Source organism: Tiliqua scincoides, chromosome 4 (genome assembly GCF_035046505.1).
Source record: "Tiliqua scincoides isolate rTilSci1 chromosome 4, rTilSci1.hap2, whole genome shotgun sequence".
Classification (NCBI taxonomy): Eukaryota; Metazoa; Chordata; class Lepidosauria; order Squamata; family Scincidae; genus Tiliqua; species Tiliqua scincoides.
The window spans coordinates 40,527,476-40,599,564 of record NC_089824.1 but is presented as its reverse complement, the minus strand read 5'-3'; the positions used below and the strand labels follow the sequence as shown (position 1 = coordinate 40,599,564).

At 43.3% G+C, this 72,089-nt stretch overlaps 1 protein-coding gene across 1 annotated transcript; it reads right to left on the bottom strand.

Moving 5' to 3' along the window:
* Nucleotides 1-37,430: 37,430 nt before the first annotated feature.
* Nucleotides 37,431-65,674, bottom strand: ARMC1 (armadillo repeat containing 1). The gene is made up of 7 exons (XM_066624202.1): nucleotides 65,469-65,674; nucleotides 57,122-57,318; nucleotides 56,587-56,678; nucleotides 44,053-44,242; nucleotides 39,342-39,458; nucleotides 39,174-39,248; nucleotides 37,431-38,400 (listed from the first exon to the last, which is right to left on the bottom strand). The coding sequence occupies exons 2-7, from the start codon at nucleotides 57,293-57,295 to the stop codon at nucleotides 38,209-38,211; spliced, it is 840 nt and encodes a 279-aa protein (XP_066480299.1). The 5' UTR covers nucleotides 57,296-57,318; nucleotides 65,469-65,674; the 3' UTR covers nucleotides 37,431-38,208.
* Nucleotides 65,675-72,089: the final 6,415 nt, after the last annotated feature.

The window sequence follows — 72,089 nt, the reverse complement described above, 5'->3', positions numbered from 1 at the left end:
GTAAGTGGAATGGGAGAGGTAGAGTCAGGGTACCCTTTACTTTGAGTCAGCCACAACTTTCTTCCTCCAGACTGCTGAGGACAGAGCCACATCAATCACTAAAAATGAGCTGGAATCTGAGTTATGACTGTCTACTCACCTTGCTGCTTCCTTGTACAGTCTCTTCCTGATTTGTTTAAGGAGAGCACATGAGGAAGTAGCAAGGTGAATTAGTAGTGATTGCTGCTGCCCACCCAAAAAAACTGCACAGGCAGTGGCTTTATACTTGCCTATCCATTCACCTTACTCCTTCCTCACAGGGTCCCTTTAAATAAAACAGGAAGCACAAGCACATACTTCCTGTTTTCAAGAAAACAGTCATACAGGAAAGAGTAAGGCAAGAGAATTCTTTTGCAAGTTTTGTAAATGAGCATAAGAGGAAGTTATGAGTATGAGTTATGAGTACTGAGTATGCCTAGCTCACTGGTGCTCAAAGTGGTGGGTTGCGACCCACCATAGAAACAAAAAATGGACCATTCCCCCTTAAGGGGAGTGACCCAGGAATGGGTGCCCTGGCTTCCTACAGAGGGGGGGGGGTGTCAGCTAGCCTCAGAGAGGGTTTGGAAGCCCACAGTCCCTGCCCCATAAGCATTTACCAGCGGTTCTCAGACTCCTGATGACTTTGAGAACCATTGGCCTAGATGATGTGAACTTCATGACTTTGAGAACCATTGGCCTAGATGATGTGAACATTCATGCAAACAGGGTGTTGCAGAAACCATCCGGGACTCTGCACAGTTCTGCTGCTTTTTCTTGACATACATCACTCTATTGTACCTGTTTCCACGATCATTTCCAGCAGTCTTTTCTGCAACTATCCTTCAACTTAACCCACAGAGTCTGTGCTACCAGGAAGCAGGGGGAAGCAGGATATAACAGCAGACTGTGGGCTAGTTTCCAGGAGTAGCAGAGTGGCGCACTGTGCATTTCCCTATGAATGGCCTGCAGAAGAAGGAAAGCAAAATGGCACCATGCAGTTTTCTCTTCCTTTCCTAACAGGAAATGGTAGAAGAGGGAAAGATTTAAAAGGAGGCAGGAACTGAGAGTGAAATTTTCATAGAAAAATGTGCTAAGTGGAAGGGAAGAGAGGGGTGCCATCTGGTGCCATTAGGCAGCAAAATGCCACAGGCCAGCCTGGCTAATCCAGCATCTCCACCTCATTATGTGTCTTCCATTCTTCCACTTTGAAGGAAGCCCAACTTTGTTCAGAGAGCAGTTGTAACTTACCATTTCACAGTACAAGACGAATTAAACTATTACCAGTGTCATTTTACGCTTTGTAAAAAATTCACCAAACATATCCAGATCACAACATTTTGTCACTCACAGGAGATGAGTGAGCATTATGTGATACAAATCTTTTCCCAGTCAGGATTTATCTGGGCAGAAATTACTTTGTTAGCCAACTATAACTTGTTTTATTAGCATCATTTACTTCTAAGTAGACTGAGAAATGGAAAAAGGAACGGTTGTTCAGCCTCAACATTCCTCCTTCAGTCAGTATCCATCATGAATGGGAATGATCAGTTACATTCACACATCGCACAGTATTACTTCAGAAGTCAAATCAAGTTCTTTGAAACAAATCTCTCCTTATTTTTTTTTCCAGGAAGGTCATGATCTAAGCATGTTTGGCATTGTTTCACAATAGAACAGTGGCATATGGCGGTTATGTGCTTAGTCTTGCTATGTTGTTTGTGTTATTTTTTCTAGCTTCTCTTCAGACTTTTCTGCAGGCAGTCACTGTCCAATGCATTTAAATTTCTTTTGTTGTGTATTATCTGACTGCTAACACGCCTCTCTTTACATTACAGGAAGTTTTTGTTCTGAGGCTGGAGACATAGTACCAAGATGTATACTGCAAATACATCTCTCTCCTTCTTGTGTGCTTAAATCTCTCAGGTTATTTTTGTCACCTACTACACAAGGGTCCAAAAACGGAGATGTGGACAACCCTGGATACTTTTTCTTCCTCGGTACACTTTGCAGTACTGAGGCAAACTAGTGGATTTATGGCAGAGGTGAGTTTCAAGCTGAGGAATCTTAGCCAATCCTATCCAACTTTCCAGCACTAGTGCAGCCGCAATGCAGCCCCAAGGTAAGGGAACAAATAATCCCATACTTTGAGGAGGCCTCTGTGACTGCCTTCCCACCACAGGATGCAGTGCATGCCCCCCATTGACACAGCTGCACTAGCACTGGAAAATTGGATAGATGTGGAAAATTGGAAGATGTGGCCCCCAATTGATTCTCTTTGCTACTACACGACACTAACTCTAAGCATCTTGAAGTGGTCTGTCTTTGTTACTCATGACACTCTACGCACACCATGTACATTGACAGTGCCCTATGAACAAAGCACAGCAATACCTCCCATAATCCTGCTTTCTTTAGAGCTGATTCATTACAGTTCTCTCTGTCCTGGAGCTATTACAACCAATGGAAGCAATTCATTCTGGGAAACCCAGGGCCAATCAGTGCTAATTTCCTGCCTTGACTTTTGTCCCCTATAGCAGTGGCTTCTAAACGTTTTTGACCGGTGGCTCCCTTGACCTACTGGGTCATTGGCCACAGCTCCCCTGTAGGGCTACAACTGCATACATTGTATAGGGCAGCAGGTTTTTCATGAGAATTCTGCTGCTTCCCTGGGTGGTTTCCACAGCTGTCCAGAGCACACAGTTTGGGAACCACTGCCCTATAGCAGTGTTTCACCTAGCACTTGACTCTTTGGTTACATATCCTCTGCATCATGGTAAGTATTACTGTACAGTGAACCACCACACACTTAAGCCAATTTGAAGTAAAAATGCTCACCCAGAGTATTGAACCACCAGTCCAAAGTTGCTGTAACAGAAAACAGAAGCTAATTCTTCAGCTAAGAGACAAGAGTAAAATCTAGTAATTGGGCTTTTTGCACCCACATCCTAAACAAGATTTGAAGGATAAATAACCCCCCACCTTTCTGCCAAGTGATTCCCAGTGAGTAATTCCCAGAATCTCCTTTGTAGAAATAAATTTGTTCCAAGTGCAAAAATGCAGTGTTATTAAATTTTTGTCTCTTTTTAAAAAGTGTATTTGGCAATTAAAGTCCAAATATAATTTTAAACCCTGCCTATCAAAATTAATATATACTTACCAGAAAATGTTTTTAAAAATTAGAAGGAAAACCTACATTAAGAAAATATAATCTTTAAGTGAGGAGTCAAAAAACATACTGTGTTCCACACTAAATGTGAAGGTTTAAATGAACAGGCCTACATCCTAAGCATTGATTTCCTGGAACAGTTCTAGTTAAGTCTGGAATAAACTCCCACTTTTTTTTTTCTTCAGATGCAGGCAATTTTCAAAGTGATTCTCAAATGATCATTCTAGGCAGCTCCTCTGCAGAGAAATCAGACTACATGGTACTGAAAATGGAAAAGACTGGGGAATTTCTTCCTGTTTATTAGGCTGCACAATAAAATAAAATAGGTAATGAGCTATCTAGAAAGGTTATGGTAGGTTATGATTCTCCAGGATTTAGCCAATGAACAAAATTGTCACTGATTGTTGAAGGAATCATTTAGCCAAAGAAATGGCCAAGTGGCTGCCATAGGACTGCAAGGAACATTTCAGAAAGGATTTGAATGGGAAATTTTGCCAAAGGTGATGACAAATGCAGGGTACTGGACCCTATTAATGAATCGCAGTCAGGTTTTTGGGTAATCCAATTGGAAACCATCATTCCATTTCCAGAGTAACAGATGTGGAAGTTTACATAAGATGCAAAGCCTCGGAAGCTGAATCACATCATCAGTTTTGTGCAAATGAGACAGCGGATAAATGTCTTATTATATATCCAAAGGGTGAACATCTGTCTTAACCAGAAAGCTTGCTCAGCCTCAGTCAAAAGCTCTCATAGACAGGGACACATGTCATAATTTGAGGCTACTGAACTGAAGCTATGTAGAAGGAGAAGTATGCCATTAGGGAATGCCTGAGCACCGTAGAGATTTGTTTTACACAGAAAGGACACCAAGAGGAAAAGCTCCCCCCCCCCTCCTTTTAGCTTCATTTCTCTCCTCCCTTCCATTATCTTTCTGTATGAGTCAGTATGTGTGTGCTTCACCGGTCAGACTAGGTCTGGGAGACTTGAGTTCAAATCCCCACTCAGCCATGAAGTTCATGGAGTGACCTTGAGCTATCAGTATCTTTCAGCCTAACCTACCTCAGTTTCCCAGAGAGAACTTTTGGCTTTAGAAGGCCAGGATAAAGGAAGAGGTGAACGTATAAAGCCAAATGCTCTATACTCAGGAGCAGCATATTGACAGCACTTCTTGGTGGATATCACCATTCACAAGTGGGTATCTTTTACTTTGCCTGTTTTGATCAGATGCGCTTTTACATGTTATCCAAACGCCATCTATATGGGGAGCTACAGTCCACAGAAGTCTCTGACCACTCCCCATGAGCAGCTGGTTCATGGGCAGGATCAGCAGAGCTCTGTAGGTCAAACTGGTGACTTCACTTGCTACACCTATTCCCTCCTTCTAGAATGAGCTGCCTGTGTGAACATGGCCTCAGGGGGAGCAATATACATTCTGCAATTCCACTGCACATGTGTGTGGTTTGCTAATTGTTACAGAATTCAGATTTCCAACCATCTTTTATTTTATTCCAATAATGTATGTATTTTTGATTTCAATAATATATATGCTCATTGTGCTAATGTTAAGGTTTTGCAGCATATGAGCTGTGCTTGGTGAAGTCTTGGGAGCCTGAGGAAGGGGATGTGATGGAGACATTTACCTAGTACTGTTTATCCAGGTTGTTTTCCTTTGTGCAGAATTTGATTTTTTTTTTTAAGGCACAGCATATACGTAGACCTGTCCTTAGCAAGGATTACTTAGGCCTATCTCTTCTGCAGATAATATTTCCAAACCTCCCCCCATTTTTGCATCCTTCTCCTTCCCAGAAATTGAAGAACTGCAGAAACAAGGATCATGGTTAATAAATTTACAGAGAACTTATCATGTGCATTTGATTCAGAAAACAAAGCAAGGTCCCTCTGAGGCACCCATCTGAAACAGCTTCAGATGGCTGGCTTCTTGGTTTGGCTTTCCTCCCTCTTCTTTTCTTGGTCTGCCTAAATCTAGAGAAGTGGTTCCCAACCTCCCGCCCCTTCAAGCAGGGTGACCAGACATCCTCTTTTTCCAGGACATGTCCTCTTTTTAGCCTCATGTCCTGGAAACGAACTTTCCCTGTGAGTGGGCCCTGCTGGCAGTGCATAGCCTTCTTGTAATTAATAAATTATATGTAATATAGTTTTACATGTAATAATAAAATGTTTAAATTAACCACATAAATCAATATACGAGTGTTTTTAGCTTATATTATGTCATGCCCTACATTTTTCTTGGATGTCCTACGTTTTGGGATGCCTTGTCCTCTTTTGCAGTTATGGCATCTGGTTACGCTGCCTTTAAGGCAGGGTTGGGGCCCGATGGAAGACCCATAGGTGAAAGTGCCCGTCACTTCCTGATTCTCCCTGCTGCTGCTGCCACCACTGCCAAATACCTGGAAGAATCTGGATTAGTAAGAAGCCCCATATAAAACCCTTTCCAACCTCCCTGTAGTCATCTTTGGTGAGGAAAACCCAGAAGTGATGAGTGTCATTGCCTGCAAGTCTCCAACGGATCACCACTCCTCTTAAGGGGAAAGGATTATTCATACCTGGGGGAGGGCGCAACCCCTAAACTGGGAACCACTGATCTAGAGCCTGTTCTTCCATACAGGGCTTGCCCAAGACCTCTTAATTCCTGAAGCTGCATGCCAAATGCCCCCATACCCAATTATGTGCCAGCCTCTGCTCCTCTCACTCTTCAGTGTTCTAGCTCAGCACTCTCTTTTCTTCAGCATTCCTCTCCTCTCTGTCTTCTGGGTCCAATCTGGAGAGGAAGAGCAGTGGAGACAAGTAGGCAGACAGAGGTGGACATTCCCCAACAATCTTCTGTCTGAAGTGACTGCTTCACTGGGCCTCATGTATGGGCTGTTTTAAACTTGAAACCAAGTAGCTCCCTCAACCAAGCAAGCTGTAGAACCAAACCAATAAAAGGAATCAGGCCACCCAAAAAATTATTTGGGAGGAGGGGTGTTACAGAGAATATTAATGGCCTAACTGCCCAATGTTGTATTACTGAGATAAGGATGGAAAAATCACTTGCATACGTGAGAAAGCATCTCAGGCGTAAAAAATAAAAGGAAAAGGATTTGCATTTGCAAATACATACCATTTCCAGGAAGCTCTTTAACCAAATTACATCACAGAGAAATTCAATAATATGGTGGGCTGCTGATTCTCAATCATCAAAAAATGAAAAGGGTTAACAACTTGCCCATGTAAGTTGCATGCCATGAGTTCAGCTTTATTGAATAGATTTATCAATAGAGTTAGCACTCTAAATTATGCAATGTGTTTGGCCTAATAAGGTTGCTCGTGCTGTAATTGCTGTTCTAGGATTAGGTGGTTAATCTTTTAAGCGAAGGCACTGAACTCACCTTCTGAGAGACGATCTAGAGCACAGCAATAAATCATTCATGGTTTCATGCCTCCCATCCTGCACTTAAATCAATGTCAACTCTTTCCAAAAGCAAAGAATCCAGCCCCATGTTCCACTCTGATCAATTAGGTACTGTGGTTAGAGATCAGAGACTCCAACTCAGTAGGAGAAAGCTTTTTTAGATTTAGTGGGAGGTAGAACAGCAGATGGAATTTGCCTCTTTTATTCAAAGTTGTTTACAAGACTCACTGGCATAAGGAACATTTCCCTGGGGCATTTGTTCTTCAGGGGAGACAGCTACCACGATTCTGTTGTTTTTCCCTTGAAAACAATGCATGCCAGACCACTCTTGCTTTTGTAGCCTGTCCTGATCCTCAGAACACTTCGCTCAGATGATCGTACATATTTCAAAATATGAGTGTTGCACTCTCAGTGCAGCTATGACCATCAGTATGGAGCTTGACTCCATTCTATTGACTGCAGTGAACTAACAGAGAGCTGCATCCAAAGAATATTAATCATGACTGATCACCAGTGAAATCAGCAAGACATGTTAGTCATGACTGACCAAAGTCTCATTCATTGCAATGGGATTAAGTCATGACTTCTTTATTTACAACCCAGTAAGATGGTAGGCTAAGCTTCCAATATCTCAGTAGCTCTATAGGACCACTCCTGATCATCTTTTTCCCTTCAGAGCATATTTGTATATAGTTAATAGCAATGGAACGTTTGTAAAGTGGAAGAAACCAGAAGACTGTTTACAGTTTTATCTTCCATAAGTCAAGCAAGTTGTTTCCATTTTAAGCACACTTTTGATCAAGAATTTACACCTCAATGAAGGAACTCTACATTTACCCTGAGCCTATTGTATATACTAAAGGCATTTGGATCATAAGATTTCTTGCTACTGTTGGTAGCTGCTGCTGCTGCTGCTGCTTCTTCTTCTTCTTCTTCTTTTTCTTAATAATTGGTATATTGGAGCATTACAGGAATTGTGGACTGCCACAGTTTCCCTCTACCCAAGGGCAGAGTACCCCAAATGCCACCTGATGCCATCTCTGCACTACCAAAAATAAAAATAAAAAATAAGACCTTCACCATGCTCCACGCATGCTGCAGTGAAACCCAGAAGTACTGGACTTCTGATTCCATTTACAGGGACAGCTTGAACTCTCATGTGGTCCCTATAACATTTACAGGGAAATTTTCATTTACAGTGTAAATGAAACTGAAGTCACCACTGCCAGGTTTCATGGCAGCTTGCGAGGAGTATGGCAAGAAGGGGAATAGTCTCCTTCTCAAATCAGTGCGAAGATCAGTGCGGCTTGGAGTGGTACCAAGTTGATGGGAGGCAGAGGCAGAGACTTGGGGGCTAAAGGCATTCTGGATCCCCTGCACCTCAGACCCTTTGCAATCTGCCCTGATACAACCCGCATCAGATGGCAGCATGGATGGACCAGCACTGCCTCCACTCATTGTAGCACCTGACCACACTCCCTCATCAGTAATACCAGACCATCTGTCTTAGAAATCTCTGCCTTACGTCATTGAGGATACTAATCTCAAAGTATTTCAGATTTTACATTATATCTTACAATCATTATAATCAATGTGGAAAAACAACACAGTGCTTAATAGTTTCTGTGCGGCCATCCCAAAAGTACGTTCCCTTATAATACAGGTTTACAGGAAGGGAAGAAATGCCAAAGTATTTTATGTATTCATAAAGAAATGTGAATCAATCACATCTGACATGAGATGCGGACAGCATGAAGACTTACTCAAACTGACTTCACGGTGCTGCTTTCTAGCTTACTGGTTGTTGTGAAATGAAAAAATAATTATGATTTTTGCAAGTAAGATCTCATGAACGTCTATGGTGTCAGTAATTTTCTATCCAAGGTCTGACATATCCTATCAAATTCCTCCCTTTCCAGTGATAAAAAAACAAATAAATCTTGTGTTAAATTGTTAAAGAGGACTTGGGTCTTTTTACAGTAACTGTCTGAGGCAGTGTTATTCAAACTGTGCGGCGCGGCTCTTTAGGGAGGCACCAGGAACTTAAAGGGGAGGCGCGGGATGTCCTCTCACAGCAATACAGTCACACCCCTGGGCAGAATACGAGCCCGTCTTCTGCCTGTCATCTTCGCTTTTTTTAAACCAGAAGAAATGGGAGTTGCTCAGCTGCGAGAGTGGCTGCTGCCACCCCGCCCTCCACTCTGAGGCTGCCGCCTTCTGTGTTCGCTCTTCAACTCCAACCCCCATCTGGCAAGTACCGAGCATGCTCAGCTTGCAGTCCTTAACCCTCGCTGATCCTTGTCTGGTTGGTTCCTAGTTCCCAGCCTGGGATCGCTCCTCATCAAATGAAATCTCTGTTTTCAACCCCCTCCCTCTTCCACTCCCCCCTTTTGATCTCCAAACCTTCCCGCTTTCCTCCCCCTCCCCAAATAAAACGCTTCCTATTTTACCAGTCACCAGGGCTCTTAAAGTTGCTTCCATGCAGTTGGCAAAGGGGGAGGGGAGAGAGAGAAGCACACACTTTACTTGGCCAGGAGCAGGAAAAGGGTACTGTTTTTAAAGTGATTTACGAGTATTTCCTTCAAATAGCAAGATTCATCACTTTAAAAATACAGCCTTTCCTTTTCAGGGTCGCCCAGAAAGTAATGCATCACATTTTTTTTCTTCAACAATTACTTATTGAACACAATGAAACTTACACACAAGAAAGAATGATGTTTCTTCTACACTCCCTATTTTTCCACGTAATCTCCGTCCAGTTCTATGGCCTTCCTCCAGCGAGACACAAGGGCATGTATGCCCTGTCGGTACCACTCCTTGTTCTGGTCACGAAGCCATTTCTGCACTGTGCGAATCACTTCCTCGTCATCCTCAAAATGTCTTCCGCGAAAGGCATACTTTAATGGCCCAAACAAGTGGAAGTCTGAGGGAGCTAGGTCAGGGCTGTAGGGTGGATGGGGTAACACAGTCCAACCCTGTTTAGTGATGTGTTCCGAAGTCCTCAAACTTGTGTGAGGCCGAGCGTTATCATGTTGAATCAAACATTCACCTGGGTTGTTATGGCGCCGAAGTCGCTGGAAGCGCTTCTTGAGTTTGGTTAATGTCTTCACATAAGCTTCAGAATTAATGGTGCTGCCTCTTGGCATCACATCAATGAGTATGATGCCCTCACAGTCCCAAAACACAGTGATCATGACCTTACTGGCGGAAGCAGTTGCTTTGAATTTTTTCTTCTGTGGAGATTGAGGATGACGCCATTCCATCGACTGTCGTTTTGTTTCGGGCTCAAAATGGTGAACCCAGGTTTCATCACCTGTCACAATCCTGGACAAGAACGCTTCCCCCTCATCTTCAAAATGTTTCAGCAACTCAGAAGAAATGTTTTTTCTGAGAGATTTGTGGTCCACCGTAAGACAGCGCGGAACCCATCGTGCACACACTTTTGAGTAATCAAGAGCACGGATGATTGCATCCACACTTCCTTTGCTGATTGACAGCTTCAGCGCCAACTGCCTAGTCATTATGTGTCGGTCCTCGCGAATGAGCACATCAGCAAGCTGCATCTTGTCAGGTGTGACAGCCGTGGATGGCCGCCCCGAACGCTGCAAATCTTAGAGCTCTGCCGAACCGCCTTCTAATGGCCTCACCCTCTGTGCTCAGCGACTAACCGTACTTCTGTCGACTGCAGATTCTCCATAAACTGTACACAAACGTTTGTGAATGTTCCCAACAGTTTCTTTCTCCGCAGTGAGAAATTCAATGACGACACACTGCTTGTAACGTACATCACTTACAGACGCCATTTCGAAACATTGCTGCAGCTACGCTATCTGTCTGAAGAAACCAAAAATTTGTGTGCGCACTCCTGAAAATTCAAATAATGTATATCTAAAGTTTCACATTCGTACCATTACTCTAGACTGAGAAAAAAAAATGTGGTGCATTACTTTCTGGGCGACCCTCGTATATCAGAGCTGATCAGGGTTTGGTTAGGAAGTTGATTTGTCTCCTATACTGGGAGATGCACAGCTTAAGCCTATGCATGTCTACTCAGAAGTAAGTCCCATTAGAGTCAATGGGGCTTACTCCCAGGAAAGTGTGGATAGGATTGGGCTGGCAATCACTTCATCAATGGCTGATAAGTACGTATTTTCATGGTCTATTTTTGTTTTCCCCACCAGCTGCTGGAAAAATTTAATTTCATTAAATTAATAAAGGGTTCAATCCTATCCAAGGAGAATGGGAGAAATGACTAGTTGGATTGGGGTCCACAGGGGTGTGTGTGTGTGTGTAATGTTGGTCAGACTGGTTGTTCACAAAGTTCATTTGATAAAACAATTCTATTGGTTTGCTTACAAAGTTTTAAAAAATGAGTCCTCCTCTACCAGACACAATCTGCTTACTCCAGCATCCTGTCTCCAACAGTGATCAGCAGCTGATCATTTATAAAGTATGTATATTGCTGTGTATTAATAATATTTTAAGATCTGCATTTAATTAATGATATGATTAATATAACTAATATTAATAATAGACTTACAGAGCCTGCCCAATTACTGATTCCTTGAGACCTTCCTCCTCCCTTTCTTTTCTTTTTTCCCCATTGAAAGCCACTCATAGATAGCAGAGAAGTCTGTATTCTTAGCACTGCTGTGACTGGACAGCAGCAGCAACAGCAATATCTTCTCCCAGAAACAAAAAGCTAGCTGTGAAGACAGAGATTTCTCCAGACAGATGACATGGATTATAATATCTTTTGTTTTTTAAATTCTCAGCATTCTCAACTCTCAACATGGTAATGTCTTACAATGTCCAAGGTGGTTGCAGTAAGGTTACAATGCATTTTTCTTTTAAACAGAAGCTTATCAACTCTTGCATGCCAAGGGCATCGCCTGAATATGTAGAAACCACATCCTTCTTTTGAGCTAGCCCTGAAAGGAGAGAGAGAAGTGATGAAATTAATAAAAAAAATATTCTGCAGATCAAATATTGAACAAATATATTTAACAAATATTGTTAAATATTTACCCACCGCCCACTAGTATATTCAGAATTTTCTCACCCAGCACAGCTCATAAGGTAGAGTGTAGGAAGGGGTGCATTTAGATTCTGTTTTACAAGCAACATTCTGTGAGTAAAGCTCATGTGTGAACAACAGTGTTGTTACTCATCTTTATTATGAGCAGTTGAATATCTCCAAATCGACTGGCTTCCTGAAAGTACTACTATTCTGTTGCTTTTTTTTTTATAGTCTTCTAATCAAAAATGCTTCACACTGACACAGAAGTTCCAGGATTCATTTTTTATATAACATCGGGGTTGGTTTGAAGTTCATAAAATAAAGTTTGGAACTCTCATGTCGCTTTTGCTTCAGCATTACTGGGTACAGTGACAGTGATTAGCGATGGTGAATCAGATCCAGAACAAGAAGTCTCCTAAATAATGGGAAACCATGGACACAGCTGAACTGCAAATTTGTATCAGATTTGTACAAATTTAACTGTCATGGCTTCGCCCAAAGAATCTTGGGTATTATAGTTCAGTTAAGGGGTTGACAATTTAGTGGACTGATCTGAACAATATTATTCCTCCTGAACTAGCCCCACACATGCAATTAATATGCATGCTCTTGCTCATAGCACGGGCACATCTTGGCCCCTCCATTTGCTTTCCCCACTGTCATTTTAAATCGCTGTAAGGAGGTACCTGTGATACTAAACCTACTTTAAAAAAATTTAAAGTAAATTTAAAGTAATTTTTTTTTTTTTACTTTAAAATAAACCTGCTTTAAAAATTTTAAGGAAAGCAAGACAAATGAGAGGAGGGACCTGCCATAAGCGCAATTGTCAATTGATGCATGGGACCAGTTTTGGAGGGAAAATTTGAATATATTGAGATACAGTAGCCGAACATGAGAGCCATAGGACTCTCATACAGAACCTCATACAGAAGAGATTAAAGAACAGAATTGCCTTACTCTGTCAGGTCAAATAAGCCCACCCAGCATATTATATCTAGATTCTGAGGCAGCTGTGCAATGGCAGTTTGACATTCCAATCACCTGAAGTCTTCATCTGGCAAGCTATTTACTTCTTGTTTATTTTAAAGATTTATATGCCACCACCTTTCAATCAAACAATAGCCAAAGGATAAAAAATACAAAGAATTACCCCTGTTCCTCTGATTGGCGGCAGAGGGCAGAGTGTCTTTGCCCTCACTTCTCCAATCCTTGGTCAAGCGGCAGTTAGAGGAAACTTCTTTCTAGTAACAAGGAAGATACAAGTTCAGTAACTGATTATGTTCTATGGCCTATGGTTGGGACCAGGCTGGTCTTCCTCTCGCCATGGAGGAAGGGTTGGATGGAGGTAGGGTTGCAACCTCCCTGGGAATATTGGTCATATTGCTGATGGCAGAGGCCAGCATGTCTTCATCCTCCCTTCTTCAGGCCCAGGGCAAAACAAAAGTTCATGTGTAGGTCATCCACTAGGTCAGGGCTGCCCGGGCCACTTGCGGCTCGCAGAGGGCCCCAATCCAACTCCCCAGGGAGTCCCCTATCTCCAATGGGCACCCGGCCCACTGGAGACCCACCGAGCCCTCACTGGCCTGATGCAGTGATGCAGTGTCTTCGCAGTGACAGTGAGGAAAAGGCTAAGCACTAACAGGAGAGCAGAAGCCCTGCCCATCCGCAACCCTCCCATTAGGTTGGGGAGGCTGCAGCAGAGTCCAGGCATTCGATGGGGGTGAGAAGTCCTGGGTCTGTTTGTCCTGCTTGAGTTTGGCAGGGGGGCAGGGGTAGGCACTGAGGAGGGACAGGAAACTGCGGGTCTATTGCTTGAGTGTGCTGGGGGCGGGTGCTGCAAGGGAGAAATTGTGGGGTGTTTGAATGCCGCTGGAGAGCATGTCTACTCAGCAGTAAATCACATCAGATTCAGTGGGGTTTACTCACAGGAAAGTGTGGATCCAATTGGGATGTGAGTGTGCTTGGGGTCAGGGGCTGGCACTGCAGGGGAGAAGTCCTGGGGATGCTTGAATGCAGCTGGAGAGCATGCCTACTCAGCAGTAAGTCCCATAGAGTCAGTGGGGCTCACTCCCAGGAAAGTGTGGGTTGATTGGGCTGTGAGTGCTTGGTGTTGGAGGCAGGTGCTGCAGGAGAGAACTCAAGGGCTGTTTGAATGGGGAGGAAACCTACTGCTTTTGCTTGTTGGGGTTGCTGGCAGAGAGGGAGGAAGATGGGGGTCCGTTTGTGAAGGGGGTAATACACACAGCTCTCTGCCTGCTTCTAAGTTTGTTTGGTGCTGGGTGCAGGCTGGGGGAGGGACTGCGAGAGAGAGAGAGAGAGAGAGAGAGAGAGAGAGAGACAGGCAGCTCCCTTCTCTGTGTGAATGAGGAGAAACAAACTCCTGTCCTGAGGGGGCAGGTGCCCAACAGCTCCCTGGTTGACTGTGTTCTTTGCTGCTGCTTGTTGCCAGGATTGGGGGGGAGAGAAAAAACATGCTCCTGCATGGGGGGGGGGAAGGAGCCCATGCTGACTCCTGTTAAGTTTGTTCTGACCTTTTCCCTAGGAAGAGGTGTGTTATATGTGGCAGGAATTATTTTAACAACCCCCCTTTTCTGGATCTCATGTGTATTATAAATAAGCTCAGTAAAATTCATTAATTCATATAAGTGCCATCTCTAATTATTCATTTATGTAAATTTATTCAAATTTGGATGTAGCCACAAGGCAGTGGAGGTTTGGAATCAGAGTTTTCCTTCTCTTAGATGGAAACCCCTCTCGTGCCCCTCCCCCTGCATCCCGTCTGCCTCACCACTGCTCCCTATTCAACTTCCTGATACACACAAACCCTTCTCGTGCCTCCGACGTATTCTCGGCATCACCTGGCAGGACAAAGTTCCAAACAACACAGTCCTGGAACGTGCTGGAATCCCTAGCATGTATGCACTGCTGAAACAGAGACGCCTGCGTTGGCTCGGTCATGTCGTGAGAATGGATGATGGCCGGATCCCAAAGGATCTCCTCTATGGAGAACTCGTGCAAGGAAAGCGCCCTACAGGTAGACCACAGCTGCGATACAAGGACATCTGCAAGAGGGATCTGAAGGCCTTAGGAGTGGACCTCAACAAGTGGGAAACCCTGGCCTCTGAGCGGCCCGCTTGGAGGCAGGCTGTGCAGCATGGCCTTTCCCAGTTTGAAGAGACACTTGGCCAACAGTCTGAGGCTAAGAGGCAAAGAAGGAAGGCCCATAGCCAGGGAGACAGACCAGGGACAGACTGCACTTGCTCCCAGTGTGGAAGGGATTGTCACTCCCAAATCGGCCTTTTCAGCCACACTAGACGCTGTTCCAGAACCACCTTTCAGAGTGCGATACCATAGTCTTTCGAGACTGAAGGTTGCCAACACATTATTCAAATTTGAAATGTTAATTTTCCCCACCCCCGGCACAGTGTCAGAGAGATGATGTGGCCCTCCTGCCAAGAAGTTTGGACACCCCTGCACTAGGATCTTCCAGTCACCAAGTAGATGTTACCATGCCACTGCAAAAGCATTGATGAAGCTCTGTGTGCTGAACTCACCATAAGAAGCCACTAAGCAGCTACTCATTTGTGAGACATGACAGTCACCAGATCCAGATGCCCAAGAAAGCAGCAACAATATTCTTATCTGTATCATCCATTTTTCACCTCAAGTCATTTCAGGTTTTTGGGACACAGGACAAGTTGTTTTCAAGGACTGGATATTTTATATAGCCATTACCATGACTGAACCAGCCACAAGGTGGCCTGATGATGCTTGCATCAGCAGCAGGTGATGAGAGGGTATGGGGTGCACTTTGCCCCAAGTCTGTGGCTACTTTTCTCCTGCCTACCACAAATGCAAGGTGCATTGATCCATTTCCCACTTGCTAAAAATGAAGGCGGTCCTTCATTCATGCAATCTTTTTAATATAATTGCAAGTCCCAGATTTAAGGGTTTGTGAAAACCATGCAACAGGGTATGGTATGGGGTACTTTTAAAAAAGTGCACCGTAGCACAGGGGGCAGCAATTGACCTCCTCTAGTAATTGTGCCAGCTCTAGTAATTACTACCATAGCTCCTATTCAATGAAGAAAAAACATATGTAGTAATACCTCACATAACACAGCAGATATGTTCCTGAAAGTAACACCCTGAGCAAAACAGCACAGTACATCCTTAATCTACTAGGCAGGAAACTGGAGATAATTGGCCCAGAATGCACTGCTCCTATTGGCTAGAATAGCAGTCCATCACATTGGGATAAAAAGTGCTGTAACAAAGCTGCATGAAAGGAAGCAGTGTTATGGGAGGTATTATTGTACAACTATCCTTGGTGACAAACACATATAGTGCATGCATTGCCAACTTTAGACATTACAGCTTGCACAGGCTTCCTGCACAGTTTCCCCTCCATAGACATGTGTAGCATACTAACATTTTCCAACATGGAAGCAATTCCCTTGGAGCCAGCACCAGCAGTCAGGCATACCAGGGTATTGTGGTCCTTGAAGGACCCGCCACTGGATAGCCCCAACCCACTGGCCCACAGTGAAGAAAGGGAGGAGGAAGGAATCCTGCTTTCCCTACTTCCCACTGGTCAATGGGGTGATACTGCCAGTTGGAATAAACACCCACCTCACTGACTGGTGAGGAAGAGGAAGGAGGAAGGAAGAGGGAGGACATAGTGGAAATGGAAAAGGTGCAAAAGAGTGACTAAGATGATTACTGGGCTGGGGCACCTTCCTTATGAGGAAAGGCTACAGCGTTTGGGCCTCTTCAGCCTAGAAAAGAGGCGCCTCAGGGGGGACATGATTGAGACATACAAAATTATGCACGGGAAGGATAGAGTGGATAGAGAGATGCTCTTTACACTCTCAGATAACACCAGAACCAGGGAACATCCACTTAAATTGAGTGTTGGGAGAGTTAGGACAGACAAAAGAAAATATTTCTTTACACAGCGTGCGGTTGGTCTGTGGAACTCCTTGCCACAGGATGAGGTGATGGCATCTGGCCTTTAAAAGGGGATTGGACCAATTTCTGGAGGAAAACTCCATTACGGGTTACAGGCCATGATGTGTATGTGCCACCTCCTGATTCTAGAAACGGCTATGTCAGAATGCCAGGTGCAAGGGAGGGCACCAGGATGCAGGTCTCTTGTTATCTGGTGTGTTCCCTGGGGCATTTGGTGGGCCACTGTAGGATACAGGAGGCTGGACCAAATGGACCTATGGCCTGATCCAGCGCGGTTGTTCTTATGAGATTGTGCACATGTGCTTTGTCCTACTTCATCCCCTGGAGGCCAACAGGGACAGTTCTTATTTTCATTCCTATGGGATGAGCAGACATAACTCACTAGCTGATTTGCTCTCCTTGGCTACATTTGGCAGGTAGGAAAATGAACACGTGGAGGAGAGAAGAGAGAAGCAGGGGGAACTGAGGGAAAAGGTGCCTTGGGGCCTGGCACAGTCTAACACCATTCCTGAATCCCCATGCAGGAAAATCACAATCTGAGCCCCAGCCTCCAGCACTTGAGGTCTTCTGATGAGGTCCTGCTCCAGGTTCCATTTTATGGAAAGTTTAAATTAACCTTGAAACAGGAATGGAATTCATTTTGGGAGACCTACAGCCCCCTGTTTTCCATCTTTCTGAGGACTTTTCTTTTTCAGAGCATCTTTAAGCACTGACTGACTACTACAGCCTTTTTCAAGCACTGTGCCACAGCACATTGGTGTGCTCAAATGGTCCGCTGGAGTGCTGCAGGAGTTTGGGGGAGGGTCATTTATTAATAGGGCCATTTGGGGATATAAGGGAGGGCAGAACCAGTGTCATTCTTCAGTGAGCAGTTGTTTGGTGTGTTATTCTGTGTGTGCTTGTGGTAATGCATTTTGTTAGTTCTATAACTGAAGACTCATTTTTAATGATATATCTTTAAAAAACTGATGGTGTGCCTCAACAATTTTAGTGCCTTGTCAGTGTGCCATGAGATGAAAAGGGTTGAAGATTGCTGGTCTTCTGTTATGCTCTGTGCTGTAGGTTCTTTTGTTGGTTGTTTTAACTGTTTAGCTTTATTGTACTGTTTTATTTTATCTTAGGCTTTGTGAGTGTTTTTAATGTAAACCACTAGAAATTGTAAATGAACATTTCCATAGAAAAATTTTCAGACTCTGTGTGTGTGTGTGTGTGTGTGTGTGTGTGTGTGTGAGAGAGAGAGAGAGAGAGAGAGAGAGAGAAACACTAGAGGATAGTGGAGCAAACATGAGAAAGAATATCTAACGGCAGACACAGTAAACCCTTTTTTTCCTTTGCTGGGAATGGTTGTAACTCAATCTAGCCAAGGAGAGCAAATCTGCTAGTGAGTTATGTCTGCTCATCCCAAAGGAATGAAAATAAGAAGTATATTACATTGCCTATTATTACACATTACCTTTAATGAAACCATGATCCAAGAGGGATTTCTGTATTACAAACGCAGACCTAATGTTTTCGCTAATACTGATGGAGAAACAATATCATTTATCATTTATTTTAAAGTCCATTGGTAAATTATGTATATAAGAGTGAAATTAATGTATGTGTCTCTGAAAAACAGACACAGGGAGGAAATGGGTAGAAGTAATTTCAAAGGGAGCTGCTGCCAGTTTATTTTGTATCTAAGGCATCTTCCTAGTCCATGAACCTCTGTGAAAGATTAATGTAGTTTGAACTTTTATTGAGGAATATCATTTGTGCACTGTCACATTTAGCACAAATGGTGCTTCAGTCACAGTTCAGTAATATTCCAGCATATTATTTCCAAGGCATTTGAGAGTTTAGAGAATTATTGAAGGGCATGCTGTACTCATTTGGTAATAAGGCAGAGTGCAGTTGCAGTCGCCATATGATTTCAAAAAAAATGGAATCTCTGTTAATTTTGTTCCATGCAGGGAATGGCTGCAATAATCACCCAGGTGAAATAAACCCCTGCTGGAGAATATAGATGGAATACAGTGTTCTACAAGGTCTTTACAAAGGCAGGGAAGTGTCAGGAAACCAAGCCAACCTAGGAAGCGAGGAGGTATCCTTTCTAGGGTATGGGCCGGCTCAAGATACATTATGTGAGGCCCTTGGCCTGGCTTCAAACCAGGCTTCAGCTAGAGAGGAGTCCAACTGCAACATAGGCAGATGAGAGTCAAAATGGTCAGAGGCAGCAGACAAGATCCAGGAAGGCTGTGGTTAAGTGTCAGACCATGCAGGTAATAATAAGAAGGACCAGAGGTAGAAAGTATAGCCTGGACCAGGCTGGAGTCAAGTACTGAAGTGGGCAAAGAAAGGTGAGTCTGTATGACTACTCTGACCAGTTGTTCAGGCTGAGGAACGTGCACCTGGGAAAAGTGTTATGTAGAGCCAGCTAGGCTTTGATGAACCTTCTAACTCATCAAGCAGGGCTGTCCTTATGTTCTCTCTTCCTGGACAGCTGTTTCCAGCCAGTGTATGCTAAGGCACCGTCCATGGGTAGCTGCACTGCATATATAAATACTTTAATGAATGTGTTCTAAAATAATTAAATATAAAAGCAAGAAGTCCAAGGGGACCCTCACTACCCCTTGAATTTTTGGCATTCCATGCCATCCTCTACTATGGCATTATACATCAGACACTTCTGGGCTCTGGTTTGCTATATTATGATCAATGCTATTCCTGATTGGTTAAGTAAAACTGGAAAGGTAATTGTCCTGGGCATTTCTATCTACATTAGAGCCAATTTTAATCTTGTTCATCTCCTTTGTTCCATTTCTTTCAAAGCCAAATCCATTTGATCAACCAATCAGACAATTAATCCATGAATCAAGTAATTACCCAATTACTTCAGTAGAAACTGAATGGAAATCAATTTCCCCAATATTAATGCAGGATTAGGTTCTGTTCCAAACTGTTTGGTTCCCATACATCTAAAATGTTTCTCTTCTGGAGTCAGAAATGCACCATGCTAGAGGAAGAACATACACATATATCTTCATACATGCTCAGAATTATTGCAAATGCCCAATTTGATTCAAGCTCTGATTTCTCATTGTACTTCAATCACACTTCCCTCATGGCCTTGAAGGGCTGTTATTCTGTTTTCAGGCAGAAGATCTGGTGAGTCTGGCCACAGTGCATGTGTTATGTACCCATGGCAGATTTCTGAAGTCACAAATGGGCAATAAACAGGAAATCTAGGAAGTATTCCTTGAATAAGCAGATGCCGTGTGGATATTCCTGCACTGACATAGCAAAATCTTTATGGTAGACAAGTGGTTCTCAAACTGGTGGGTCATGACCCACCAGCTTGAGAACCCCTGCCATTGCCCCTTTAAGGGGTGGGGAAAGGCAGCAATGCAATCCTCAGGATTGAGCCCCTGCAGGGGACATAGGGTCTTTTTAAAAACATACCTCAGTCCCTGATGCTTCCTTCTCTGTGCTGGCTATCCCTCAACTTGTTGAAGGTTGCTGGCCCAATAACAAGGCCTCAGATAGCAGTAAGGAGGGGGTTGCTTCACCCCTCCTCCTCCACCTGTCCCTTGGCTCCTTGGTTTGTCCCAGCCCCAGAACAGCCCTCAGGTAGCCTTCCAGAGACTTCATCAGCCTCTCATCATCGCTAGGGTTGTGAAGGTTCAGCTGGAGCCCCCAAGATGGTGCCTGAGATGGTGGGGCAAGTCTGGAAGCAGGCACAAATAGGTCCAGTGGTTCTCCACAGACCAGTACCAATGTCTGTAATGCAGAAAATTGACCCAATCTGGAAATCTTTCAAAAAAACAAAAAAAGGAGTATAAATGGTTGGACGCAGTTACTGCAACCCCTTCCCCCATTGGCCATATACTGTAGAGGCATCTCTTCCTCTCCCCTCTCCCACTACTGACCAAATTGCAAAATATTGGTATTTTCAAATAATACCATCATGTTATATATCATTCAATGCGGAATTACATGCAGAATGCAATGAAACAAACCCTGTTTAGAAAATTATATTCTATCAAATGTTATGGCCAAATAACCAGAAAAGGAAAACACAACTGCCTTCTATAACAAAAAGTGGATTTTCGTAGCTTAGAACTGACCAATGAGACTGATTGTGCCAAGAGCCAATGAGGTGTTATTATGTCAATAGCAGGGAACAGCAGGGAAGCAGTCAGGTATCAGTATGAGTCAGCTCTCATTTCCATTTATCAGAGCTAATACTAGAAGTCTTATTCTGTTGTGTGAGTGTCACCAAGTTGGCCGCTGTTGGTTACTAATTTGTTGGATGTTTAAATAAATAAATAAATAAAATGGGGGTGACATCAACCCTAGGAATGGTTTAGGTTATGCGTATGATTTTGTAATTTATTCTATATGGTCTGCTACGGGAGGAGGTCCGTCATGGGGATGATACAATGAACTCTTGCACCAGGTGATGCAAAGCCCAGTAGCGCTTCTGATTACCACCCCAAATCTTTAGAAGATTGCACAAATTCTGATCCTTTACAGAAAGGAAGGATATGTTTGCTTACTTACCAAACTTATATCCCACTATCTTCTTGAAGAGCTCAGAGAATCTTTGTGAGTGTCTCCACATGGTCTCCCCTTCAGGTACGAATGAATCCAGGCAGACTTTGCTCCAGCAGTGCTGCTCCAAGCAACTTCCCAGATATTCATAAAAGCTCCACTGATTGCTAGCTCTGTTCACAAGTTGTTGTTGGCAACCTTCAGTCTCAAAAGACTATGGTATCGCGCTCTGAATGGTGGTTCTGGAACAGCGTCTAGTGGGGCTGAAAAGGCCGATTCGGGAGTAACAATCCCTTCCACACTGGGAGCAAGTGCAGTCTGTCCCTGGTCTGTCTCCCTGGCTATGGGCCTTCCTTCTTTGCCTCTTAGCCTCAGACTGTTGGCCAAGTGTCTCTTCAAACTGGGAAAGGCCATGCTGCACAGCCTGCCTCCAAGCGGGCCGCTCAGAGGCCAGGGTTTCCCACCTGTTGAGGTCCACTCCTAAGGCCTTCAGATCCCTCTTGCAGATGTCCTTGTATCACAGCTGTGGTCTACCTGTAGGGTGCTTTCCTTGCACGAGTTCCCCATAGAGGAGATCCTTTGGGATCCGCCCATCATCCAGTCTCATGACATGACCAAGCCAACACAGATTCCTCAGAAGAAAGCAGGGGCAGATCCAGTGTTTGTGTTGTGGGGGGGGGGGGCATGAGCACTACATTAACTTCAGAGCCCAGGTCAACTAGGTGGATAGACCCAGGTTCCTGGTTCAACTTTGGCCTCCATGGCTGTGGTTTGCTGCAAAGGTAGACCTGGGCTCCTGCCCAGACTTGGAGCCCAGATCTACCTGCCAGTGGCGCTGCTTCTTCCAGGTGGGTAGACCTGGGATCCTGGCCATGCTTGGGCTGCTCCCCAACCCAGTAGGAACCTTCCCTACTGGCGCAGCAGTTTGGGGGGGCCATGCACCCACGGACCCCCTTGGATCCACCCCTGGATGAGAGTATTACCATATATACTTATGTATAAGCAAAAAAATTATGCCTAAAAATTGACCCTGAAAACCTAGATTGACTTATACATGGGTCAATACAGTAAACGAAGCTTCTAAGAGCAGCTGCCTGGTGAGGTTGGGATGCTACTGGGCTGAGAAGCAGAACAGGGGGGGGGGGAAGAGAAGCAATTTTACTTACCAGCAATTATTCAGACATAGCAACAAAAAAAGTTGCCATTTTAGCTTCTTCTCCAAACAGGCAGAGAAGTGAAGGCGCTTATGGGAATGGAAGTTGAGGGCTGCTATGCAAATGCACACTGAGTGAGTTTCCCTTCACAAAACCTACAACTCTCATAAACACCTTCGTCTCCCTTTCTGTTTGGAGAAGAAGGTAAAATAGCTCTCTATTTTTTTTTTCCTTCTTGGCTTTTTGCTGCTGTCGCAGAACAATTCCTGGTAAGTCATTCTCAAAGAATTTCACACACTCCTAGGTTTTTAACATCCTCCCCTGAACTTATCCGACGGTCTTAGAAAATTCCATGATTTTTGGCTCAAAACCTGCCCTCAACTTACCTGTGAGATTGACTTATGGGTGAGTATCTGCGGTGCATGTTTAGAGTGGGCCATTGGATGAGTTTTTAAAACATGGGATTTTATACATTTTGCAAGTTTAAAAAACAAACTCATTAGTAATGGAGTGCTTCCTTGACTCAGGATGCCTGCCTGCCTGCATGTATTCCTTTCAAAGAGGAAAGTGTACGGCTATTTAGAAGGCTATGCTGAGCAAAACCTCACCAATTCCCAACCTTTCTTTTTCCTCCCTTTTCTGAATTTTGCTTTACTGCACTGCACCTTTCCCTGGCTTAATTTCAAAAAGCAATAGATGGGATCCCTTTGCCCTATCCATTGTCTGGGATATTGTGCTACTAGACATAAGATCAGGGCTAGGGGATTTTACTCCTTTAAAATATAAATATCTAGGTTTTGAGGCAGGTAGTCCTTTGATTTTCTTTTATCATCTGGAAAGGCTCTGAGAGCTCCGTTTAGCAGGTGTGAGTGCTTGTGTGTCTTTAATTTTTCTCTCCGAGTGGTACAGGGAATTTGAAACAGTTTTTCTGCTTTGTATAAGACCCAGATGGAAAACTGTGAAAGCTCAATTTTGAGGGCATTCGGGCTGACAGCTCCTCAAGCAGGAGGCTTCATCCAACTTGTGTGAAGATAACATTTGTGCAGGGCCCTTTATGAAGCATCCCAAACTGCTTCCATCCATCGAGGAGGCTCTCTTCAGCCTCTAAAAATAAAGTACATGACAACCATTTAACAAATACAGGACAGGATGCTGTTGTCTCTTTGAAGCTGCAAGGAAAGCTTTAAGGAATACAGGATGAAGTTATCCAAGCTGGAGTGTTAACTGGGATGTAAATGCAAACACTTGCTTCTCTTGCAAAAAGTGCAGTAGGTGCTTCAATGACCATGGCAATCATCAGCACTTTCATTGATTAGATGTACTTTAAAATTGGTTCCCCACCTTTTCCATATTTGGGTCCTCAAGGCTGCTGACAAACTGATTTTATACAAATATAAAGTGACACAACAGAAGATCCAATATGAGAGAATGAAAATGCACAAAAAACAGTGCAAGAAGGGGAAAGAAAGGAACATATGAAAATCAGAAGATATCTGTTAAAAGCAGTTTAACAAGCACCAAAAGCTTGGCTAAAGAGGATGGCTGGCATCTAAAAGATCATAATAATGATGGCAGGCAAAAATGGGACACCACCAAAGAAAAGGCCATATATCTAATTGCAACACACCTAACCTCTTAAAGGCAGAGCAACCCAAAGACGGGCCTCTGCTCTGATGATACCCTCAGTCAGGGGTGGCCTTTCACAGGCAAGTGCTGATACAGGTTGCAACAGCACCAGATTGTGCTGAGTTGAGAGGGCAGTGGATTAGATGTGTGTCATCACCACCACCTCCCTCCAGCCTACAGCAGGTGTGACTTATACTGATTCACATTCCACCTATTGAAAGAGAGTAGAAAGCAGATTGCCTGCCTTCTTACCTTGCTTCAGGCACAGTATCTTCAAACATGGAAGTGCAGGACTTCCTGTTCGATTTACAGGCACCATGCCAACAAAGGAGCTCCTTCCTTCACTTGGTTCTTTTAAATCAGGGGTGTCCAAAGTTTTTGGCAGGAGGGCCACATTGTCTCTTTAGATTGTGTCAGGGCCAGGGGAAAAAAAGAATTAATTTACATTTCAAATTTGAATAAATTTGCATACATTTACATAAATGAATATATTAAAGATGAACTTATATGAATGAATGAAGATCTTGCAATAGCTCAAGGCCTATAAAAGGCCTTGCACAAAGCAAGGCTGGCCTTTCCTTTGCTGCCACTACTGCATCACAGATGTGAAACAGCAAGCAGTGGAGGGAGCCCTCATCCCACAGCTCACCGAGACATCAAACAGTTGCCCTCACACTGAGAGCAGTTGCATCGGGCCAGTGTGGGCTCCAACAAATCACTGGAAGGCCAGAGGCTCATTGGAGACTAGGAGCTCCCTGAGGGCCGCATTGAGAGGCCTCGAGGGCCGCAAGTGGCTCCAGGGCCAGGATTTGGGCACCCCTGCTTTAAATCAAACCATCTATTATCTAGATTTTCTTTTAGGAAACCTTGTAAGGTAAGTAGTAAAACTGCAATCTTACCCATAGTTACCCAGGAGTAACTGAATTAAATGGAACTTACTTCTGAGCAGACATGCACAAGTAAGTTTTAATAAGAGGAAGCCTTTGGTGCTCCACTTCAGGTCGCAAAATGTTATGGGCTGGCTCTATTTATAGAAAACACACAATTCAGCTGCGGAATTGTCTCCCTCGAAATATTTGACAAGTTCATAACTCCTCTGTTTTTAAGGGGGCGGCTGAGACCTTGCAGTTTTTAACACTTTTAACTGCTGGTTTTAACTGGGATTTAGATCTGCCTGCCATGTTTCTATGGCCATTTTATTTCTGATAGAGTATTGTTATTCCTTGAATGTTGTTTTATATTTTTGTAGTCGGCTGCCTGGGGAGGAGTTAGTCCTGAAGGGCAAGGGTGTAAATGCGAACAAACAGAAAAATCTAAAGAAGTGGTGATGCAGATATGGTGGAAAGGTGCCAGAAAATCTATCACTCAGAGACTGCCTACGGCTTCTGGAAGAGATCCAAAAGTAACCTATGAAAAAAAAACTTCCGCATAGCAATAAGGCAGGTCTTTATTAAAAAGAGGTCCATTCAGATGACACCATGGGAAACAGGGAAAGGCAACAGGCTCTCTTTCTCATGATAAAAACATGAGAGGCTTCAACAGGCTCTCTCTCTCATGACAGAACAAATCATGGTACCCATTGAGGGGAAGGCTGCAGTTGAGTGGTAAAGCATCTGCTTTGTATGCAGAAGATCTCAGTTTTAATCTCCAGGTAAGGCAGAGGAAAAAAATGTGTATGAAACCCCGGAGAGCTGCTGCCAGTCTGTGTTGGCATTGCCAATACTGACCCAGATGGACCAATGGACTGACTCAGGAGAAGGCAGCTTCCTAACACCTCCATATGCAAGACATGCCATCACAATCTACATGAAATGCAATGTTGTGGCTGGACCCTCTGACTCATCCTGATATACATGAGTTTCTTCTGTTATACATCTGTTGTGGTACCCGAGATTTTCGACACTTTTCTGATCTGACTCAGTATTTGTACTTCTGTCTCATAACTGTGCTGAAAACATCCCTAGCTGTACCACTCTGTAATTGGTATCAAAATATTTGGTAGCAGAGTCAACAACACCCACCATTTTCCTCTGTGCCTTCTGCCAGTGTAGAACATTAGTATCTTGTACACTTTCTCCTCTCTTTTTCATTTCCTTTGACTTACTTTATTTTGGGGAACTGTCAGAATTATATAGTCCCTGTGCAATAAAGAAAGCTTTATTCATGCTTGCTGCTCTCATAACCACCTTTTCCCAAAAGATTAGGTTTGTAGGGAAGCCACAAAAGGGCCAGGAGTCCTCACTTAAGGGTCACTGCAGCAACCAAGCCCTATCAAAAAGTTTGACTTCAAGAATATTAATGACAAATGTAAGGATTTCTCATTAGGTTAAGGCTTTATGGGGTGAAATGCTTGCGGGCTTGCAGCAGTTTAATAAAATGGAAAACGAGATTGGGAATCCAGTAGGTGCGGGGTAGGTTAGCATAGCTCACCACTTGTAGGTCTTTCCTACCATCTAAGAATGCTAGCCTAGCCTTCTCCCTGAAAAACAAAATTAACGGTTGCAAGGAGTTTTTTTTCTTCTTCTTCTTAGCAAAACATTCATCTATGTGATTTGTCTGCTTGCCTTGTGAAATGGTATTGTCCATCCCAACAGTTTTGCCACCTATCTGCTGATTGTGTGAACGACACTGAGACTTAAGTCCCTATGGGTGCAATCCTAACCCCTTATGTCAGTGCTTTCCAGCACTGGCATAGCTGTGCCACAGGGGCATGTGCTGCATCCTGCAGTGGGGTGTCACTCACTGAGGCCTCCTCAAAGTAAGGGAGTGTTTGTTCTCTTACCTCAGAGCTGCATTGCCCTTATGTCAGTGCTGCAAAGCACTGACATAAGGGGTTAGGATTGCGCCCTATGTGTCCTTATGTATCGGGCAGCTCAGTCCTAACTTGCATTGGAACAGGCAAGCCAAGTGGCCTGCAATGTATCCAGTGCAAGGTAGGTGCCAGCATTGGGTGCAACTTGTAGTAAGAGGATATGAGCTAAGGGCTCATTCATCACACAGATAGTTAGAGATAAGAATCAAACAGTGTATCTGCATTTTAACGTTTACAGAGGCAGGTATAATATTAGAATGTTAAGACCTGTCAGTAAGGATCTGCACCACCCACTTCCATCCTCCAGGACAGCAACATTATCATCTAGTAGGAATAAACTACTAGATGTACTCGATTTTTTTTCTGTGGCAGCCTGGAGTTCCAGAAATGCAAGAATGCACTCCATGTGCCTTTTGGATGGTCTCTTTTCAGAGGCAGGTGAACATTTGTGTGGCAGAACACACATTTAGGAATTCATATGAAAAGTTTTATTGTTGCTTTTGTGGGTTTTAATTAAGATTTATGTGTGTATTTATAGTTCTTTGGTAAATCACCCTGTGAACACTTTTGCTGAAAACATGTTTTCGTCTGAAAATATGACCAAGAAATAAGACATTTAAAATACAACTCCATGGTTTGGGGCACTAAGCCTGATGCTGAGACCAAGCAAGAGGGATTACCGAAAGTATCACAAATTCTCTGCAAAGGCTGGTGACTCTTAAAAGAGAGAAAGCTTGGCTAGATGAAACTCTGGACATTCTTAAGTGCTTGATCTGATATGAGAGTCTAGTTGTTTCCTCTCCAAAATAATCCAGTAGTGCTACCAAATATATAAGACAGGGCAATTAATAACAGAGTTGTGGGAAGGAGAAGAGAGGGCTTTACCTTTCCCGTTCAAGGAATCTTCGATTGTCCACTATGGAAACAAGATAACCAAAGAAGCAGTTGTTACCTGGATGCATAAGATCAAAGAGGGTCTACGAGAAAGAAAAATGATCATGTTCTGAAACAGATAGATCAGTGATTTTTCAACCTTTTTCATCTCATGGCACACTAACAAGGTGCTTAAATCGTCAAGGCACACCATCAGTTTTTTTTTTTATCATTGACAAGGCACACCATGCTGTTGGTGGGGGGCTCACATGCCCCAATGGCCCTACTAATAAATGACCCTCCCCCAAACTCCCATGGCACACCTGCAGACCATTCATGGCACAGCAGTATGCCATGGCACAGTGGTTGAAAATGGCTGAGATAGTCAATCCTAGGAGAAACAAAAGAGCGGTTCTTCATACAGTACTTCATACATCACCTCAAATTAAGTGATGCAATTTCTTGCATGTGACTTTTTAACAGGGATTGCATGAATTACAGATAACACTCCACTCATCATATCCAAAAGTGCCTTCATCTTCAGGTACAGCAAGCTAGACTAATCAGATGTTGGATACTAACAAGAGACAGATATTGTCATCATAACCTGTGACATTTGCTGATAGGAGGCAGGGTCCTGGGCTAGCTAGCCTGCTGGGTCAACCCAGCATTGCAATTCTTAAAGAGGTAGAGAGGCTAATCCAATATTTCATAACCAGAAGGGGAAGCAAAACATTTTAGGAATCTAGTGACGGTGTTACACCACTTGCCATGCAAGCCATTTGGTCAAAGGAATTTCTTTCAGTAGAGGTGACGCTGCTAACCTTGAAGTTCACAAATTAGAGGTTATCAAATTGTGCATTTAAAAAAATCAAAAGCAATAAAATCTGGTCACAAAACCTCTTGAGGTTGAGTCAGGGCTGAGTCAGTATCAGATGTGTTATTCTAAGTTACATTGGAGTGAGAGCAGAAAAATGCTATCAAGAAAAGCAGATGGAAGTGAGCTTAACACAATATGCATTTCAGTCTGGCTGCCCCTACCATAGAGAAAATAATTGTATCAACTTTGCTGTACAACTCTGTTTAAAAATGTATTTCTTAGCTGCAAAATAGTGACATGCAGAAGCCCTCATATTCCAGAAGAGGTGCTCTTTTTCCTGCATCCAATTTTCACCTTTGGCTCACTAAAAGTGGAATTATGAGTGAGAGCACTGTGGTGTCGTTTTTAATATCCCACATGCATCCTTTACCCTTCGAGGAGCTCAGCAGTGCCATTCCTAGGAGTGCCAAGAAATGAAATGAGGAAGCCTGGCCTCTTTTTGTTCCTTCAACCAAGTTGGACCACCCATAAAGGCAACTGAGGCAATCATCTCAGGTGAGGAATTGGCAGGGGGTCACCTGCCTCTACTGCACTTCTTCTGACAGGGAGAATGGAAAAAAGAACAGATGGATAACCACTGTGGATGACCCTGGCTGCTATGTTATAAACACTTTTTAAGAGTACATAAGGGCAAATCATTTGCTTAAAAATAAGATGTAAGAACATAAGAACATAAGAACAGCCCCACTGGATCAGGCCATAGGCCCATCTAGTCCAGCTTCCTGTATCTCACAGCGGCCCACCAAATGCCCCAGGGAGCACACCAGATAACAAGAGACCTCATCCTGGTGCTCTCCCCTACATCTGGCATTCTGACTTAACCCATTCCTAAAATCAGGAGGTTGCGCATACACATCATGGCTTGTACCCCATAATGGATTTTTCCTCCAGAAACTCGTCCAATCCCCTTTTAAAGGCGTCTAGGCTAGACGCCAGCACCACATCCTGTGGCAAGGAGTTCCACAGACCGACCACGCGCTGAGTAAAGAAATATTTTCTTTTGTCTGTCCTAACCCGCCCAACACTCAATTTTAGTGGATGTCCCCTGGTTCTGGTATTATGTGAGAGTGTAAAGAGCATCTCCCTATCCACTCTGTCCATCCCCTGCATGTAGTTTGATGCTAAGTTATATCATTAAAAAACAGAGCAAGTAAGAAATCTATTGCCTTGCACTGAAACCAGAAAGAAAGTTGTGGGCTATCTATTCATAAACCCAGCTGTTTATCTACCTATTGCAAAATACCTTCCAGAAGCAAGCCTAGGTGCAATTCAAAACCTTGCAATCTGCCTCAACAATAATATTTCTATGCTGCCATCTAGTGCATAGCTCAGAGAACAACAGGCATGAGATTTCAAGATAGGTTTTAAAAAAAAACCAACTATGAAAATGAAAAGGGCAGTTGCCCTTTTGGAAGCATTTCACACATGCCACTTCCTGAAAGGAAAGCAGTTCCAGGAACAAAATTAATGTGAAAGTAGTGCCAGAGATGTAGCAGGCAATGACCGAACAGGAAAAGTTTTCAGTGCACTTTCTCCAGGTAGGTGCATACTGCAAAGCAAAAATATTGTATATAAAATGGTTTCCCAGAGTTTGATCAATCCATGGGCTTTACATTCTTTCCTACACAGACGTGTAAGGATATGCAACTATTATGTAACATGCAGATCGATCTGGAGAGTGGGTTCTCCCACATACTTGGCAGTCACATCATATTGTTTGGTATTGTCTTTTGCAGGTTGCTATACTGCGCATTATCCCAGGCATTGTATATTCAACCCCACTTCCATACTGATCTTTGGAAAGAAGGAAAAATTAGAGAGATTCAAAACCAATAACCAGTCATTAGTCTTCAGCTGAGCACTGGAAAACCTGTGTCAAAACACCAGGCTGTAGAGATGTGGTAGGGCCATTGGAAAGGGTACTTCCAGTTCACATCTTGGTGTGAGGATGGAGAAGACCATGGGAAATGCTGTCAGTGTTCAGATCTCAGTGGCAGAGGTTAACATCTGCAGGACATGCTACTTCACAAGACTTTCTGCACATTTCAAACTCAGAGGTGTACACCTGCTGTTGAGAACAATCCAGAATGCATTTGTCTGGGCATGTACAGTATAAACATTCTTTTTTTAATTTTTAAGTTTTATTAAAAGCAAACACACACTCAAAGATTTAAAAGATATTGCAAATTATGTGACAAGTGCGGAGATCTTGAACTACATTTCTGTGTTCTACTACAAAACTATACAAAAAATTAATTATCAAATCTTAAACAGTCTACACCAGGGGTGCCCAAACCCCGGCCCTGGGGCCACTTGTGGCCCTTGAGGACTCTCAATGTGGCCCTCAGGGAGTTTCTAGTCTCCAATGAGCCTCTGGCCCTCCAGAGTTTTGTTGGAGCCTGCACCGGCCCAACGCACCCGCTCTTAGCGTGAGAGCAACTGTTTGACCTCTCGCGTGAGCTGTGGGATGAGTGCTCCCTCCATTGCTTGCTGTTTCACGTCTGTGATGCAGCAGAGGCAGCAAAGGAAAGGCCAGCCTTGCTTTGTGCAAGGCCTTTTATAGGCCTTGAGCTATTGCAAGCCCTTCATTCATTCATATAAGTTCATCTTTAATATATTCATTTATGTAAACTTATGTAAATTTATTCAAATTTTAAATGCAAATTAATTCTCCCCCCCCCCCCCGGCCCCTGACACAGTGTCCGAGAGATGATGTGGCCCTCCTGCCCAAAACTTTGAACACCCCTGGTCTACACCTATTATAAAATTCATTTTCCAGACAAATGCATTTTCCAGTATAAGCATCCCTAATACAGTCTATCGTTTACTCTTCAGTTCCATTGCAGAGGGCATGGCATATTTACTCAATTGGTGCCACAACCTGACGTTCAGAGGGACAAGCTTTGCAAGGCACCATGTCCCCCAGTGATCCAAACATCACAGAAAGACTGCGGCAAAGTGAGTACGTCTTGAATGGCACGCCTGCAACACACCTGGCACTTGCACAGAATTGCAGAATGCACACAGCCCTGGAAAGGCCCTAAATTTAAAATGGAGATTATATCATTTAAAGAAATGAAAGTCCTCCTAGAACAGATCTAGAGGACTCTGCTCCAAAACAGTCAAAGACAGTATCAGTGTCTTGGTTTCTCCTGCCAGACTTTGCAATTCCATAGCCCAGTGGTTCTCACACATTTAGCACAGGGACCCACTTTTTAGAATGACAATCTGTCAGGACCCACCAGAAGTGACATCAACAAGCAGAAAATTTTTTAACAATCCTAGGCTTCAATCCTATTCACACTTATCCAGAAGTAAGTTCCATTTATTGTCATTGTTAAAAGAATATACATAGTGGCTTGTTAAAAGTACAGGTCTGTAACATTTCCCCAAATGCAGTCACATACCATCATAGCATCAAGTCTAATATAAGAAAAATAAAATATTGAAATGAATGGGAACCAAACTGAAATTGGCTCACGACCCACCTAGTGGGTCCTGACCCATAGTTTGAGAAACACTGCCATAGCCACATGGATACACTGAACATATGAGTCAAGCCATTGGTCCAACTACTTAATATTTTCTACACTGAGGACACAATCCTATCCAACTTTCCAGTGCAGATGTAACCACAATGCAGCCCCAAGGTTAGGGAGCAAACATTTCCTTACCTTGAGGTGGCCTCTGTGACTGTCCCCCATCACCTTAGGATGCACGTCTCTGACACAGCTGCAACGGCACTGGAATGTTGGATAGGATTAAGCTCTGAGTGGGCACAGCATTCTGAGGTTTCAGACTTCCCAGACTTACAGCCCAATCCCATCCACACTTTCCTGGGAGTAAGCTCCATTGACTCCAATGGGACTTACTTCTGAGTAGACATGCATAGGATTGGGAAGTTACTCAGATGCCAAAGATTGAAGAATAATAATAATAATAATAATACAGGTATTTCTATACCACCTTTCTTGGTCCTCAGATTTCTCCTTAGACTTTATTCAAGGCGGTTTACATAGGCAGGCAATTTTTAAATCCTAGTAGGGATTTTTACAATTTGAAAGAAGGTTTCTATCTTTCAAGGAACCACAACATTCAGGTGTTTCTTTCTTGATCTGGTCGCACATTCTGGCCTCCATCCTCCCACGCTCAGAGCAGATGGAATAGCTCGGCTCAGCTTGTCAGCTGCTTCAAGGTCGCACAGTGCTGGTGGCCTCAAACTGGCGACCTTCAGATGTTATCTTCAGGCAAATGGAGGCTCAACCCTCTAGACCAGACCTCCTGCCCAGACCAGAATCTGGCATCTTCTGCATGCAAAGCTCCAGCATTAAGACACAGTCCCTTACCATATACTGGAATACAGCATATAGTTTACTGCTGGATTGGTCCAACACAGAAAAGTGTATAGTATTTTCACATTACATTTCTGTGGCTGGCCAACATGCATAGGTAGAAGAGAGGAATACAGTTCATCGCTCTATTTAAATTGTAGCGCACCTAAGAACATAAGAGCCTCCTTGCTGGATCAGGCCAATGGCTCTTCTAGTCCAGCTCCCTATATCTCACAGTGGCCCAGCTGACACCTCAGGGAGCACACAGCATACCTGCATCCTGTTGCCACTCTTTTGCAACTGGCTTTCTGAGGTAGCCTATTTCTAAAATCAAGAGGTTGCAGAAAACCATCACAGCTTGTAACCTGCGATACACTTTTCTTCTAGAAATCTGTCCAATTTCCTTTCAAAGGCATTTATCTAACAGATTTCTACCCCGCCTTTCCTCTACTGAAAGAAGATGCCCAAGGTGGCTTACAATTTATAGAGTTAAAATAAAAATACAATATACAACAGAGGTAAAAAAATATGCCATCACCACAGCCTGTGGCAAGGGGTTCCACAGAATTACATGCTGAGTAAAGCAATATTTTCTTTTATCTGTTCTCACTCTTCTGCCAGTCAATTTTAGTGGATGTCCCCTGGATCTGGTCTTATGCGAGAAGGAGAAGAACATCCCTCTATTCACTCTATCCCCTGCATAAGTTACAGCAACTATCACAGAAACCATTTTGGGAGGCCAGATTCAAAGTCTTGTTTAATACATACAATATCCAGGAAGAATATCTTCTTCCTTCTCTGCAGGTTGATTCTGCCTCCGAGCATGGACACCACTGAGAAATCATAATCAGAGTCCAAGCATCTGAAATTGACAAGGGGTTTAGAGTCTCCCACTAAATGGTGCCCTGCAGGCAGTTGAGCTATACAATGAGGACCTGAACCACTGAATTGGAAGATAAAAGCTGCTGAATAAAATGATGGTTATTCCACTTCTGTGTGCGTTGCAAGCTACAGAAACTGACAACTTTAACCACACTGCCTGCTTATGGACTTCCAAGAGGCATTTGTTTGACCACTGTGGGAAACAGAATAGTGAACTAAATAGGCCTTTAACCCAGCAGGGCTCTTATGGGTTATGAGCAGGGCTCAATTCTTTCCAGGGTTTCAGGAAGAATTGGTTTAGGACACCAGGAGCAACAGAAGAGACTGTGGGCTTGAGAGATTTTAGGAATTCATGGGAGAAATTGATCCAACACTCAGTTTGCTTTGTTTTTGTTTAGATAGCCTTTGCTAAGGCTATCTAAAATTAACATGATTTTTAATATTAAAGTTTGAAATGCAATTTTTCTGCAAGTGTAACAGAAATGTTTCCAGGCTACACTATTGCATTCTTCTGCAGCAAAGGATATGACAAAATTCCCATTGGGGAAGATTAGGTGTGGACCTACAATGAACAAAACGGATATTCTTACCTAAAAGTGCACATAATGTACACTTGACTGGGTACCTTGCTTTAGGAACTACCTTCCATAGGCTGTGACCAAAGCCATTTGAAACCTGCCTTATAAATCTGCTGTGTTTTAGCTGCTGCTGATTTCTTTCTGTGATTTAATGTTTTATTTTAACGTCTTTGGGAGGACCTTGTTCTGGAGGGTGGGATATAAATACTTTAAATACATAAAGCATCTAACCCTTTGTGCTGCAATTTGTTCAGTATGTGAACCAAATGCATACATCATTTTTACTAGTGGAACCCAATTGCATTTCAGAGCAGTAAGTGTTTCATTAAAGTCAGTGTTTATGTTGTATTAGAGGTTATTGATAAAGTAGCATACTAACAGCTTGGTTAAGGGGGATTACAATACTGGCCTAGATGGACCCATGGTCTCTTAACCCAATAAACAGCAGCAGCATAAATTCATACGTACTTCCAACTACAGATGAATAAGGCACAAGCTCTAAAATGGTAGCAAGTCTTTCTGAAGGGCCTTCATTGAAGTGCTAGATCAGGAGCTGGGCTTTGGTGGCCTGCTCAAATGAGCTTTGCCATCACCAGTTTCCATATTATAATTTGGAAAGGAGCTTTTGAAATGGGTCTGACAAGCATCATTATTGGCTAGATTTAATCCACAGTGTGGGCAGCAAGGAATAAAGTATATTTTAAAGCCTATAATCACTTCCATCTGTTATCTATCTATATAGTACCATTAACGTGCATAATGCTTTAGTATGGAGGTTGATATCTGCCTCTTTTACAATTATATTTCAGTGGGGAGGAGACATAGGAAGAAAATGTGCTTCTTTGAATGTATCTTGATTCTTGTATCAATTCTTGGTTTGAAAGCTACAGCTCTTGGGTGCAGACAAAATGCTAAGCTGTGGTTATACATGTTCCCTCTATAAAAACTTTGTGCCCAAGCAGAGGGAGGGTGTGGAGTCAGCACACTTCTTTGTCTTGTGCTCCCATTCCAACAAGTCATAGAGAGATGGTAACATGAAGATATCACATAATAGATCCATGGACAGGGATGTGTCTTGAATTCAGGAACTTCATGAGTAGAGTCCAACTCTTAACCACCAGAGCTGACTGGTTTTTGGAACAGTTTTAAGTGTAAAAGAGCATCATGACCTAGAACAGCTGTTCCCAGCCTCCTGTCCCTTTTTAAGACAGGGCTGGAACCCAAAGGACCCATAGGCAACAATGCCCATCACTTCCAGGTTCCCTCCACCATTGCTGAATACCCAGAAAAACCTGGGTAAGTAAGAAGTCCCATTTAAAAAAAAAAACACCTTTCTTACCTCCCTGTTCACAGTGGTGAGAACCCATAAACGGAAGCAGTTGCCTACAGGCTTCCGCCAGATTGCCACCCCCTTAAAAGGAACAGATTTTTCAAATGCCATACCCGGGGAGTCGTGACCCCCAGGTTGGGAACCACTGACCTAGAACTACAGAGTAATGCTCGCAGTGCTGAATAAAATCAACCATATAGCAGAACCCATACACACCTTTTCTGCCATGAAGATCACGGCGGCTTAAGTTTTGCAGTCATGGAAAATGGTGGCCATTCCTCATAATTCTGAGTGAAGCCCAGATTTCACACACTCCATTTGTAGCCCAAGGCAAAATGGCAGCCATGAAAAAAAACTTACTGCTGTTCCAGTTATGACTGGATCTCATGTGGATCTTTACAAACTCGCAAAGGAAAGAGCACAATATTGAAAGGAAGAAAACCCTCAAATCTTTATAGAAATCAAAATACTACTCCTCAGTTATATTACACTTTTATTTTACAGAATTTCAAAAGCTCTTGTACAGATGCTTTAACTGGGAGATCTGCAATACTGACCCAACGAAGAGAGCATACCTACAAATTAAACACACACAATTTAATACCTACTTGTACTGAACCATTACTATCCAAAGGGGTGTGTCACGTAGTTAAGTTGTGCGAAAATGCAAATGCAGAGAGAGATGTTAAAAACAAAGTGAACACTGAGTTTAGGGTTATACAATGGAGGGCTTTGCAAACACATATGGGTGTAATTGTAACATTCTAGACAGCAATATGCTTAGTAATACATCTTTAATGCAATACATGCCTCAGAAAGCTTGTATTTTGTGCGTGTAAACTTCAACCACACAAACTAAATACGTTAAAAAATAGAAATAAAATAATCTAATCTGAAAGTAAGCTCTTTATCTCAAAAGGACACAAAAGTGAACTTTGACTTAAGGTTGGTGTACACATTTCTGCCGCTTCCCTGCACACTGCTTTTTTTTTTTAAATTATTACTGTAACCGTGTTTGGATGCTACTTAATTGCTGCTGCAGTGCAAAAGATGGAGCTAAGACCCTCAAAATATGTTTAAGCCACTGATGTATCCAATATCATATTGATTGCACCACATAAAGCAGCACTGCAGAGACAGCTTTATAGCAGAATTGCTGTTGCACAGCTATATCGTCCTGTGGTGCAAAGCAGGACCAGAGCTGCTTTAAGGACAGCAAAAAAAAAAATCTCAGTGCCACTGATAACTTATTTGCTATGCTTAATATTGTACCTACTGAAGGTTTCCCTGTACAGAACTTTCATTGCATTTCATCTCCATCTAGCTTTCAGAATCAGGCACCTCTGAACATTTAAAAAACTATCTTCACTCCAAGGTGAAGCCAACTGTTCAGGAATGGTTTGGTGTGTGTGGTTTTTTGTTTGTATCTAGTCAAGGCCAATGCACTTTCAGAGACTGTTTCATTTTTACAAGATGCCTGCTCTTTTCTGGACATCAGGCACATGGTGGTTGGTGCCTCGCTCTTGGCACAATGGCCAGCTCTCATGCTGCCCCAGAGCTCAGGCCTGCTGCAACAGGACATAAAAAGTGGATATCCAAAGGCAACAAAGAAAATATATCATTTTCATCAAACAAAAGTTTAAAGGGAAAGTGTATAAACAATGGCACCTAAGGCATATTAGACATTCCATTCCCACCCACCCACCCCCATGTTATTTAAATTTTCAGCTCTCATTAAAGTTATTCTGATGTTTACTAAATAAGGCCAAAATGACACTTTTAACCACAGATGTCGACTGCAACAATCTGCCTGTGTGGATTGCAACTTTTGAAGCCAGAGCTTCTTAACCAAACCTGCAGTCAGCAGGATCTGATACCATTTACAAAAAGTCACAGCCATAGATTCAAGCATTGTCTTGTAGCAGATTTGCTACAGAAATCCACACATACATTTCCATCTTCACTAATCCATTATTATTGAAGTTTAGATTTCTCAGGCAGCTAAGAGCCAACTTTTTCTTTGCTTAATCATATTAAGGGCTATAAAGTTCAAGTTCCAAAGCACATCCCTTGAAACACAGCAAGTGGAATATGCCTTGCTGGCTTTGGAGAAAGTTAAAGAATAAAAAGGAATGGCAAACAAATGGGCTTTCCCCTCTGGCATGAGCTTCCAGAGGAAACATATAATCTGAAATAAGGCAAAACAAAAAAGGCATTTCAATCCATATAATTATTAGGCCTAATAATTTCCTTGTACAGATGTCCTGAGATGTGCTGCATGAGCTCTGTGTGAGTGTTTAGCATGAAATTTAACTTAAAGCTTTATACACTAAACATATTTGGTTAATTATGGACCCATTTTAAAAAGTGAAGCAATAAAACATAGCAGAACCAGGGCAGGTTGGGGACAGGAAATGAACAATCCTTGATTTGAGACCTCCATTCATCTGACTGACCCCAAAAGGTCAAATGTCCAATAAAATCTAACACACAGCATATGTTTGTGTAGTCTAAAATCTTGTTGTGATAACTTATTGCAAATTGCACTTGGCAGTTCACCACACCAATGGAAAACTGGCCCCCAGTTGGTTCACATAGTCCTTCAATGTCAACTCCAAGTCACCAGTAGAAGGACCTCGAGAGAAAGTTTGCGGCTGTGCTCAGCCAGCTGGCAGCACCTTCTGGATGCGACCCAACACGAGACACAGCTTTGTCTTGCTCCTTTGAAGGGCTTTCGTCTTCTGGCAAATATTCAGGGAGATCCGTATTCTGTTCCACTTCTACAGGAGTATCTTGGAATGGAACCAGCATCTATTTAACAGGTATATGGGACAATAGTGTTATCATGGGGCTCATAGAGTTATTGTAGAAAGCCTTTGGTTTGCTGCCAAAGGGGTACCTCAAAGTTTCATGCATTAACACAACTGCAGTTTTAGACATCAGCTCGTGTTCAGAGGTTTAACAATTCTGAGAATTCAAGCTATTGAGAAGTACATGAGGCAAAGTTCTTTTAAAAAGAGTCTCCAGTTTCAACTGATTAGCACTTTGCTCAAACAAAGGAACAACATGCACCACTTTATCTGCAATGCAGAGTTTTTCTGATCAAGTTCTCAGAGATTGGTGTGATTTGTCAGTTCCCTGAAGTTCCTGCTTACATGACCAAACAAGTAAGGTTGTATATGCTAACAAGAAGTTCTGATTCTTCCATTGCACTGGATTATTTTGGATCTTGTACAGGGCAACTCTTGTACATTAACAACTTGGAACCGTAGATTCTAAAATGCTAAAATTTAGAGTCTACACCTGTTGCTTCTACTTGGCTTTCCACAAAAGGCACAGAAAGTTTCACATATACAGAAACTTCCTGTTCTCTTCTTTGAAGAAGGGAGTTGCCCTTCCTTTCCATGCACACCCTGCTTCCCCATTAAAGGAATATTGCATTCCCTTGATACACAGCAACAATCTGTGATGCCCCTGCCCACATGGATTTTCATGTAGGCAACCACTGGACTACCGTTGCATCCAATGAAGGTGCTATTTTTATTGCCAATCCAGCTTGCTTAGCCATTCTGAATGGTTCTCACCTCTTCTCCACTTTCACTTTTCACAACTTGCTGGGCTTTCATAACTTTGGTTGATGCTATTGCTGTTGCCAATGCCTACACGAAGGGAAAAGCAGAACAGAGTATCAGGGTAATTGGTCTTTATCCAATACTGCAAAAACACAAAAGCCAACCACAGAGATTGCTCACCTCTGCTTTTAGATCGGATCTGATTCGGACAACACATCTTTGAACTGCCATTTGAAAAGTAAAGCTGATAACTCCTTTAATTTTCAGCAAGGCCTCTTCACACAAGTTTCTCCGAGACTAAAAATCAAGGACATGGGTTATGAGCAAATGCTAAGTAAATCATCAGGAGTCCACACATGTTTTTGGCTGGTCTTAGCTATCAAGTCAAAAAATGTTCCATCAGCATGATCCTTACACTATGCTTCTGTGCAAAAATAGGCACAGCATCTCCAAGTCTAGAGCTAGAAAAAGGGGCAGAGACTGTCCTTAGAGTTGAGAAAGTCCAGTACAACTGTAGGGACAATTCACTCCCCTCTCTCTAGCTCCAATCTCCAAGCTGGGGCAGAAAGAAAGGGATTGTTTGGAAGGTGGGCTGCCAAAAAGAAGTCTGGGCAGCTGAGCACCTATATGGCAACTCCCAATTTTCCCCTCTAGCTCAGAACTGAAAGGGAGAAGTGGGAATCTTCTCTGTAGTTCTGTTACACATGGTAACTGAAGGGACTATTTCCAGCCCCAATGTACATGTTGAGGTTCCTTTTGCCCCACCTGATACAAGGCAATGAAATACTTATCGTAGCAAGCTGAATTATGAATCACTATGAAAAATGAATTGTGACCACTGGCATAACATATATGCCATACCCCAAGAAAAAAATTCTTCCCCACCTGCCACACAATGAAGAACAATGACATTTCTTTAAAGGTGTATCACTGCCCTGAATTTAGCCATACAAGAATTACCAACTACATTTCTGCTTACATTTTTGAAGCTAAACTAGGATGGAATCAACTGTAAGTAATGAGGGGAAACTGCTGAAAAGCAAAGACTGCTTTTCTCCGTATGATCAGCTAAACAGTCCCCTGTGGTTAAGTTCTGACTGACTGAAATGCTCATTGATGAGCAGTTAGTGTTTAAGTTGCTATTTATCAGACACCTTGTATCCATACTGACTGAATGCATCAAAGCAGCTGTTGTATCCTTCAGCTTCCTCATCTGTGGCAGCTCACGGACATCACTGCACTTGCTGAACTCTGATTTAAAAGGGAAAGATGCCTGCTCACCCAACACACAAGAGACTATTAAAATGAAAGCAAGCAACAGGACGACTGTGCGACAACATGGCAGTGCCTTGTTCTAGGTGCACCTGCTCAGCATTATCCCAGTGTGCTTTAATGCATCTATGGTGCTGAAAGACAATGATACAGCCAGATGGCCTCTCCGAGCTATCAAAACTACACTGTAAGACCTTCATTGTGGCCAGGAATTCCGATCTTCAGATAGCACTGACAACTGAGTGATGTCTTCGTGCATTCAAGCTAGCTTGGAGCTGGCTGTTTACAGCAGTGGCATATCTAAAATATGGCAGGTTGGGCATGCGCCCTGGGTGCCACTTGAAGGGAGGGGCACCCCTAAGCAGTTCCTATTCAGGTCCAGCAAGAAGATGGCTTTTGTTGAGCATCAAGAGGAGGAGGAGGAAAGCGGGCAGCAACCAGACTGCAAGGCCACCAAAACACAAGGAGGTGATCTAGAGAAGGGCAGCGGGATCACAAGGCTACCACCACTAGCAACACAACCTTAACAGAGGAGAACCCGGATGTGACGTCAATGTCACCACCCCAGGTGCTGGGGTCTCTAGCTATGCTGCTGGTTTACAGAGACGCAAAAACAAGATTTGCAAACGCAGGTGTTTGCTTGGTGACTCAGGTCATTTGCAGATTACATGCAAGTGAGTGACCAAGGCAGTGGCTCAATTCACATGCAATGCCAACCAGTCTAAAACACCGATATCCTGCCTTCCTTGCAGCGGCAAGCCAAGGGGGCTTGCACTCAAAATAATACAAATGACAACAAAATATTAAACGCACTGTACAATATGCTAAAATACAAACACCAAAAGAAAAAATCCTCTTCCCAAACCATGGTTTGGCATTACCAATGAGCCTCAGGGCTGAACACTTCTCGCTCTCTCGCTCTCTCACACACCCCACAATTCCTTGATATGCTCTCTAGTTTTTACCAAACTACTGTTTGCTATTACATCCAAGCTAGACAACACAGTTTAGCACTTCTAAACTGATCTATGAAGTGAATAGCACTTATGGTAGCACAAAGCTAAGCAAAGCCCCACCCCTCATAACTTCCAATCGCCTTCAACCATGTTATAGAATCCAATTGTAAGTTTACTGCAGGCGTCCCCCCATATCTGACATGGATACGTTCCAGAGCCCCCACTGAAACAAACAGAGGATATGGGGGGATCTTATCGCCACACCTCATGCACCCATTAACTTTGTTTTTATTCTTACTGATAGTGCCAAGAATGAATTATCTTGCATTTACAGGATACTATAAACATGAAGAGAAGGGAGGGGATGACTCAGCAAGCATTAACAGGAAGCAGGAAGCTTCCTGCTTATAATGTCCTGTAAAAGCAAGAGACATTCATTCTTGGCACTATCAGTATGAATAAAAATGAAGGTAATGGGCACACGGAGGGGGCACAGAGAACCATGGATAGGTGACACCAGATCCATGGATATAGGATACATCTGTATTTCAGAAATATTGGCTGTACAAACACATGCCACCATGTGCCCTTCAATACTTCAGGTATCCTTCTGAACACACAAGAACATACATTTCATCTGACATCCTGCCCATTTAAGCTGCTTCCTCATTGCCCTGAAAGAATACCATTGCTGGTTGTACGGAGACTGTTACAAAGCAATTCATTCAATGAAAGGCTACTCCCTCAATTACTCATTCCACGGGATGCAAAACGTAACCATGGTTTTGTCTGTGCCTACGTATTTGCTTATTCTGATTTTTAACTTCTTGAAATAAAAAATGTGTGGGTGGGGGGGGAATATGTCTATACTAATATAAAAAAATTAAAGCCTATCTAAAAGGACTAGGATGGAAAAATGTCATGGATGAATACAAACGCCTATGTTAGAAACATCTCCTTGAAACTCAAAATTGTGGCAGTGTTGACTACAGGTTAAGACAGAGCCAGGTCTTGAAAGTCAAAGTGATTTACAAATGGGGTTTTTCCATTCACCTTCACAGACCTGAGGTGACAGGCCGTCAAAATCTGACTTCTGTATGTGCAGAAGGAACCTTTGCTAGGAACACACATAGTTTGGTGACCATGCATTTGCTACTGGTCCCGTTTATATGCATCTCTCCTCATCTGCCATGCTTGAAGTATGATAGTTTGCTACCAGTAGACAGGGAAAGAAGCCCTCTGAATTAAGGGACTACGCTACTCTATACTAATTACTAAAAACAAACATCTTTACCTTGACACAATAGCCAGAAATTGCAAGGATCTGCATTAGCTCTGTATAGGGGAGTATACAGGCTGCCTTAAGATGTGCTGACCTAAAACTATTTAGAGAGAAATGTGTACTTAAATTGGCAGGCAAAAGAGAAACAGGCAGCATTTTTCCTGGCTGTAGAAAAGCTTCAGAGACAGTGATGGGCAAATAAATGAGCTACCCAGTCAGTAAACATAATAGGGACAAGTGAGTGGAACTGATTAAACCTGGCTTAAAGAAGAGGCATGTGGGGGAGAGGGAAGCAAAATGGTGGCAGTGGTGGTGCGGAAAGGCCAGAAAGAAAATTTCTTAAAAACCAAGGGGTACTTATGCTCATTATTCATGATTATCAGCTGCTGACTTTATTAGGGGAAAATAGGATACACAGAGACCTGGTTCTTCAGCAGGGTTACTGGGCACAAATGTAAGTCAGTGCAGGAGAAGATCAGGTTTGATCATTTAAAATGGCTACAAAACCGAAGCACAAAGACCCAAGGGCACTTGTGGATAACATGCTCAAGTAGTCTTACATGCTGTTTGGCAGCCATAAAGAGGCAAACATGGCCCTGGGGTGTTATCTACAAGGGAATGGAGGATAAATTTATAGAAATTATTCTGACATTGCATAAAGACTCCACTGAGACCTCATTATCACAACGGTTATCCAATAGCCAAAGAAATCTCAGACAATGAGTCACAAAAAGCCAGCAAGAGAAGTTCAACATTTCCTTAGGATTGAACTGTAAAAAGAAAAAAATCAGAGCTGGGAAACCAAGATAATCTAACAATAGCCAAGGGATGAAACAAAACAGATACATCAATTCCAATGGGTAATATCACTGCCAAATCCAAAAATGAATTAAAAACAACTAAGAGAGTCAAATATACTGAGTACATTAAGGCTACTGAGCCACTACCGACCTTCCACAAGGGAAGATTTTCAGCAACACAACCTCTTCCTGCTGCAGTATCCCTGTACAACATGCTGACCTGCAGGTCCCCTAGTTCTAAGGGAAGATACAATAATAAATAGGGTGGGGGAAGGAGAGTGGGAAAGCCCCACAGTGTGAGCAGACCTCCATTCGTTGGGATCCAAGTCTTTATATACAGGCAGGCAAGATCTTTCTGAAATTAGCTTCCTGGGACAAGTTAAATTAATGCATCAATATTTACTAGAAACAAATTATATATATCACCAACACCTGAAAAACACATGAGAGGCTTAATGCAGATATAAAGTATATGGCATATAGCATTCCAGGTTTATGTTTGAAGTATGCTTACAGAAAATAAGGAGTCACACACACGCTCCTTCTATACCCATGTAGGTTCCCAGCAACACCACACTTACCGAATCATCAAGGCCATCTATATGTAAAACCACTGTTTTAGCACGTTTATTTGTGCTTCCCAGGAAAAACTGAGCTTTCCGACGCCGAGAATTCATCTCATTCACATTGTCCATGTCTGACATGCTGGAAGACTGAAGGATCTCATAGATTTCAGAAGCTAACAATTTTGTCTCCCCTGGTGTTGTGGTCCTAAGGCAAAGCAAATTGAGATTTGAATGAATTTAATTGTTTGCAATTCTTTTTTTCAAAGAAAAGCTACATGCCAGGCCAATATAGAAACATTATTTTAAAAAGAATCAAACTTTAACAGTGCAGTGTCAACTTCCTCTGAGACCATGTTACTCTTAGTTGAAATTAGGAGTTACCAAGCCTAAGCTAATTTTAAAATCCAGATTCCTATTTGACCAGTAAACATTTGCCTAATAATTAAGAGGCTTCTACAGTTACAATTAAAAAAATTTAATTCTATATCAAAAACAAAAAATATTACAGTTTGTTTTCTGTAACTTACTTTTTATAGAAACTTGCAAAATATTCTTTTCTTGTTTTCTTGCATCTATCTTAAGATTGCATTGCATCTTGCATCTTGTTTTCTTTCTCTATCTCCCTTTGTGCTGGTATTCATGGTATACTCATTTTAACAACAATTTATTCTTGTATGGATTCTTTCATGCAAGTCTCTCAAACAGACACTTGCAAACAAACAAATCATGTTTCACCTACCACATGGGACCTACACAGTATATTTTTCCTTCAGCTAGGACTATTTACTGTGGAAGGTGATTTCCCAAGAATCGTTCATTAAAAAGAGATTGGGTCTGTGTTTTCATCAAAAAGATTGTGTTCCCAATCCTAACCAGCTCTACTCAGAAGTAAGTCCTATTTTGTTCAATTGGGCTTACTCTCAGGAAAGTGTAGTTAGGATTGCATCCTGGGTCTGTGTTTAGAAGAATGGCCTACTTCAAGGGCTGCTAGTGAGCAACCCCATGATATGAACATAGGAACGGCTCAAGACCTCTCAATGTCTGGCAATAATGTGCAGCTTCTGCTTCTCCCATTCTCAAATGTTCTGGCTCAGTACTCTGCTCCACTCTTATTTCTCTTCTTCCACTTTCCCCTTCTTCCTTTTTCAGGGAGTAAAAGAAAGAGGAGGCAAATAGAAATGTGCCAATTTGCTGCCTGAGGTGACCACTCCAGTTGGCCTCGTGGATCGGCCAGCCCTATATGAACACATTTCAGAAAGCAATAGGCTGCATAGACAGACATGTTGCTATTACTTCCAAACACCCTCATAAACTGGACTTCTCTAGGACATGCATTCTACATATTTGAAACAGGATTTAGGAGTAGGAGATTCCACAAAACTCTTTGTCCTGCTTGATGACCTTCTACATGTTACCCACCAAACACCCTAACATAAAATTATTACCACCAGCCACTGAATCATGATATACTTCAAATTTTTCTCTATGGCTGGTTCCTTGTCACACTAGACTTCTGTGTGAAGTGAAGAAGGGCATACAACCCAAGAGAGCCTAGAGCAGGGGTGCCCAAATCCCTGGCCGGGGGCCAACTGCAGCCCTCAGGGACCCCCAGTCTGGCCCTTAGGGAGTTCCCAGTCTCCGAAGAGCCTCTGGCCTGCCGGGCATTTGCTAAAGCCCACATTGGCCTGACATGACTGCTCTTAGCATGAGCCGACTGTTCAATCTCTTGCATGAGCTGCGAGCCAAAGGCTCCCTCCACTTGCTGTTTCACATCTGTGAAGCAGCAGTTAAGGAAAGGCTGGCCTTGCTTTGAGCAAGGCTTTTTATAGGGCATGAGCTATCGCAAGAACTTCATTCATTCATATAAGTTCCATCCAATATATTCATTCATGTAAATGTATTCAAATTTTACATGTAAATTAATTTTTTCCCAATCCCTGATACAGCGTCAGAGATGATGAGGCCCTCCTGCCAAAAACTTTGGACACTCCTGGCCTAGAGCAACCAGAAGTCACATACTGAAATATAGTTTGATTAGGACTACCACAAAACTAGCAGAAAGTCACAGGTGGGAAGAAAAAATGGGGTAAAGAGATGATCCTAAATCCCTGGACCCTCCCCTTTGTGTTCCATTTCCTCAATCCATCCCTCTTGGCTTCAAGTCTCCTATCTATTCTTCCCAGAAGGAGTCCGCTGTATCTCTCCCCATCCCCCCCAAAAAACACCCTTCCTCCACATCTCTCTGGCATTCTCATCCTCTCCTCCCAACACAAACACTTAATTTTAGCCCACCTTTCCTCAGGAAATGAGCACAAGGCAGAAAACGTACTTCACAATACAATATTCAAAATTCGACAATCTGGTTTCATTGATCAGATAAATACCAAGGCTTTACAGAAGAGAAATATCCTTCATTGCCATTTAAAAGCCATCAAGAAGGGAGCCTGCTGTGTTGTCCTAGGGCAGGGGGTTATGCCCAAAGTTATGACCGCTGCGTTCAGAAAATGCGAACCCGTCCAGATTGCAGCTTTCTGTTCCATTCCTGCGCAGCTTGTTCTTCTGAAAGATCTGGGCACCAGAGCGCTCTGGGACGTCATGTCTGTTGCCCAGCATCCCAGAAGGCTGCATGGCAGGACGTCCAGACAGATGCAACTGCCTGGGGCATCCTGGTGCCCGAGTCTTCCAGGAGGATGAGCCACGTGGAAGTGAAACCAAAAGGTCCGCCCACCACACGGAAGGATTCTGCCAAACCCTGAATCCAGCCTTCAGGTTGGGGTTTGACCAGCCCTGTCCTAGGGACATAGTTCAACAACTGTGGCACCAGTACTAAAGATGCCCAGTCTCTGGTGCCCACCAAAGAGATCTTGGTTACAGGAGGGCCAGAGGAGACTTTCCAATTCCAATCTTGACATTGATAGGTTAACATGGAAGAAGGCTGCCCTTGCATTCTCTCCAATTTTATTTTCCCCTAAGTATACTCATTGCCTACAGAAATGAATGGCAGCCATTCACTTATAAAGCAATATACTCTAGGGCAGTGTTTCTCAAACTGTAGGTTGGGACCTACTAGGTGGGTTGCGAGCCAGTTTCAGGTGGGTCCCCCTTCATTTCAATATTTTTACTATATTAGACTTGATGCTTCCATAGCATGTGACTGCATTTGAGGAAATGTTAGGCATGTACTTTTAACAGACTACTATGTATATACTTTTAACAATGATAGTAAATAGGAATTACTCCTGGGTAAGAGTAGGTAGGATTCCAGCCGAGGATTGTTAAAAATTTTCCTGCTTCATGATGTCACTTCCAGCCATGACATCACTTCTGGTGGGTCCCGACAAGATTCTTTCGCTAAAAAGTGGGTCCCAATGCTAAATGTGTGAGAATCACTGCTCTAGGGGATTGACAGAGTGGAGACTAAACCCAATTCTCAAGAAGCAAATCAGATCTTTTGCAGGGAGCCTCATCTTTGGCTCCATTTCTGGGTCACTCAAGAATGGTGAAAGGTTGGAAACTGCCTTTGTCCATTACATACAATTCAAAAGCATTGCATTTTTTCCACTGTCAGAACTTTCAATACTGTACAATTGTTGGAAAATATTTAATATGTTGGTAACACAAACAACTTTTTATATCATCAACACATGCATCAGTAAACAGAGGCACCAAGGCAGCAGGCAACACTCTTCACTGCAGGATAGCTACAAACAGCCTCTGACACAAAGAAATGAGGACAAGGAGGAAGTCCACTGCCACTCCTATTATTTCTCACAGGTACTAACTTCAGCCAGCAATACTGCCAGTCTGGCATCTTTCACATACACTAACATCAAATTAAAACTGGCTGCCCCTTTTTAAAATAGCATCTTGAGCAATCCCTGCTTTTCATTCCACCAAGCTGTCAGGAAGGGTCTGCATATCACATGAGAGTCTGTTTCAGCAGTTTGCCTTCATAGCTTTTCAGCTAGCAGTGCCTAAACACAGTAATGACATATTTCAGGGAAGAAGAGTCACTGAAATGCCTAGCTAGCTAGCAAGAAACCCCAAGTTAATGTGAAATGGAGGCCTTTTGCTTCCTTGACTCACTGCCATATTAACTCTCCAGTTTCCATTCTATCCCTCTTGATCTTAGACTGCAGGTTAGGAGCCTCCTCTAAGCTCTTTACTGACTGCTTCCCTTCACCCACATCTCTTCAGCTTACCATTAGCACAGCCAGCTTGCAAACCCACCTTTCATGTGATCACACCAATGCTCCAACTGTAGAGCCTTGCTCACATTTTGTGCAGGTCACTAGCTAGTTTCTGAAAGCTACAATGTGGAAAGCCAATTTGCCTACAATGGTGTGTGGGGGTGGGGAAGAGAAGAGATCAAAGCATGTAGATTTCATTGAACACTTTCCTACATTTGCCCCCATAATGTCAATATACTTCTGCTCCAAAAGTATGAGTAGGACATGAACAGTGTCAAGCTGGGAAAAATGAAGCAAATTTCTAATTCATTTTGCCATGTCATGATTAGATAAAAAAGCCTACTTAGCCTGACTAAATGTATGATCTAGAGCAGTGCATCTCAACAGCATGTTCTCTGGACTGATGCCAATCTGCAAGTCATCAGCTGCTAGTCAATGGCAAATCTCATGTTGTACTAAGCGATATGCAACTCCCCACCTAATGCAAGCAATCCTCCGCTTCCTCTTTCTTGCATGCAACACACATGCCAAACTTCTCCAAGGCTTTCAACCCCCTCGAACCTTCCCTCCCAGCTGAAAGAGCAGTGGTACTCAAACTGGTGGGTCACAAGCCACCAGCTTGTGTAAAGGTCCCCCAGTTCCTTTACAGGGCAGGGAAAGGTGAGAGGCAGCAAAGCGATCTCCAGGATCACGTGGGTAGTGGGGGTACTTATACTCAAGGGAGGTCTGCTGCAAGCTGCAGGAGGTGCATGGAGCCCTGCACAGCCTTCCACAGAGCTCCCCAAGGCTTAGTATGTTCAAATTGAACGATTGCAAAGCACTTCCTAGTTGCATTGTAACCAACAGCAAGACTCCTGTGATATTCTTAATTATGTTTTCTTTGACTTGATTTATACATGCATTATAAGATCTTGTCTGATCTCGGAAGCTAAGCAGGGTCAGGCCTGGTTCGTACTTGGATGGGAGACTGCCTGGGAATACTGGGTGCTGTAGGCTTATACCATAGTCTTTTGTGACTGAAGGTTGCCAACCAAGCTTCGTGTTTATCAAGTATCTCTGACCTTTAGTGAGCTGGGAGAAAGTCAAAAGTGACAAACCATTCATTTATTATTAATGCATTAATACTTCTGAAGATTAATTTGCAGCACCAAAGATTGTCCTTTCTCAGATGCAAGCACCATCAGTTCTATCTGATGAGCAAGAGTCTTTTCTTGTGAATCAGTGTGCCAAAATAAACCTGATTATTTTTGAAGTTGCCAGATTATGTAAATACAACAACATGGCTCAAACATATAGAAAAGCAGGTTATAAATCTTTTAACTAAATAAGACACTGGTCCTTGACACACAGGAAAAAAAACTGCTAGTCTACCACATCATATAGGTTGTAAAGAATTGATCTAGAAAACTGAAAGCCTAATCCTATGCTGCCCAAAGCGCGGGGCTAGGGCTCTGCCAAAAATGGTTGCTGCAGCATCCTGAGTGCTAAACGGGCAGCACCAGCGGCACCTTGGGTGAAGGGGACTTTTGTCCCCTTCCCCCAGGTAAGGCAAGTAGCCCAGCAATGGGGCTACTCGATTCTACAGCAACCCTTGAGTCACCGTAGAATCAAGAGCCACCATATCGGGAGGCGGACCCGGAGGCTCAGGATCTGGTTGAGCTCCGCTCCACTGGTCCTGCCTTCCCCCTGCTCCGCTCCCTCCCGTCACACCTCCTCCCCACCTTCTCCCGCACCCCAGAACACCTCCTCCCTGCCTCCCCCATGCCCCCACCTACCTCTCCTCCAACCGGTGGTCCGCACAACCACTGAGCAGCGGAGCACCACTGATCCACCAGCACTAGCCCACTGCTGGCCGGCAATGAGCTAGTACCAGTGCTCCGTCAGCACTAGCGGCAAGTGTGAGCATAAGAACAGCCCCACTGGATCAGGCCATAGGCCCATCTAGTCCAGCTTCCTGTATCTCACAGTGGCCCACCAAATGCCCCAGGGAGCACACCAGGTAACAAGAGATCTGCATTCTGGTGCCCTCCCTTGCATCTGACATAGCCCATTTCTAAAATCAGGAGGTTGCACATACATATAATGGCTTGTAACCCGTAATGGAGTTTTCCTCCAGAAACTTGTCCAATCCCCTTTTAAAGGCATCCAGGCCAGATGCCGTCACCACATCCTGTGGTAAGGAGTTCCACAGACCAACCACACGCTGAGTAAAGAAATATTTTCTTTTGTCTGTCCTAACTCTCCCAACACTCAATTTTAGTGGATGTCCCCTGGTTCTGGTGTTACGTGAGAGTGTAAAGAGCATCTCTCTATCCACTTTATCCTTCCCGTGCATAATTTTGTATGTCTCAATCATGTCCCCCCCTCAGGCGCCTCTTTTCTAGGCTGAAGAGGCCCAAACGTCGAAGCCTCTCCTCACAGAGAAGGTGCCCCAGCCCAGTAATCATCTTAGTCGCTCTCTTTTGCACCTTTTCCATTTTCACTATGTCCTTTTTGAGATGCGGCAACCAGAACTGGATGGAATACTCCAGGGGTGGCCTTGCCGTCAATTTGTACAACGGCATTACAATATTAGCCGTTTTGTTCTCAATATCTTTTCTAATGATCCCAAGCATAAAATTGGCCTTCTTCACTGCCGCCGCACATTGGGTCGATACTTTCATCAACTTGTCCATCACCACTCCAAGATATCTCACCTGATCTGTCACACACAGCTCAGAACCCATCAGCCTATATGTGAAGTTTTGATTTTTTGCCCCAATGTGCATGACTTTACACTTACTTATACTGAAACGCATCTGCCATTTTTCTGCCCATTCTGCCAGTTTGGAGAGATCCTTCTGGAGCTCCTCACAATCACTTCTGGTCTTCACCACTCGGAAAAGTTTGGTGTCGTCTGCAAACTTAGCCACCACATTGCTCACCCCTGTCTCCAGGTCATTTATGAAAAGGCTGAAAAGCACCGGTTCCAGGACACATCTTTGGGGCACACCGCTTTTCACCTCTCTCCATTGTGAAAATTTCCCATTGACACCGACTCTCTGTTTCCTGGTCTTCAACCAGTTCTCAATCCAGGAGAGGACCTGTCCTCTAAATCCCTGACTGTGGAGTTTTTTTAGAAGCCTTTGGTGAGAGACCGTGTCGGACGCCTTCTGAAAGTCCAGATATGTAATGTCTATGGGTTCTCCCGCATCCACATGCCTATTGACCTTTTCAAAGAATTCTATAACATTCGTGAGGCAAAACTTACCCTTACAGAAGCCATGCTGATTCTCTCTCAACAAGGCTTGTTCGTCTATGTGTTTTGAGATTCTATCTTCGATGAGGCATTCCACCATCTTACCAGGTATAGATGTTAGGCTGACCGGCCTGTAGTTTCCTGGGTCCCCCCTCCTTCCCTTTTTAAAAATCGGTGTGACATTTGCTGTCCTCCAATCCTCTGGCACTGTGCCCGTTTTGGGGGACAAGTTGCATATTTTAGTCAAGAGATCAGCAACTTCATTCTTCAATTCCTTAATAACTCTTGGGTGGATGCCATCAGGGCCCAGTGACTTATTGATCTTTAATTTATCAATTGGCTCTGAAACATCTTCTCTTTGCAAATATATTTGCTTTGCAATACAATTGCAACAGTGTGGGCAGGCAGTAAGTCAGCACGCACTGTTTAGGATTGGGCCCAAGATTCTTATCAAGAATGTTGGTTCAAGGGGAGGGGAGAATGTGTACCCTAATTTACAATCAGACTGCAGGAACTTAATCTCATAGGGCCCATCAGTTTTTAAATGATTTTAAGTTTCCCATGACTCTCAAACATCTTTCTATTAAAAATAATGTTACATGACCCAGTTTCTCATTTTATAGATGTTTTTAAAACTGTGGTAAACCCACCTTTCTAAACATGTTCTCCAGTTTGCAAATTTTTAAAATAGTTTATGAATTTCTTCCTGACTAGGAATTTAGTCAAGATTTGTTTTACATTCTGCAGGGGCTCAAGTCATTTTGCAGTCAGCATATAATTCTTAATGACAGACTGTTTCTAACATTTGAACCTTGATAATTTGCATTTGAGCCATGTCTTGCACAGCTACAAGTTAAATATTTTGATCTGTTCCAATGATGGACGCTAGGTGGCATTGTTCTCTTTTCTTATGCACATGGGTGATTTCTCTATTTTATCTGTTTCTAAAACATTTTTTAAAAAGTTCAAAGAGTAGTTTGATCACCCAGATTGGGCGTTGCCCACTTATGATTTGCTTCCAATCCACTAAAAATTCTTGTTTGCTTCTCTCAGACACGGACACTCACTCACCATATCATTTTTAACAAGTTAATACTCAACTATTTTCTTAAGCCATTTCTGCCTAATGTTGCATATACGCAACAGGGACCAAATGTGTACACCTGTGGGCTGGGGAAAGAGCCTAACCAAAAGCCTCTAAAACAGGGGTGTCAAACATCAGGCCCTAGGGCCGAATGCAACTCCCAGAAGCAATTTATCCAGCCCCCATTATAACTGGGCTCTCTCATATCTTGAAATTATGAACATGATATGCGTGTTCTTTTCTTCTGTCATTTGCAGCTAATGAGTTTCTAAGTGAAAACAAAGTGCTTCTTTCTGGCCATCATCTGCTTAATGATCTCACTTTCTGCTTAATGACAACACTTCCAGCCCTCATCAGGGCCATGAATGCTAACTTCGGCCCTCTATATGAAACAGATATGACATCTTTCCCTAAAAAATTTACATTGGTGTCTTCAGTAATGCATCATATTAAGCTGCAACAGCTATTAGTTACTAGCCAATTTTTAAGGTGCATAGTGTGGGTGCTATTTCAAAATCAAGCATAGTTATTTTAGTTTTCCAACACCAACACATTTGCTTCAAATCACCCACAGCTATTCCCAACAATGAAGTTAGAGACAAGAATTCTGACTCCTAGTCAGCTTTAAAATCCGACATATGATCCAGAAAGACAACCTCCAATTCTCTTCTAATAGGTTTTTATTAGAGATTGAGCCTCCACATCATCAAGCACAAAAGTATTATGTAGAGACCCATCACTGGGGCCCACCAACTTACCGTTGTTCTCCAACTTACAGGAGCAAAAACTAGGACATGGCATGGTCAGAAAGATGTTCAGCCCCATCTTTCAGTCTTAGTAAGGCTGAAGTATAACTTAGTTTAAGGGCAGCCCAATCCGATCCAGTGCTGGTGCAGGAAGGCCACATGTCCCATACTGTATTCAGTGCTGGAGCTGAGCAGACTAGAGGTCTCCTTGGGGTAAAATGAGAATTTGTTCCTTAACCTGTGTTGAGCTCCTATCTGCCAAATGAGGCTATTCAGATCTACACAAGCAAAATTGCTGGCGCAAGTTCAAGAAGCCCCATGTAGGGCTTTCAGGCCTAGGAAGAGCGTTAGCCACCACACCTTCCAGGCCTGATCCACCCCACCCCCGTTCCATCCTCCCTACCTCTGTTCTTCCCTCCCCCCACCCATGCTGCTCAGCAGCTGCAGCTCCAGATTTCAACACCAATGGGACTGCACAGGCCTTCCCACTGACCCATTCCTGCTTATTCCTGACCCATCACAAATGTGATTTACGGCACGGCTGCGCCAGTGCTAACAACCCTTAGTATACTTACAGCCCAAACCAATCATTTAGTACAACATCACATAATATAACACTATGTCGCTTCCTCCTCCCCATCCCTGTAGATTAACTTTCCAAAGCAAGAAAAGTTTAGATTGTGCATCTTTAAAAAGTTAATTATCCACTAGAACTTGAGGCAATTAAATTTGCTGTAATTAACTGGTGTGCATGTGACTGACTTCACACTAATTGTGTGCATCTTGCCATATGTACAAGGGACTCATGTGCAATTAAATACTATTAATTGAACTGATCATCTTAGGCAAGTAATAAATTGGAAATGCTGTGCTGGATTTCATTCAGCTAGTTCCACCTGACATTCTGGCAAGAGCAGGCTCTCTTGCAAAAAGAAAGTACTTCTAGGTAAAGTAATTAAAATTTTGCTTTCATTAGTTTGCCCTCTTCATAGAGAGCTACTGTTACCTCAATTTGCAGCAATATACGAGTACTAAAAGTATATGAGAGAGAGAATGGTAATGAAGATCATGGGTTGTATCAAAAGGTGCCTTGTGAAGCAGACGCTTCTACTTGACTTCTCATGTTCTGCCTCCATTGCAGTCCCTCTGCACACCATTCTTCACCCCTGCTGGAGTGTCCCCTGACCCTCAAAACAAGATTTTCAGGTGTGGAGCAAGCAGCAAGAAGCAGAGTTCCACTAACACCACTTTAGAGCCATCACTATGAAAAAGGTCTAGGCTTCGACCTTTGCTATCTATGATTACTATTTACTATTACTCATACTACTACTACCTACCCACACATTCTATGAACATGGAATCTACATGGAATCTACTTACATGTAGATTATAAACTATAACTGCCTAAAAGGGACACACTACACAATAATAGAAATAACCTACTTGTTTCATTGTATTTAGGATCTTCATGTTGTCTTGTACAAAGTTTTGACAGGTTACACTGAAGTCTTCTTTTGCTGCCATTGCACATCCACAATGCCAACCTCAAATGTGATCAGGACCACAAGCCAGAAGAATAAGAAAATAAATATTCTTTTGAAGATTTCAAGATCTGAAAGAATTACTCACCTAGTTGCTTCTGGCAAGCAGAAGTTGCCTTTGGGTCACCTGGTGGTTCTACCCACTGCTACAGAGCCAGAAGTCTGTAGCTCTCACCTCATCCAAAACCAAAAGTTAACTGTAAGTAAACTGGCATTTGAATCTTGAATGTTTACACTAGCTTATCTGACTCTAGTATCTCTGTGCCATTTCGAGACATTGTGCTCCTGCACAATGGAATTGATAAATTCCATTCTAAGCATTCGTGCGAACGTGCGTGTGTATGAACAAAATAGGCAGCTCAGATATATCTCAGATTTTTGCCAACACTTGGGCTACAATCCTAGACACCAAGAGTAAGTCCCAATTAACACAGTGGGATTTACTTCCTAGTAAACATGTAAGGGTTCTGCTGTAGGACTATTAAGGCAGCTTCCAAAAACGTTCTGACTCAGTGTAAAGACTTACAAGCATTTACACACAGAATACATCAGTAGATTTAAACTCGCTCCATTTATCGAATTCTAACAACATAAATCAGCAGTTGTCAACATGACGCAGTCTGAATTTTTAAAATTAACCACACACCTACAGCAAACAGTTTAGAAACATTAAAAGCCACAAATGAGTCCCTTCAAAAGGAAATCACCTCCTATCAATTATCAGGATAGTTACATCCATGTTTTATTAGTGGTCAGGGAGGCTTTTAGTGCAGGGAAGATGACCTGCCTTATTATGCACTTTATTTCATAAAGTACCATGCACTCTGATTGCATTATACAACCAAACACACATACATCTTCACCACACTGTTCCTTCCAGAGAATGGACACCTGGCTCACAGTTAACTATGCACATGTCTTGGGACACGCACAGATTCCAGCACTGTATCACAACAGAACCGACCTGCGACTGTGACCAAAGGTATTGGATACTATAACTACATAAATACAATGGATCTGATGCCAGCATTAAGCACACCACCACCCTCAACTTCTTTCTCACCTAAACAAAAACTTTATCAAAAAGTGTGGCTTGATCATGGTCAGAACCTTTTTTCCTCTTCATTTTGAGTGACAGATTTCCATAGATGTTCAAACTGACTGCAAACTTTCCTCAAAGCTTGAAAAGTGGTTTGAGTTATGACACTGGGATCTGTCACTGCAATCAGAGATTCTACTGAGTGCGACCAAGCATATCTTTGGATCTTTATTGGGTGTCTGGGGCCCAGCTCACCCACTTCGGAGGAAGGTCAGGAGGAAGGAGTTGGTCTTAGGAATGAGGCCCAATGTGTCTCTATTAGCCACCAGGCCCCAGACACTACTCCTTGCTGGGCTACTCCATTGCTTCTTCAAATGCTGGAAGAATTTCAGCATTTCAGACATCCGCTGATGCCTTTGTTAGCTGCTTCAAAGACCCCTGAAGGTGGAACTAGGATCCATGCATGCCAACACCCAGCCTGTGATGCAATCAGCCTCATTGGAGACTTGCTTACCCCGCCCCCAGAAGCAGGAGGAAAAGTCTCTAACCCTTAAAGGCCCAGACACTAGGGTAACTGGGGTGGGGGAAAATAGAGATGGGTGAACAAGCCACTCTCATAAAATGACTCTCAGTTAACAGTTCTTTCAAAAGAACTTTAAGGGAAACCTTAATTATTATGTATGGTAACTGCAGATAGCATGGTACACTTACTTTTGTACGACAGTTTGTAAGCTCAGCATCATACCCAGTTCACTTTTCATCTTTTCTCTGTTGGCACGACATTCTGCCAAATAGCGGAGAGCCTATAAGAAAGCGCAGGCGACAGTAACGAACACATGATTTACACTCATTTCCACCACTCAGTTATTCTTCCAGTTATCTCCCAAGTACACTAAAACATTTTAAAGATCAGCAAGAGGTTTCATGCAGTTGTTGGAAGAGCCCTGCTAGATTAGACTAAGGGCCTATCTAGTCCAGCTTTCTGTATCTCACAGTGGCCCACCAGATGCCTCTGAGATCTCATTCAAGTGATCGCCTCTCCATGTAAAGATCAATGCGGTGGCAATGCAACTTTCAAGATAATCACTTGCTTGTTTTAATACAAAACACATTAGTATATTAATATAAAATATTTTACTATGAAAATATTTCATACTGAATATTTCAAATGTAAAGTACCACTTAGACAGTCAAGGTGTAGAAAATCTACCAAAAATCGCAAGAACAAACAACCAAGAATACTTACAAGCAGCGCTGAATGGACAACTGGAGGATTGGGATGGTCCAAAAATAAGATAAGGCCTGGGAGACATCCCTGATCCTGGACAATGGCTCGTCGATTTAAGGGGTCAGCTGCCAGATCCCTCAGCTGATTAACTACAGCTAATGCATCAGGCTCCTCGGTCATGGTGGAATTCATTTCTCCTTGTCATACATAAAATCCTGCAGTAATATAGTTATAATATATAGTGAATTAACAATTATAGTAATACAAAAGACTCTGAGAATTGCTTTCAATTGTTCATGTCAGATTTTCTCATGTAGGTTTTTAAACCATCTTTAAATAACCATTAAAAAAACAAAAAGCCTGGTTTATATACTGTACAACCCCGAACCATAGTTTGTTGTCAAGAGCCAGTGCAAGTCACAGGTTCATATACTTCATCCACCACATTTTTTCAGAGGGGAGGGGGAGAATATTGAAAGCTCTCTGTTGTGGTTTGCAATAAATTGCAGTGTCCCATTACATCCAAACTCAGGAAATGATGACTCGAACAAGTTGATTAACAATGACCAGATCCTCGTTAGTTAACTAACAGCGATTTGTACAATCCATGGTCTCTAAACTTCAGTCAAAATGAGAAACTGTAATTAGCTATTAAGTACTAAAGGAAGCTTTCAATTCACTTTCCTCTCATACTGCTGTTTACACTCATAACCAACCTTGGTTTGTCATGTTTCAATCAGGTTTACCTTTAAGTAGCTATCAGAAAATGCTGTTTAGATCAGCAATTTTCAACCATTCTCATCTCACAGCACACTGACAAGGTGCTAAAATTGCCAAGGCACACCATTGGTTTTTTGACAATGGACAAGGCACACCATGCAGCTGGAGAGGGGTTCACATCCCCCTTTGGCCCTATTAATAAATGACCCTCCCTAAATTCTCATAGCACACCTGTTACATAAGAACATAAGAACAGCCCCACTGGATCAGGCCATAGGCCCATCTAGTCCAGCTTCCTGTATCTCACAGCGGCCCACCAAATGCCCCAGGGAGCACACCAGATAACAAGAGACCTCATCCTGGTGCCCTCCCTTGCATCTGGCATTCTGACATAACCCATTTCTAAAATCAGGAGGTTGCGCATACACATCATGGCTTGTACCCCATAATGGATTTTTCCTCCAGAAACTTGTCCAATCCCCTTGAAAAGCACCAGTTAGAACACCATGGAAAAAACCAATAGTTTTTGAAGATACAAGACTCATGCCAAAAAGTACAAGTAGCACATTCATAAATGCAAGTCTTTAAGAATGTTCTCCAGGTGTTTGTTTTAGCACAAGAATGATCATTTTAATGTATTAAAAACCAAACACAGCATTGCTACTTGTTCAATTCAAAAACCTTTATTAGGCATTGGCAGACAAACAAAACAGACAGACAAAAGAAAATACAAACAAACAGATTCTGTCTAAGAAACAGAGTTGTTAGGGTGGATGGGGAATATGGTTCTAAGTCTAAGAATATCATGTAAAAGTTTAACCACCTGGTTTATGACGAGTGCGTCAGTAGGACCTAGAAGCAAACGTAGGATTTCATCAGCCCATGCCCATAAAGGGTCACCTGAAAATAAGTTTGCAAACTTACTTCTAATATCCATATAATAAGGGCAGTACAGTACTATATGAGCTACGGATTCAAAAGCCCCCAGATTACACACGCATTTGGTTGAAACCTGAGAATGCCGACAAAATCTAACTTTTAACTCATGGGATGAAAACACATTACACTAAGCAAGTGTAAAAGCTCAATGGATCTGTGGATCATTTCGCACAGGGGTGCCCAAACCCCGGCCCTGGGGCCACTTGTGGCCCTCAAGGACTCCCAATCCGGTCCTTAGGGAATCCCCAGTCTCCAATGACCCTCTGGTCCTCCGGAGACTTGCTGGAGCCCGCGCTGGCCTGATGCAACTGCTCTCAGCATGACGGTCAACTGTTTCATGTGAGCTGTGGGACAAGGGCTCCCTCCACTGCTTGCCGTTTCACATCTGTGATGCAGCAGTGACAGCAAAGGAAAGGCCAGCCTTGCTTTGTGCAAGGCCTTTTATAGGCCTTGATATATTGGAAGACATTCATTCATTCATACAAGTTCCATCGCTAATATATTCATTTCTGTAAATTTATTCAAATTTGAAATGTAAATTAATTCTTTTTCCCCCAGCCCTCGACACAGTGTCATAGAGAGGTGATGTGGCCCTCCTGCCAAAAAGTTTGGACACCCCTGATTTAGCAAATACAGATATTGGGACGACAACCAAGGACCAATGGTAACTGCAATTGCTAGTTGTTCTCAATGAAAATGAGGACAACATGCCAAAGAGTATACAAAAATTATTAGCAGGTCTCATCAAGATGGATTTTCCACTTCAAACACAAAATTCAGTCAGTAGCCAAACCCCCCAGGAACAGACCAATTCCTGCTGGGTGAGCAGTTTGCCAGATCCACAATTATAGCCACCATGTAACACTGAGAGACATCTAGGGAGGCAAACTGCCATTTGGCCTATCCACTATGCAAGAGATCTCCGTTTCAATCAACAGCAGGCAGGAGATGCGAGTGGGCAAAATGACCATTAGAGTGAGAGACACCATTTCTGCAAAGTATCTCACCCCCAGAGCTGTTAAAGAAAGGCTCATCCTCTGGGTGTTAAACAGCCCTATCTGCAAGCCTTCAACACTGGCTAACACTTCAGTTTTTCGAACATCTGAAGTGCAGAATTCTATCACTCAAACAATATTGGCCATCTTTAGTGGGTATTTTTGTTATGTTCTGTCTCAGTGTATCTCTTTCACACTAAATTTAAATGCCAGAATAAGACCATACTGACAGCACTGGATGCACAAAACATAGTGACCACCAGACCTTAAATAGCAAGATAATCCCTCACATCACTTAAAGTTAACTGAGATGGAGTTTTTGGAGAGAGGACTAAGGGCCCAATCCTATACAGTGTGCACCAGCTCACTGCACATTTGTGGCACTCAGCGCCAGTGGAGTGCTGGTGCTAACTCAGTGCTGGTGGAGTACCAGTGCTACACCACTTGGCACTCCCGCGAACTGCCAGACAACAGAGAGGTAGGTGGGGACATGGGGGGGCGGGGAGGAGGTGTTCCAGGGCAGGGGGAGGTGGGAAGGGCGTGCCGGGGGAGGGAGCAGGGTGAGAGGGAGGCAGGATGGGTGGAGCATCCTGAGCCTCTGTGTCGAGCTGCCCGCCTGACAGAGATTCTATGCTGACCCTTGGGTCATCAAGTAGCCCCATTGTGGGGTTACTCACCCTACACAGAGGAAGGGGACAAAAGACTCCTTCTCCCCAGAAGCCACTGCCCACTGAGTGTACAGGATGCAACAGCAGCCATTTTCAGCTCTGCTACAGCCCACATGCTGGGCAGCTCAGGATTGGGTTGCCCATCATCATTACTTCCAACTTACAGCCAATTTCTCACCTTCCTTCCACATACATATATTCAAATACATGATACACATAAAAAGAAAGTATAAAAAGTGGCAGAAGCCCAAGTAGCTCACATATGTATGTACAGGTTGAGACTAATTATTCTTGTGGGTTCCAAACACTCCCAGTGGATTAAAGAAAACAACAAACAATAGCAAATCAATTTAAAAAAACAAAGTTTCTTCTTCCAGTGATTGAAAAACAGCCTTGCTGACCTTTTGACTCTAAGATAAGAGTCTTTAAGAAGACAATCCATCATCAGCACTTAACTCAGCCCCTCCCTTCACCAATGCAAAATGATCACCTGCTTTCACATGCTGGGGGAAGGGAGGGGTTCGAAGGAGAGAGAAAGATTGATGAATTGTTAGTCTGCTGCCCTCTCTCTCTCTCTCTGTCATTAAGGAGGCTGTTGTTAAAGGACTGTTCAGTTTTTAAAACTGATTTTAAAGGGATGCATTTTTCCCCTTCTCCAGGGATCAGCACATTCTCTCTCATTTGCAGGGGCCATTCGTGTTGAGTCAAATCCATGTGTAAAAAATCCGTGTATAAATAGGCTGGACCTGTAACTCACACTTGAAAGTGTATACATTATATCACACACAAATAGAAAAACTACAGAGAGGGTTGACCCTTACTTATCAGTACTGTCCAGCCCTGTATCAGGATCAAAAAATGTTTTATTTTAAGTTAGTCTAAGGTCTTGCTTCACCCAGTGGGAATTTTTACTTTTGTCTTTGAACAACGTATCTCTATGTTATACACAGCTTTCAAAAGTTCCTTGAGTTTCCAAAATGGTTGTCCATGGGTCACAGAGTACTGCTGCTCTAAAATTTTCTTGGATGCTCAAAAATAGGTACATGCAGTGGTTCCTACACTGTGTGCTGCACTACCCTTAAGCACCACAGCAAACTCACAGGGATGCCACGGGATGTCCCCAGAGGTCTCTTCTTCCAGCTCTCCTGGGCACTGCCATCTTAGGTGGCCCGAGATCCTGCACAATTTTGGAGGAGTGTTGACTGCTGGTACCATCACAACAGAGTGCTGTGGAAGAACAGTTTCATGACCCCAGTAAGTTAGGGAATCACTGGGTAAGTGGTTCAGACACCTATATTTGAATGCCTTTCATAGGGATGTAACAGTTGTTTCTGAATAGAATACTGGACTTCTGACATTCTGCAACCCTTTATCCAAAATTACAAATTGGAGCTTATCATGGGGACATAGGGAGTTTTAAATACCACTTTGGCATGAGTAGAGGAAAGGTAAAGCTCACTGACTATTGCCTGCTATCACTATATTGCTAAAGAAAGATGCCAGAACAGGCATTTCCTCAAACTTCAGGAAGAGACGAACAACCCACAGCAAGACTCCAGTGTATACATAACAAATATAGTATTTTAAAACACTGAGGCCTGAATCAAAACTACAGTATTGCATGTCAACTCATGAAAGACTATTGAAATTTCAGAAAATCTCAAAAACATTCTAGTTTTTCTTTGGATACAAGTCTGTATCTTTGAAATATACATAGATAAAATGTGTAAGATTCCACTCTCCATGTTGCATATACATTAGATACAAACCTGAAAGCAGGATCTTTAAAGATTCATCTTATTCTTAATCCATTTACAATTCTGAAGACATAGCTAAATGAGCAGTTTCAAGCTGCACTTCTAGGAATCAGAGTTTATTTGGTAGCTTATCAGGGATTCTTCACTGAGAATACCAGCAATGGCAACCAAGTTGACTTGCCCATCACTATTTCCCTGCACATTCACAGGACAGATATTATGTTTCAGAGTGAGCTCCCACTTCACATGAGGAAACAAGGAAATCCAACAGGATCAGTGCTCCTTGTGAAACTCCTGTAAACCCTAGAATGTGGCCCAGACATTTCTATAAGCCACAGAGTTGTATGGCATGGAAGTGAAGGTGGGAAAGGTTCTCTGAAAGTGGAAAGTTAAAAAGCCACTGAACTAACACACGTTAACCATTCCAGAGTTCTTGGTTACCCCACCTGACTGGAAGAGTCACCACGATACGCACTAACATTCCAAATGTATTCTCTTGTGGAATTCTACCACCCTTTGAAAAAGTCAGAATAAGCAAACATCAGACTCACTAAGGTAATCTATTTGAAAAATTAACAACGCATGACACTCAAATCAAAGGTGCAATTAGGATCAGACCTGAAAATACAGGTCCAGCCTATTTATACACGGATTTTTTTATACACGGACTTGAATCAACACGAATGGCCCCTGCACATGAGAAAGAATGTGCTGATCCTTGTAGAAGGGGAAAAATGCATTACTTTAAAATCAGTTTTAAAAACTGAACAGTCCTTTAACAACAGCCTCCTTAATGACAGAGAGAGAGGACAGCAGGCTAACAATCCATCAATCCTCTCTCCTGAAGACATAAGAACATAAGAACAGCCCCACTGGATCAGGCCATAGGCCCATCTAGTGCAGCTTCCTGCATCTCACAGCAGCCCACCAAATGCCCCCGGTAGCACACCTGATAACAAGAGATCTGCATTCTAGTGCCCTCCTTGCATCTGGCATTCTGACATAGCCCATTTCTAAAATCAGGAGGTTGCACATACATATCATGGCTTGTAACCCATAGTTTTTCCTCCAGAAACTATCCCCTTTTACAGGCATCCAGGTCAGATGCCATCACCACATCCTGTGGCAAGGTGTTCCACAGACCAACCGCACGCTGAGTAAAGAAATATTTTCTTTTGTCTGTCCTAACACTCAATTTTAGTGGATGTCCCCTGGTTCTGGTATTATGTGAGAGTGTGAAGAGCATCTTTCTATCCACTTTATCCTTCCCATGCATAATTTTGTATGTCTCAATCATGTCCATATATATAATGCTTTCCAAATGTAACATATATATAATGCTTTCTAAACATTCAAAGCACATCACATTGTATAATTTTGATGCTGACTTTACAACAAGCCCACAAGGTAAGTATTATCATCCTCATATTGCAGCTAGGGAAGGGTAAAGCCAAGTGAGAATGGCTTGCCAAAGACCACCTCACAAGTTCATGGTAGAGATTCAAACCCTAGATGTTTCCATTTATATCTCAACTACTATACTACATCAGCTTTATTCATTTCATCACTCATTCATACACAATTCATTTAAACAATTTTGCCTCTTCTATTCACTGTGTTTCTGTGACAGACTTCAGCACTCAAGGCTGACCTGCACAGCTACAATTCAAAGCACACTGGCTAGGGAGTAAGCACCTTTGAACTCAGTGGGACTTACTTCCAAGTATGTTATAGTAAACATGCCCAGGATTAGGCTGTTGATCAAAATGAGACTTTTACTTCCAACCATTTGCACAGACCTGCCACCAAAAAAATAATATATGACACCAGAGGAAAACGCTGCTGTTCCCCTTTAGGAAAAAGAAAGAACCTCATCCTATGATGGGGTGACCAAACTTGCTTAATGTAAGAGTTACATATGATAAACTTCAGATGTTTGAGAACCACAATATTAAAGAAGCAATTTACTTCTTACTTACTGACCATAAACATTAAACTTACGTTTTAACCCAAAAGGCTCTCAATTTATACCCAGTAAATATATTATACCCAGTAAATAATTATATAGCTTGAAAATTTCTTGTTTACCTTTTATATTAATTGTGATACAAAAACGAGCTCAGCCATATTTTTCAGAGCCACACATTAGATATCAAACAGCCACATGTGGTTCACGAGCTGTGGTTTGGTCACCCCATCATATAGCATTGTGGATTTATACAAGCATCAAATAGAAACCGCAGCAGCAACAATTCTTCTAAAACAAGTCAATCCTATGCCTAATCTTATGCATGCTTATGCTAAAGTATATCCAATTAAGTACAGTAGTTCTGGTTCTCTCACTTCCAAATAGGTATAGCCCAGCTGGGACTTCATCTTCTGTTTGTGCTGCAAACTCAGTCTCGCACACATCAATACAATAATACATGCTTAAAGGAGTGTATACAATTACAACCCAACTGGTGTACACTTAAAAAAAATAAAAACTAATCCCTAGTTCTATACCTCTAAGCAGCACCAGACAACTGAAAGTGACCAACTCTGTGCACCCTTGCTCCAAAAGTCACTGACACTCCCAGAGAAGAGTGCATAAGATCCCCATGCATCTCTGCTCCAAATGCTATGGTCACTAGCACAAGGGAAGTGTGCGTAAGATCCCTATGCATCTCTGCTCCTAATGCTATGGTCACTGACACTCACTCCCAGAGTGCCCTGCAATCCTCTGCCAGTGACCTTATGCACCTTTGCTCCAAAAGCCATACCCACTGGGCACAATCCTAACCAGGTCTACTCAGAAGTAAGTCCTATTGTGTTCAATGGGACTTACTCCCAGAAAAGTGAGGCTAGGGTTGCAGCCACCAGCACTCACTCCCAGAGAAGTGTGTATTAGGTCCCTATGCACACTGGCACTCACTCCCAGAGTCCTAGGCAACCCTCTGCCAGTGACTTGATGAATCTTTGTTATGCATCTATGCTCCAAACCCCATTCGATTTGGCTGCAAATGCTATGGTCAGTGGCACTCACTGCCACAGAGGCGTGCACAGCATCCCTATGTGCCTCTGCCCCCAAAGCTGTGCCCACTAGCAGTCCCCCCAGAGAGGCTGTGCAGGATCACAGCCTACACTCAGAACAGGCGCTGCCCCTGCAGCCCCTGAGCAGAGAGAGGTTTGGAGAGCAGACTGGAGGTCAGGAAGTCAGGAGGCTCCCTTCCCCCCCGCCCTCCGACCCACTCCGACCCACTGGTGTCCTCCCCACGCCCCCCTCGCTGCTCCAAGGCGCCCTCACTTTCATAGGACGCAGAAGGGGAGGCGCTCTGCCGCTCCCGCCCCGCAGAGGGAGAAGCAGGCAGCCACGTCTCCGCCGGCCTGCGCCCCCGCGCCAGAGGAGCCTCCTCAGCAGCGAAGGCACCGGGCAGCCGCGTCACAAGGCCGGCGGGCTGCAGCCTTCCGCCCTCACAGGCAGCATTCACCCAGCAGGACAGGCGCTCGCTGATCCCGGCACCCCCGCCTTCTTCGCGCCCTCATTGGCTGAACCCAAGCACGCCTGCTCTCCATTCACAGCTCGCCTTGTTCCGCCGCTCCCTGATTGGCTGGGAGCTGGACTTCAGCGGCATTCTGGGTTAGAGATGCTCTCTGCTGATTAAAAAAACTAGAGGCGGGGAACTACCAATCCCAGGAAGCCCTGCTGGCACAGTATTTACGAGGCCGCATTGCACGATGGGATTTGGAGGCGTGAGGCTCTTATAGGACGCCAAACTTCTGATGATGGGTACATGACTCATTGACTTGTTGAAAGAGCAGTGGTTCCCCAGCCTCATGCAGAGCTCTTACTCAGAGCTGTTTTTTCTTACCCCATAGTTTTGTATATTTGTTTTATTTACTTGAATATTTGTTATATTGAATGAATGTTATATGTTGAATATTTGAATATTTGTTTATTTACTTACGCCCTAGCACAGTGTTTCTCAGAGTGTGGGTCAGGACCCATTCATTTCAATATTTTATGCTGATGCTACCATGGTGTGTGACTAAACTTCTGGAACTGTTACAGGCCTGTACTTTTAACAGGCTACTATGCATACACTTTGAGTAATGGTTATCAATGGGGCTTATTCCTGGGTATGTGTGGGTAGGATTGCAGCCTGTTAAATTTCCCACTTGATTATGTCACTTCTGGTCATGACATCACTTCTGGTGGGTCCTGACAGATTCTCATTCTAAAAATTGGGACCCAGTGCTAAAAGTTTGAGACCCATGGCGCAAGTGTGCTTATGCTGTGCTGTGCTCAAGCCTCTCTGTATGTTTACATAGAAGTAAGACCTTCAATGGAATATAGGCATCCTATACATACTTTCCTAGAAATGTCCCTTTCAACACAATGAAACTTATTCATGATTAGGTCATTTTAAAAAACGAGATAAACATGATTTTGTTATAGAGGCTGTGTCTTTGGTGAGCAACAATGAAGCAAAAATGACTGATAGCCCAATCCTATTAAATGTTCCAGCACTGATGCAGCCAGGTCAGCAGGGCACATGCTGCGTCCTGCAGTGGGGAGGCAGTCACAGAGGCCTTCTCAAGGTTAGGGAACATTTGTTCCCTTACCTCAGGGCTGCATTGCAGCTGCATCAGCGCAGGAAAGTTGGATAGGATTGGTCTCTATGGCTACAATCCTATGCACACTTTCCTGGGAGTAAGCCCTACTGAACATGGTGGGACTTACTACCTTTATTTGGACAAATCAAAAGGTTGTAAAATACTCAGCAAGCTTCATAAACTAATTATAAAGACTGTGTGTTACTTTAAATCAAAATAGCAAAAACAGTGTGTTTGAGGCATGGTAGAAAAGCCCAGTGTGAAAAGCAATTTCAGAAACATAGAAAATGTAATGTTATAATTAAAATAGAAACTTTTTCCCCATATGTATACAGTATATGGAATGGGATTGTGGTATGTATATGAGAGGAGGCCCATATGACAAGTTTGTACTAGGCCCACCAAAATGATACTGGGGTCCTGAAAGTTCTAATTGGCTGTTCCACTAGGCTGTTGTAAGACTGAAAAAGGCTATGGATTTATGGAATCATTTTCTGACAAAAAAAATATATGAGCACAGGACTGTGGCCACAGAGAAGCATGTGGGTGCCTAGCTCCCTTAGGACTTCAGTGGTGGCATCAAGGCTGGCCAGGTCAAGCACCAAGTGAGGGCTTATACCCTTCAAAGTTCACCTGGCAAGTTGATTCCTGAACTCTCAGTACCAGTGGCATCGGTAGTACTCAGCAGGGTTGGGAACTCGACTCAGATGACCCGGTTGCTAAAATGCATGTTTTTATCGGACTCATGGAAGACTCAGAAAAAAACACGAGTCAAGGGCCCCCTACTTGGCATTCATCCCCATGCATGCAGACTCAAGTCTGTCTGTGTCTGGGTGTACTTGCTTACTGTTTTTTGCAGCATGAAAACCTCTTGGGGACATCATTCAGACCAGGCAAGCAGCAGGAAAGTGTTAATGTTTTTCTTTTGGGCAGGAGGTGGGCGTGAGCTCTTTTCTCCATCTCTGATAGGAAGGAAATGATGGTCATTGGATGCAGGATGGGAGGTTTGATATTTTCTTTGGCTGAGAGAGAGGGCAGAAGAAGGAACCAATGGCATTTCTTGCTTTATGTTTGGCAGTAGAAGCTCAGGGAGGGAGGTTTTTTTCCCTAGACAAATGAGGGAAGACTGTGTGGGGGAGGCAGTTCCTAGCAATCCCGGAGAAATTCATGGCATGGCCCTAGCAAGTTCATTGAATGACTGGTTGCAGTGGGACTACTTCTGAGTAGAGCTGCCAAGGATCAGGTCATTCTGGTAAACCTTGCAGTTGCTGCATGTGACGCTCCTCCCTCTTACTGCTTCTCTCCCGGCTCTCACGCAATCCCTCCCACCCCCTCTTGCCGTTTTCAGATGGGAGGGGACTGTTTAAAGAGAACTCTGGCACACACCCCTCAGAAGCATCCCCATATTTTTTCATGGTGGGCTTTTTAAACGGGAGGGGGGGTGCAACTCAACTTGAGACCTTTAGAGTTGAAAAAGGGTAACTCGTCAACTCAGAAAGTGCTTCCATTATCACTTGTTTTCAAGTCGAGTCACAGGGGTGTGGTGCCTCACAGGGGGGTGACTTGACTGGAGTCAAGCCGTGCTGGACTTTCCAAACCCTGGTACTCAGTGCACCACTAAGGGGCAGGTGGTTGTGTCACGGGGCTGTAGTGGAGGGGTCTGTGGCCCCCTTCAACCAGACATTAGCACTGGACATGATCTTATGGGTATTCCAGGCCTCTTCTCTGAATGCTCAGCTTTTGCTTTTTCTTTATTTTTAAAAGTTAAATAAGGCAGAAATCCTAAATCCACTTACCTGGGAGTAAGTCACATTGAACTCAGTGGGGCTTACTTCTGAGTAGATATGAATAGGATTGTTCTTTAAGTCTGTAGTTCTTTAATTGGTGAGGCTGTAAGGGCAAATATGCAGGTAGTGACCCTAATCCTACCTTTCAGTAGTCTAGCCACCAAAGCCAAATCCATTGGAATGACAGACAAGGACTAAGCACTTCATAGAACAGCTTTGATTGTACAGAACTTGAAAATATTTAATCTAATTAAAGTGTTAAAAATATCTGACTGCTGTTCCTGTATTTGGATTCTGTTATGTATTGATTTCCCCAGTGTCCCTTTAGGCCCCATCCCCATAGCATTTCTGACTGTGGCTCTTCGGGAACCTAATACATCATTCAATCCTCTGTTGGTATGACCCATTGTAACAGGTTTTGCTTCTCTCATCCCTCCCTTTAGAGGCACACTGTTGACATTGTTCACAATAATTCCTCCCTTGTGCAACCTAGTTTTCATGAGCAAGGACACAACATGTTGACATTTATCTGACATTGAGCTAGAATTTCAAGCTCTGGACAAAAGCAGGCAGGCAGTCACAGAAATGTCACCTGAGCAATCTAATCTCTTTAGGATGCAATCCTATACACAGTTTCCTGAGAATAAACCCCACTGAGTGCAGTGTGGCTTACTTCTGAGTAGAAATGCCTCAGATTGTGCTGCTAGTGGAGGTTTTTCAACCGAAAACAGAAATTAGGTTGCAATCCTACCCACACTTACCTAGGAGTAAGCCCCATTGACTATAATGGGATTTACTTCTAGGTAGATGTGCATAGGATGTCTACTATTAAAGATGTTTCACTACAGGAACATTACTCAGTGACTGTGGCACCACTGCCAGTCACATATTCTGCTAACCAATAAGAAACACAAGGTGGGTATTCACAGGTTTTGGTGAAGCCCTCTACATGCCTCTGTAATTTACAACTGTGAAGGAGAGGCAGGTGCCCACCATTTTTCAGGAATAGCAATTAACAAAAAAGTGCAATTGCCTGCAATGCTGTGCAATTGCATCCCAAGGATTGCAATCCAAGCAATGCTATGTATGCTTACTGGAGGGGTGGGGAAGGTCCTCAGTAGAGCTAACTACTCTATCCTATGCACTGTTGCCTCATGTAAGTCCCATTACAGTCAATAGGGTTTACTCCCAGGTAAGTATAGATGGGCTTGCAGCCTTATTCCCTATGAATGCCATGTGAGCACTTCCTTGGGAGAAAGCCCCATGGAGACTTATACCTGCGGAAGCAAGCATAGGAATATAGACTGCCGCCATTTACTCTCTTAATGCAGAATTTGTGGGAGAAATTGAAAGTGTTTCGTTGCATCAGGTAAACACCTTTTTTTTAAAGGTACTGTATAGAAATTACAAGTCAGCTATTGGCAGGTACATTTAGACAGCAATCCTATCCACACTTACCTGGCAGTAAGTCCTATTGACTGTAATGGGACTTACTTCTGAGTAGATCTGCCTAGGACTGGACTCTGAGGCTGCAATTCTCTCCACACTTCCTGGGAGCAAGCCCCAGTGACTATAATGGGGAGGGACAGGCAGGGGCGTGTTGGAGGTGGCCGTTTATGTTAAGGAAGGGATAGAATCCAGCAAAGTAGAGATTGAAGGTGGGTCTGACTCCACTGTAGAATCTCTGTGGGTTAAATTACCAGGCTTGTGCAGCGATGTAATACTGGGGGTGTGCTATCTTCCTCCAGACCAGAAATCAGATGGGGACCTTGAAATGAGGAAACAGATCAGGGAAGTGACAAGGAGGGACAGGGTTGTAATCATGGGGGACTTCAATTATCCTCATATTGACTGGGTCAATTTGTGTTCTGGTCACGATAAGGAAACCGGATTTCTTGATGTGCTAATTTACTGTGGCTTAGAGCAGCTAGTCACGGAGCCCACCAGAGGGCAGGTGGCTCTGGATTTAATATTGTGCGGTACACAGGACCTGGTTAGAGATGTAAATGTTACTGAGCCATTGGGGAACAGTGATCATGCTGCGATCCGTTTTGACATGCACGTTGGGAGAAGAATACCAGGCAAATCTCTAACAAAAACCCTTGACTTCCAACGGGCGGACTTCCCTCAAATGAGGAGGCTGGTTAGAAGGAGGTTGAAAGGGAGGGTAAAAAGAGTCCAATCTCTCCAGAGTGCATGGAGGCTGCTTAAAACAACAGTAATAGAGGCCCAGCAGAGGTGTATACCGCAAAGAAAGAAGGGTTCCACTAAATCCAGGAGGGTGCCCGCATGGCTAACCAGCCAAGTTAGAGAGGCTGTGAAGGGCAAGGAAGCTTCCTTCCGTAAATGGAAATCTTGCCCTAATGAGGAGAATAAAAAGGAACATAAACTGTGGCAAAAGAAATGTAAGAAGGTGATACTGGAGGCCAAGCGAGACTATGAGGAATGCATGGCCAGCAACATTAAGGGGAATAATAAAAGCTTCTTCAAATATGTTAGAAGCAGGAAACCCGCCAGAGAAGCAGTTGGCCCTCTGGATGGTGAGGGAGGGAAAGGGGAGATAAAAGGAGACTTGGAGATGGCAGAGAAATTAAATGAGTTCTTTGCATCTGTCTTCACGGCAGAAGACCTCGGGCAGATAACGCTGCCCGAATGGCCCCTCCTAACCGAGGAGTTAAGTCAGATAGAGGTTAAAAGAGAAGTGGTTTCAGACCTCATTGATAAATTAAAGATCAATAAGTCACCGGGCCCTGATGGCATCCACCCAAGAGTTATTAAGGAATTGAAGAATGAAATTGCAGATCTCTTGACTAAGGTATGCAACTTGTCCCTCAAAACGGCCATGGTGCCAGAAGATTGGAGGATAGCAAATGTCAAGCCTATCTTTAAAAAGGGAAAGCGGGGGGACCCGGGAAACTGTAGGCTGGTCAGCCTAACATCCATACCGGGTAAGATGGTGGAATGCCTCATCAAAGATAGGATCTCAAAACAAATAGACGAACAGGACTTGCTGAGGGAGAATCAGCATGGCTTCCGTAACGGTCAGTCTTGCCTCACAAACCTTATAGAATTCTTTGAAAAGGTCAGCAGGCATGTGGATGCGGGAGAACCCGTGGACATTATATATCTGGACTTTCAGAAGGCGTCCGACACGGTCCCTCACCAAAGGCTACTGAAAAAACTCCACAGTCAGGGAATTAGAGGACAGGTCCTCTCATGGATTGAGAACTGGTTGGAGGCCAGGAAGCAGAGAGTGGGTGTCAATGGGCAATTTTCACAATGGAGAGAGGTGAAAAGCGGTGTGCCCCAAGGATCTGTCCTGGGACCGGTGCTTTTCAACCTTTTCATAAATGACCTGGAGACAGGGTTGAGCAGTGAGGTGGCTAAGTTTGCAGACGACACCAAACTTTTCCGAGTGGTGAAGACCAGAAGTGATTGTGAGGAGCTCCAGAAAGATCTCTCCAAACTGGCAGAATGGGCAGCAAAATGGCAGATGCGCTTCAATGTCAGTAAGTGTAAAGTCA

What these genes read in the sequence shown, in the direction of transcription:
- ARMC1 (XM_066624202.1), bottom strand. Translation starts at nt 57,295, where the DNA reads ATGAATTCCACCATGACCGAGGAGCCTGATGCATTAGCTGTAGTTAAT. An exon ending in TTACAAACTGTCGTACAAAA is followed by an intron (nt 44,243 to 56,586) that starts GTAAGTGTACCA and finishes GCTTTGCCTTAG; the next exon opens with GACCACAACACCAGGGGAGA. An exon ending in TAGATGGCCTTGATGATTCG is followed by an intron (nt 39,459 to 44,052) that starts GTAAGTGTGGTG and finishes CTTGATTTTTAG; the next exon opens with TCTCGGAGAAACTTGTGTGA.